Source organism: Lolium rigidum, chromosome 2 (assembly GCF_022539505.1).
Source record: "Lolium rigidum isolate FL_2022 chromosome 2, APGP_CSIRO_Lrig_0.1, whole genome shotgun sequence".
Lineage (NCBI taxonomy): Eukaryota > Viridiplantae > Streptophyta > Magnoliopsida > Poales > Poaceae > Lolium > Lolium rigidum.
In genome coordinates, this window is record NC_061509.1 from 285,268,107 (window position 1) to 285,319,169 (window position 51,063).

The following is a 51,063-nucleotide window of genomic DNA, read 5'->3' on the forward strand; positions in this document are numbered from 1 at the left end:
CGTTATATTGGCTGTTGGTATGCGGCATGCACTCTTTGTTTGCTTATTGTGCGCATTACAATGATCTTGTTATAACGACGAAATGATTTTTTTTTGACACAAATACAGTAGGGAAAGGCTCCCTACTGTGTCATTTTCTATTAATAAATGGAATATTTACAATGGGTTTATCATGAAGATAACCTTATTACAGACTCATAGAGTATCTAGCCATGATTGCATTCCTTCTCTAAGACTAGGCTTAGCTCTATGCATTGTAAGAGTAAAAGTGGCTTTAAACCTAGCCATACATGTTTGAACATTAGGATATTTTGCATTAAAGATAGCATCATTCCTTTGATCCCAAATGCTCCAACAGCCTGCAATCATTATTTCCATGAGAAAGCCCAGGGACAACCTTTGTTGCGCTTCATCAATCATCTGATATATGCTCATATCCACATTCCACTCCAATCCAAGTGCCCACCAAAAGCTCTGACTGAATGTGCATTCAAAGAAAAGGTGCATAATTGTTTCTTCTGGACAAGCTTCACAGAGTATACAATCAGAAAATTCCACATAAAAATTCTTGTGTTTCATCATATCCTTAGTATTAAGTCTGCCATTTAGAAGTAACCAGAAGAAAAATTTATGTCTTGGAATACTGCAGGATTTCCATATTGCTGTAATACTGCTTGGTACTTCATGATTTCCAATTAGCTCTCTGTACACTTTACTTGTGGAAAAAGAATTTCCCCAATTGAATGACCAAATATCATGATCCCCAGTGATTTCCATGTTCAAGAGTTCCTGTTCCAAACTGTGTAGTTCTTCATGTGCAATAGTACTCAGGGGCAGTTGAAACATATCATATATATTTTCATTGGTCATTTCCATAGCCTTATCAAAGATGATATTCTGATTTTTGGCAAAAGAGTGCAAGTGAGGGTATTCATCCTGTCTGATGGAATTATCCCAATTATCTTTCCAAAGTGCCACTGATTTTCCATTTTGAATGTCCACTGAAGTCAACTCTTTATATTTGTCCTGTAATGACAAGCAATCTCTCCACCAAAAAGATGTCTTTGGTTTAATAGTCACGTGGGGTGCCTCTCGTTACTATAGTAGGCTTGCCGAGTTAGATTAACCCAAGGTATATCTGCATGATTATAGAATTTGTGCAAATTCTTCATAAGTAAAGCTTGATTTTGTACTCTGAGATTCAGAATTCCTAAGCCCCCCTGATCTTTTGGCCTACACATCATATCCCAGCTTGCTAGGCATTTTCCTTGAATCTTATTTTCCCTGTCAGACCACAAGAATTGTCTTCCACTTTTTTCAAAGTGTATAAATATGGTAATTGGTACTTTAAAAGAACACATAGCAAACATTGGTAATGATTGTATCACTGAGTTTAATAGAGTAAGCTTGCCAGTGTATGACATCAGAGATGATATCCCAGATAACTTTTTATCAATCCTGGAAACTGTTGGCATGAGGTCAGCTACAGATGGTCTTGTGGTACCCAATGGCAATCCCAAACAATATTGTAGTGTCTTTGCCTTTCCATTGTTGCTGTCTTAACTTGTAATGTCTTTGTTTCAGATATAGGTGCTGCATGGACAACTTAAAAGATTGCCAGATCCCTTCATTGTATTGCTAGGTTTAATTACCATTCAATTTCTCACGGGTTACGTAATATTTTTTCAATGCCTTGCGGCTGATGTAATATTTAGTTAGTTTTTATAGTTCTTTCGCGCATTTTTTCTTTGGTGCTTGTGGTAAGTGAGGCTATCCGACGAAATCAATGCTTGCGTAAATATTCTCGGTATCTAAATCACGAATTCCCATCCCTTAAACGGCCCAATTAAGCGAAATCACATATGTGTCGGCCCGCAAAATCCTAAAGCGCCTATTACGCCGGCATATAAACGAGCAACTAAACGGGCCGGCCCACTTGATTTACTCGTGGACATTGGGCCGGCCCACTTGCTTTAAGGTGGACCCCGCCCACTCTCGGGCCGGCCCACTAACTAGTTGGGCCGGCCCAATTGCTTTTGTGGTGGACCCCACATACTAAATGGGCCGGCCCTTTAAGACGAAAGTGGGACCCATTTGTGTTTTTGGCCCGACCCACTACGCGTGTTGGGCCGGCCCACTTGCTATATGGTGGACCCCACATACTAAATGGGCCGGCTCTTTAACGGGAAAGTGGGACCCACTGTGTTTTGGCCCGGCCCCCTAGCATGTTGGGCCGGCCCACTTGCTGTATGGTGGACCCCACATACTAAATGGGCCGGCCCTTTAACAGGAATGGTGGACCCCACTATCTTGTTGGGCCGGCCCACTTGCTACATGGTGGACCCCACATACTAAATGGGCCGGTCCTTTAAGAGGAAAGTGGGACCCACTGTGTTTTTGGCCGGCCCACTATCTTGTTGGGCGGCCCACTTGCTATATGGTGGACCCCACATACTAAATGGGCCGACCCTTTAACGAGAAAGTGGGACCCACCGGTGCTTTTGGCCGGCCCAGCGGCTTGTTGGGCCGGCCCATTTGATCTAATGTGGACCCCACGTACTAAATGGGCGGCGCGATAGCGAGAAAGTGGGACCCACATGCTAATTGGGTCGGCCCACTAACTTCTTGGGCCGGCCCAGTTGCTTTAAAGTGGACCCCACTTTGTAAATGGGCCGGCCCGATACCAGGAAAGTGGGTCCCACATGTCTTGTGGGCCGGCCCTTTTGCATGTTGACCGGTCAAACGAGTGCATTCGGCCCGGCCCACATGCTTAGAGGGCCGGCCCATTAAAGTTTTGACCAGTCAACCTTAGAGGTTAGGCCCGGCCCACGTAACTAATGGACCAGCCCGGCTATATAGTTGACCGGTCAAACTAAGTCGGCTGGCTCGGCCCGCAAACTTAATGGGCCGGCCCGCTTAAGACGTGGCGGGCCTCGTGTGGGCCTACCATCTACCACGGGGTTTCGGCCGGTTAACGCCGTTAATCGCCGGTTGACGGCGTACGCCACGTGTCGGTTGCATGACGTCAGCAGTCAACGGGCTCCCGGAAACACTTGGGCAACGGTCCGATTTTCCGTGGCGGAAGGGCGCCCAAGCGCGACGGACCGAAAAAATCGTCGTAGGACTTTGCCTGACGCGGTTTCCACAACAGAACCCATATCGTCGGGTTAGGCCCATAGGCGACGAAAAATACCCCTTAGCGGACGATTTTGAGACGTTGTCTATCAGATCTTTTCTTGTAGTGTGTGCGAGTCGCCCAGCCACATACTTGTGACACGTCGATGCGAACATCTTCTACGTTGGAGTCACAAGGTAACAATGAAGGTACTGATGTTGTCCCTCCACATGAGATTGGGGAATGCAAGGTTATCTTAAATATACCATGTGATGAGGTAGAAAATAATTTGGTCACACCACCTATATTAGAGGATTGTGCTTGCTAATTTGATGTTATGTGATCCAACAACTCAGATAGATGATGGTTTAAGTGCACCTATTGTTGATTCTAATTCATGCATTGATATGAGTGTACCAACGGAGACTTTTGTTTCCAAGGATGACCATGTGTTAGGAAATTGTGGAACTGATATACCAACTATGTTGAGTACACCTACTGTACAAGTTAATTCTTCCATATCTATGAGTGTACAAACTGAAATTCTTGCTCCTGATAATGCACCTTGTGATTTGAAAGATGACTATAGTATGGATCATGTACAAACTGAAATTCTTGCTCCTGGTAATGCACCTTGTGATTTGAAAGATGACTATAGTATGGATCATATAAAACTGGTTAGAAACAATGAAGTGTTGGCTAAGATTTCTCATGCTAATTCTTTGTTTTCTGTTGTGATGGATCCTCCTATGTCTTTATCACATGCTAGAAATAAGATTGTTGAACTCAAATATTTGAAGAGTGTTTATGCCCATGGTTATACTTTTAATTTAATTGGAGAGTATGACGTAGACAATGAATTTTTAGTGAATCAAATTTGCATTACATGTGATGATGTTCCATATACTATTGGTTTGATGGGAAGTAAAATTCCACCTATGTTCAATCATTTTGATATGACCTCCAATAACGGTGTAGACTTTATGCCAAATAGCTTGTTGCATGATCGCTTATTTAAGCTAGTTGTAGCATGTAAATTGGAACTACTTGAATTTTGGTTTACCACTATTGGGATGGTTTAATGATGAGCATTATAATTTAAAAGGAGTTAATATGTGCTTCATTTATATCGCATAAGCCGAGTTGTGATAAATGTTTAATGGGGACCAATGAGCTTCTACGCTACTACAATACTTGGTATATGTACAACATTAAATGGGAAACATGAAAGAGCTGTTAAAACGGATGACATATACATATACCATGCATATACCTTGTCTCTTTTGTTAGCATGTTTACAGAATAAACATCGCCGAGGATGACTTTTCTTTCAAGAAAGGGAGGATGATGAGGACATGATTACCTCTAATTTGAAGGCATATCTTGGTGAAAAAGATGAGACTACGTCGAGGACTACTTCAATTCAAGTAGGGGAGGATGATGAGGACATCTCTATGATAGATACAACCAATACTCCTACAACCACATCTCAGGTACATTCGTTACTAGGAATCCTTCATGATATATATGAGAATATGATGCTGCCTAAATCAAATGTATTTATATTATTTAGGAATGGATCTAGCATGGACGCCAAGCATTGGATTAGGAACGTGCATGGAGATGGCAGCAGACCTACAAGGATTCAGGGGGGCGTTGCAAGCGAGGATTTCAGAACATTGAAGCCACCATAGCGAAGCGACGATGCTTAGATGAATTATACAAGTTACTCCATCATAAAATTCGTCCAAAGAGTTATTTATGGTGCTGCGTCACATTATTTAATGGGCCAGGCCCATGTATTTTCGGATTAGGTATTTTAGGGTATTTTAAGAGGCCATATAAGTGGGGGAAGACCCATTTAGGGGTGTTTTTGGCCAACCCTAGCTGGTTGGACGAAAATCCCTTGACTTCCCCCATATATATCCCTCCGTAGCCGTCATTAGAACTTGGATTTTGATTAGACTAAAAGTTAGCCATTGCTGCAACTCTCGTGTACTTCTTTTGAGGCCAACGCCCGGAACAAGACCGACTATTCGGAATCCCACCTTATTCAATAAAGCTTTCATCTTTCATCCGCAATATTCTGATTGCATCATTAGTTCTTACTTGTTCTCGATTTCAGGTAGGAATTAAGACCCTCGCTGGTCAGGCTGATCGCGCATCCGCAAGATCAGTACTCCCGGAGATTGTCCTAGCGATTGCATTGGCGCACGAGCTTTGCACATGTAGTCGGATCGTCAAGCACGAACTCCACCAACAAATCGATCTATCCACGTATCATCGAAAGATCGGCCACCTTTGCCGTATCATGAACCTCATATCGAAATCCACAGCTGCTAGCATGTTCTGGCTGGTGTAGTGCTTCCTCCCGCGGAATACTACAGACATTGATCTCGGTACCTTTGCAGTGACATGAGTACCATCAATAGCCCCAATGCAATCCTGTAAAAAAATTTAGCATAGTCATGTTTCTGACAGTACCACACATCTGATAGGCGCAAGGAACATGATTTTGTACTCACCCTGAAATAGGGGAATCACCTGTAGCTGTTCTTGATCTTGGTTGGTGTGCTCGTTGATGCTGGCTTAATCATTTCACCTCTAAGCTCCCCAATTGAATAAAACACCTACTTGAAGTACCGAGAGATAGTCTCCGTGGATCGTCTGAAAGTGCTATGGATGACTCTGAATCTCTGGTTATGACCCACGACATGAAAAAACATTGCGACTTGTTCTTCGACAGACGTGTGGATGCTATCATCTAGTAGTCCTATCTCCTTGAACGTTTTAACAAGTGCATAGAAAGGGGCTCTTCTCATCCGAAGCATCTGGATAGCCTCTACATCGTTGCAGTTGTAGATGTAGTTTAGGGCAATCCTCTCCTGATCTCGTTGTAACATAGGACCGTAAGTCACACAAGAAAAAGCAGCATGCCTAACTGATCTCTTGTGCACCATGAGGATCCAGGATTGTATACAAATGATGAGTGCTGCGGCATGATGCACAAGCTAGAGCTGGTCGGTCTACTCAAACAAGATCTACGCATTATGAACGGTCTTATCGAACTCAACTAGTTCTACCAACATGAATCAAATACTACAGTAGAGCAGAGGAGTTTCCCCTTACCTCCGTCATGGCGGACGACGGACACGGCCGAAAGTCGCCGCAGATGTGCGCAGGCTTCGCCGCGGCTGGAAAAGAGCCTTGAAGACAATGCCTAAGTAGCCTATCATGGTGTAGTCGAAGACAGTGACCTTGAAGACGTCGCCCCTCATCACCTTGAAGGTCAGAAAGTAGCCTATCTTGATCTGGTGGGCAATACAAAATCCAAGCCACCCCTGATTGAGGCAGACAATGCCTTTCACGTCCCTCAGCTTTATCATCCAGGAGTAGTCGGTGCTCTTCTTGAGGATGATAGTCCCGGGGATGGTCCCAAGGTACGGGCAGACGCCTGTTGGGATTGGCATCATTTTCAACCCCCAGAGATAACACCACTTTGGCAAAGTGGGTTGGTTCGACGTCGTCATGGAAATGCCTAACCTTGATAGGCCTCCCCTTGGCCTCTTAGAAGATCTGGATTCTCCAGCTGCTTTGTTGGAGGTGCCCTCGCCAAAAGAGATGTCAGCTCCACCCATCATCAGCTTGGAGCACTCCAAGATGAAGAAGCAATTTGAATGACCACAACAAGATGGAGGCGCACCTTCATATGATACTATATATGGCCTCATACCTATGAACACCACAATCAAAGGAACTGTCCGTAAACTAAGCCTAGTGTACAAGCAATGTTCCTGGACAAATGACTAGGTTTACAGCCAACCCCTTGCCTATGATTGTGCACATCTTAATCATTGGCCAAAGGAGCAACAACATGCCAAGAATGATGCAAGCAAAACAATAAGACCTCATACCTATGAACACCACAGGCAAAGGGACTGTGCTCAAACTAAGTATAATGTAGAAGCAATGTTCTTGCACATTGGACTAGGTTTAGAGCCAGCCCCTTGCATGTGATTGTGCCACAAATTAATCATTGGGCAAAGGAGCAACATGATTAGAACAATGATGCATACTAAACAATAAGGCCTCAAATCTACAATCACCACAAATGATGCCATTAAACCTAGTACAAGACACAAGGAGAAGTGTTTGTACTTTTCTACAAGGTTGGATAGCATCAATTGCGGTGTCATTTTATTCACAGGTTCATATCATGGGCCATAGCATTGAACATATGATATAATAGTTGGGATCATTGAACAGATGACCACATGAAGTTACATCAAGTTTGGTTGTGCAAATATTGTCTAATTATGGTTCATTACAAGCCAGATTATCTTATATCACTCATCATAAATAGTCCTAATCCTCTTAAGTTTGTCCTTGTTAACAGAACCAACTTTTAGCAGGTCGTAGATGGCATACTCTAGATTTTTCCTATCTTGTTATAGTGCCTCAATTTCTGCTCTCAATGCCTCTCTTTCTCCTTCCCACTCCTCCTTCCTAGATCTCATGATTTGTACTTGCGTTCTGTGCACGTTCTTCAGCACATATTGCAGTCAGGCCTCATAAATCGTAGCACTAGCTAGGGTACAATCATGGCACTAGATTATGAAGAAACATCTCTCCAGTGACTTAGCGCTACCATCTAATCATCGGCACGAACGGTAAAACCCCAATCTGCCACAATATGAACCTAAAACCTAGATTTGGCCAGAACGACGTGTTCTTTGCTGCCAGACCAAGGTGCAAGGACATCGCTCTACCGATTTGAAGCTAGTAATGCGGCTAGACAAGAAAGACGAACGGACTACAACTCCAATCGGACCAGATCTAAGATGCATGCGGCAAATAACCGTAGATCGAACACCGCAGAACCGCAAAATCTATGGACAATCAAGTCTAAAATCTTGGATTAGGGTCTTATTGCCATGGAAGTCGTTGCCGAGCAGAGCTTGAACCAGGAGAAGAAGTAGGCTATCTACGCGACGTCGATGGCGGCGTCCCCAAATGTCCTCCCCCCAGGCCTGCTCGCAGCGGTCTTCGATCTACCGATGGCAGTAGAACCACGGTGATGAGAGGAGAGAGAAGAGAGCTGAGAGGGCGACTGAGAACGGGCGAGAGTGAGAGGGAAGAGTGGGCGGTGAGGGGAATTATGACGCGCCTTCTCGAGGCATAGCGACGTCTCTCGCCCTTCTCGACGCGTGCAACATTCCCACCCCCGCGCTCACTAGTGCCTGGCCACGGAAAAACGGCCAAATCGAGCATTCTCGTCGGGCCAAGTTTTTCCGGCATCTAGGATACGTTAAGAACCATGCTGTGTAGGGAATTTTATTTCCATCTAATCTATCAAACAACCGATTTTTGGTCCAACTCATACAGAGGCAGGGTGTTATTGGCAACCGTCGAGCCCGAGGTATTTGAAAGGGAAAATGATCCTATGCCCCCGGGGGATCACGTCTCTCCATCCCCCGGGTCGCTCTGGCGACACGTGCCCCCTCACATGGCCACAGAAATTGCTGGTCCCACCACGCGCTGCTCTCCTTATCTCCTTTCTCCACTTGTTTTCCATCCTCCTCCGCATCGTGTTCCTCGCCGGTGGCCCCCTGGCCGGCCGCTGCCGCCGCCGCTTATCCTGGCCTCGCGCCGGTAGCAACCTCGTCGCCGGTCGCCTTCCTCGCTGCTCCCGCATCTCGTCGGCGCCCAAGCCGAGATCTGTTTCCCCTGCTCGCGCCTGCCGCCTCCCCCAACCTCCTCCTCCTGTAGCCGCCGCGCCCTCGCCGGCCGTCCCCCATGGAGCGCTGCCGGCCGCCTCCTACGGTGGTGGTGCTGCAAGCCCCTGACGGTTCCACCCAATCATCGACGCCATGGAGCGCTTGGAATACGGGCGCTCCGCCCGCGACGAGACGACTCGAGATTTGGCCGGTCCAGCCGGCGGTCGTCCTCCTCAACCTTCTCAACCGCCGATGAGCTGAAGCCGCCGCCCCGCCCCAGCCACCCTGTGGGCGCCACCGCACGTAGCCATGAGGTGCGGAGAGCTCCACCTCTCCCCGTCGTTGAGATGGTGGGCAGTGGCGGACGCAGGAAAGAATTGGAGGGGGGGAACACCTCAATTTTTTTTTTGCGTCCCCCTAAAATGTGAAAAACTTTTGCATAATGAAGTAATGAACAATATACAAGACAAATTCATTGTAAACATTGAAATTTAAAACATATATCAAACTAGGTGATACCCCGCGCGTTGCAGCGGGATATTTTAGCGATGTATATGATAAGAATTCATATATTTAGCATGTAGGAATGTGAAATATAAACAAAAAAGTATCATTGACCCAGCAGTACCTGTTTTGGCCTCCTTGTTGCTCCATCTAGGAATGATGTGAGAACCGTGTGTGTTCAAAGTTGTACTAGACCATGAAAGCGCGCGTTGCTGCGCCCATCCATATCGATAAATGGATAATAGAAGATAGCTGAGAATAACTGATTTGTTTAAATACTGAGAAATATGTACATTATATGAGTGGTGTGGATCCTGCAGAAAAATTCTATATTTTAGTATAACATGCAAATATTTTACAAACGGCAGTTTAAAGGATTACAACGATCGATGTAGTATTTAGAGCTACTTTTTAAAACTTAGGATACCATTAAGCCAAAGAGCCCTAAGGACTGACTTGAGGTCGTTCCTGCTAGCTGTTCCATGACCTTCTAAATTTGCGTGGTTGTCTTGTCAAGTCTTGCTTCCAAGTCATTGTACACATGATCACTATAGTAAAACTGTTTCAGAAAAGAAGAATAAAATTAGGAGTGGCTGTTCCATAACATGGCTCTATTGATTTGAGTCCATAAGCACATCGAAAGAGATGTATATGATGAATAGTAGGTAATTTGCACACGGAAATGTGAAGTCTAGAAAACACAGTAAGTACACATAAATTTTCCTTGTATATTTCTTAAGAGGCAAACCACACCCTTTGTCTGTATGGCGATACTTCTACATGAATATGATACACATTACCAATACCACCGTTTCGAACAATACGTGCGCGCAGGCGCGCACACACACACACACGCACACGCACACGCACACGCACACGCACGCACGCACGCGCGCGCGCGCACACACACACACACACTTTGAATGGAATTATTGTCAGTACTGAAGTCAATTTTGTTGGCAGCTAGATTACAAATACAAATAAAAAAATTAAAACAAACAACAAAAGTCTGTAAAAAGAAAAAAAATGGACAATTTTAACTGTATATGCTTACAGGAGGCTCCATATTGATTTGATGGCCTCCAGTATTTTGTTCTCACGGACATAGCAATTTCTAGGAAAATAAGCCAACTTTTCTTTAGTATATACGAAATGCGTTCTGGCAGCAGTCCATAATGAGACAACGTGAAGGTTGAAGCCAAACAACAACATCAATAAAAGATTGAACCCCTGTTAAATATATGGACTGAGCCATATCCTCAAATTATTTCCCAGCATGGCAGCATTACAAATCTTATGAAATTGCATAACTTAATTTTTGCCATCTCAAAGAAATATGTCAAAACATGAATGACATTACATCAGTGTCATGTCCGTGTCAGCAATTATGTGTTATTCCAAATGTTTATGCAGCTTCCAAAGCTAATCTTGGTGCGAACCCCAATTTTCTATGTATGGCAAAATAAAATTCTAGCTATATGCCATATGAACTCGTGTAGAACTGTAGACTCAAGAAGGAAAGTTGCAACACTACTTTTATCAACATGCTCTACAGGGTAATCTTGTTAGAAAAGGAAACCCCAAAACTCAAAATTCACAACTAAGAATAGAGGCGTGATCGTTGCTTTACCTTAATCATGGCGAGCTGACAAACTGGATCAGGCGTTTGACCTACATCAACTTCCCATGGAGGTATTGATGCTGGAGCGCCATGAAGTTGGATGTGTCCACAACCCCACACACATCCGCTGGTCCTGCCGGTACAGCGATACAGCCTACCTATCATGAGAATGAAGAGAGAGAAAATGATCAAAACCTATCAGATTGGGAAGACATATCAAGGTGAGAAACAAAAAGGGGAATCCAGTAGCCACTGCACCTTGAAGCCACAATGGCTGCCGAAGGGGAAGGGGCGGATGATGGAAGAAAAGAAAGAACCAAAGGAAGGCACCATGTATAGCAGGGGTAGGAAGTAACGTACGTCAACTTTTTTTTTTCTGAGAAACACAGTACAAACGTAGACGCCCACATACACCAACCTCAGGTTGGTTCTCACGTACGTCAACTTTGATTAAATGTAATGGAACGGGAAGTAAGAGCTTCATCATCATTACTCCTCTATTGTCAGCCGCGCTTTTTTTTTTTTTGGTATCGCTACCGGTTTCTTTGCAACCAAGGAAGACCTGCAGAGGAGAGAGATGATGATAGGGTCATCGCCGTGAAGGAGAAATAAAGTGGCTCAAAGAACAAAACTGGGCCTTAAAACTATCCAAGAGTGCAGCAACGAAAATCTAGGAAAACCAGTTTTCAGTGCAACAGCCCATGATAAAATTAGCAGCCGCGCGGTCAAATCGGCCCAGTTAATAAGAAGGTGTCCAGCTCGATCTCCACAGTAGCAGCCCGCTAAAATGGGCCGGACGGGGACATGCGGGGCGGGACAGTAAAAATGTTCCAGCGATGCGAAGTCCGGGCTAACTAACGATCCAAACCGTTAAATAGCAGGATCGGACGGCTGACGACTTCAATTCACTGTGAGGGCTCCTAACTCGTTCCATTATACTGTTACTCAATTTGTGTTTCAATATGGAAGAATGACTTACTATTGTTTTTGTTCTTGTTATATAGAGGTATGTACTGGTGCATTTAATTGGGTATAATGGGTTATTACAGCAGCTTTGAAATGGGTATAAGGAGTAACTGAGACAGTTTTGAAGCATGGTTTCAGTATTGATTATATATTTTATTTTATGTCTTAATTGGCACCCTTTTTCTATAGAATAATTTAAAAGATACTTGTGTTATGCACACACCAAATGCTCATGATGCAAAGGAACATTGCCAACCAAAGTTGTATAAACGGCAGTGGAGTACTTGCCTTTTGAGACGAACGATAATGGCCGCTGAAGCAGGACGCCTGTGTTTGTTAGCAACTCCCACTTAGAGCCCTGGAGTAACTTTCGTTGCTGCATTAGGGACAGTAGACAACTTGCCATGAAAGGGCGGGTAGTGTTTCTTGTAAGGTAGAACACCAGAAATTTGGTAATACACAAAATGAAAGCATCCTATTTTTTGCAATCCTGTTAATGGTGTCATTCGAAGAAAGTCCAAAACCGCACTAATCTGTCAGGATATTCCCCCATGTCTGTCAGGTACCAATGCAAATTAGGAGTTCCACCACAAATACCATGTGGTATACTTGGTGAGCAACTAAGCAATTGTTAAACAAACAAAAAAGGAGTTCCACCACAAAAATAGCAATTTGACATCAAAATAGTGTATTCAGAAGTTTGTAAATCCCAACATATTTTGCGATGGATCGGGCGCTTAGTGCGGCATCTGCGGCGGGCGGCGGCGACCGGGCGGCGCCGCGGCGGGCCGGGTCGGTGAGCCCGTGAGGCGTGAGGCGTGAGGGCAAGGCTGCAGAGGGCGGGCGAGCGCCGGGCGCAGAGTCGACGAGTCGTGGGCGGGCGGGGCCGGGCGCAGCGGTGGGCAGCGGCGGGGCCAGAGCAGGGGCGGCGGCGGTCGGGGCGTGGGGAATCGCGGGCGGCGATTCGAGCCTGACCTCGACGCTATCTCCAGAGTCCAGAGGACCAGACTCCAGTCTCCACAACCTCCAGGCTCCAGGATGGGCTCTAGAATTGCAAGAATGAGCCTTTTTCAAGGGGTATACTTTGGGCTGGCAGAATTTCTGGGTGGGCCACGGCCCCCTCGCCCCCCCCCGCTGCGTCCACCCATGATGGTGGGGACATATGGTGCTCGCCATGCGTGCTGCAGGCCGGAGATGGAGGCCAGCCCAAACCCGCGCGTCCAGATCAGTGCTAGATGGAGGCGCAATCAGTGCTAGAATACAAAGAATATTTTTGGCGAATTTGTGGGAGTTTGCTGCCTTAGGCCTTCGATGTTGCTACCAACGAAGGCAGGCTTTGCTACCTACCTTAGGCCTCCGACATTTCTATTGGCGGAAGCCGGGTTTGCTACCAACGGAGGTAGTTTTTGCTACATTAGGTGCCAGGTGTTGCTGTTTTGGGTGGAAAGTTTTGCTGAATTAGTATTTTTTTGCTACAATTTTCATGTGGTTTTGTTATAATTGTACAATATGTTTGATACGGGTCTCCGGCGAGGTCTCCGGCGACTTTCTAGTCGATGTCTTCGACGATATTTGTTTTTGCTACAATAGCATAATTTTTTTGCTACAAGCTCTCCGGCGAGGTCTCCGACGAGCTCAACCTTTTTATTTGATTACGTGGCTGAACCGTTTACAACGTAGCAAAAGCGGGTTATTTTTTGCTGCCGGAAGGTGTTTTTTTTGCTGCATCCAGTAAAAGCAGATCTGACCATCCAAGATGGCTGATCCGACGGCTGGGAACCCGGTGGCTGGAAAATCAGACACCGGGGACGCCCAGCACTATCCATTTGAAAGACGAGGATTTGTTAACTGCATGATGTCCACACCGACAGCCTACGGTGCCAGATTTTCCAGGATTATTTTCCCTTCTCCTCAGTGCCGGTTTGCCTGGCTTGACCAGACCAGATCGATTCGGTCGATCGATCCACCCCTTCCCCGAGCCCAACAAGGAGACAGCCGAGCAGAGAGATACTCCAGCCAGCCTCCGTCCCCCATCCCATCTGCTAGCCTAGCTAGGTCTCGTCGATAACAACCAAAAAAAAAATCACACTCCCGAGCCCGCGCCCGCTCCCGCGCCGCCGACCCCTCCTCCCGTCGCCACCGCCGGAGAGGCCTCTCCGGCGACGGAACTCTCCCCTCGCCGTCCCCGCAGGCCCTGGCGCGCGTCCAGCCAGCCCGACCTCATCCTCCCCCGGTACGGTACCCCCTAACCTAACCTAGCTTGCTCGGATCGTCAGAGCCGCGCGAGCAGTGGTCGAATCTCGAGCCCTCGTTCTCTCTAAGAGACGCCGCGGGGTTCGATTCGAGTTCGAGTGCTCTAGCAGCGTGCGTACTCTGGCTTGTCCTACCCGAGATTCCGGGGGAGCGTCGTGTCGTCATCTGATGAGTAGTGGTGTGCTGCTTGTGTGTGTGCTTGTAGGCCCTCGCTTGCTGCTGTCGGAGGATCCCGCCAGGATGTCGTGGTGCACGATCGAGTCTGATCCTGGTAAGCGCATTGTCCCCATCTCTACCTCGATGTTCTTATAGTTGTCTGTGCTTCGATAATGGATTACAATATTACATGGTATATGCTGGCTTGCTAGCCCTTGATTATCCCATCAACATTGTGTTTACTTATCTGGATGGCTTGTTCTGGGATGTGATAAGTCAAGTCCTGCAGACTGTGCGACTTTTAGTATCTGTTGTGCTTGTGAGAGAATCAGTATAGTGGGATAATAAGTTTGTGGTTCGATGGTTCGCTGATATTTGCTGCCTTCGAATTGATGTGAACGGTTGCTCTTATTTTTTTTTCATCATAAGTTCATAACTTGTCTATATATATATGATTCCACTAGGGATCCTTGGTCCCTTACCTGTCAATGTACACTTCTAGTCATGAAGAAAACCCCAAGTTGGTTGCGCTGCTCACCAAATTGTATTCCTCGCGGGAAAGAATCAATTACTGAGGTTTATATACCGGTGCAGCTACAGTACCAGTGGTTTATATACCGGTGCTTAATATGTTATCATCCTTGATCGATCAATCATAGGGAGCTTTTTCTTTATTTTTTGTTACCACTGTCTTTGTTCTTTGCTCAAACTGACAACTGGATGCATTCTATATGTACTCTGTAGTTCTTAATGCAATATTGTCGCCACTATCTCAAAACATCATATATGTTTGACCTGAGGCTATACCTTAGCCATCAATTATCCCATCAGTGTTTTTACATCTTCAATGGCTTGCTTTGAGATTTGATAAATCGAGCCGTGCAGGCAATGCAGTTTTAGTATCGGAATAGTGGACTAGTGGGTTTCACTGCCTGATACTATTCGTTCGCTTTGCATTGATATGAAGGCGCTTCTCTATTATTTTCATCACAAGTTCATAACTTGCCCCTGTATATGATTCTACTTGGGATCCTTGATTCCTTAACTATCTTTGTATATAACTAGTCATGAAGAAACCACGAGTCAGTTTAGCTCCCCAGAAAATTGTATTTCTTGTGGGGAATAATCAAGTACTGAAGTGTAAACATAACATCCATCCAGCTGCTAGAGTAAACCAGTGGTTATACCAGTGCTTAAGTTGTCATTGTTTATCGACCAATCATAGGGAGCTCTGTACTTTATTATACTACTTACTGCCTTTGTTCATTGTGTAAACTATCAGCTGGATAAATTCTATATGCACTTCGTAGTTCTCTTATCGCAACTATCTGAAAACATTGCATATGTTTGACCTGAGCCTATTACCTTACAGGTGTTTTCACCGAGTTGATTCAGGAAATGCAAGTAAAAGGTGTACAGGTTAGCTTCCGGGGCTCATTGCTTTCCTTGCTTGAACGCAATTTAGATACGACATCTCTGTCATTTATCTTTGATATATTGTCAGGCAATTATGTAGAATGCTTTAGTTGGAATTATTTGGTGAGCTGTGCACTTTACGAGCCTTCTGAGTAGTTTGTATCCCTGCTGCAAAGAAGTTTATGCTAACCTGATTGAACCTGCAACGAGGAACTACCTCTACAGCTCTGCCATATGATGTCTGTATGATAAGCAGAGTATATATACATTACTCAATGCTTCCGGTAAACTCATACTGATGGTGTTTGTGATGACATGGACTTGAATTTAAAGTACACGTCCTTCATGAACAGATGCATAAAATAATAGGTTTCTACTATAAGAGAACTTTCTGAATGAAATATGGTGGCTATTAGAAAAATCTTTGATAGAATGAGAAGGCATGATAATCCTAGCGGTCAGTGGGCTATGTATGCCACTGTTAAAGCATGGCAAAAGGAAGGTGTCTTTACTGAAGCTTTTTTCCCCCTATACCTGCTTATCTATTTGTTATTTCGATTATGGTTTCATTTTTAGTTTGATTATGGCTGTACTTTTTCCTGATATATGTAGCATTAAGGGTTCTTAGAAAATAAAATAATAGACGGCCTTGTATCTTATGCTGCCATTTATCAAGAGAAGAAAAGCTCCTATATGTTACTGCATTTGGGGACATAGCTCTTAGCTGCCTCTTAATTTGTTATGCTATCTTCGAACAGGTGGAGGAGCTTTACTCTCTCGATGTGGACTCTCTTAGTGAACTAAGGTGAGAATCTTCATTGTTAGTGTCATTAGTCTCTTCTCTCAGGATGCCTTAACAAATTATTACCCTCTACATCTCATAGGCCAGTATATGGGTTAATTTTTCTCTTCAAGTGGATGCCTGGAGGAAATGATGAACGGCCTGTTGTCAGCGACCCAAACCCAAACCTTTTCTTTGCTCGCCAGGTTAATTACATCGTGTCCCTTAAGCTACCACTGTTTAGTACTTTGTGTTAAACAGTTGATCTAATCGATCATTTTCAGGTCATCACGAATGCATGTGCCACTCAAGCTATTCTCTCGATTCTCATGAATCGCCCAGAAATCGACATAGGTCCAGAATTGTCAAACTTGAAAGAATTCACAGGAGCTTTTGCGCCTGACATGAAGGGCTTGGCTATCAACAACAGCGACTCTATCCGGGCTGCCCACAACAGTTTTGCGAGGCCAGAGCCATTTGTTTCTGATGAGCAGAAAGTTGCCACTAAGGATGATGATGTCTACCACTTCATAAGCTATATACCTTTTGAGGGCGTTCTCTATGAGCTGGATGGGTTGAAGGAAGGGCCGGTCAGCCTTGGGCAGTACTCTGGCGGGCCCGATGACCTTGGCTGGCTGCAGATGGTGCAACCAGTCATACAAGAAAGGATCGAGCGGTACTCGCAGAGTGAGATCAGGTTCAACCTTATGGCCATCATCAAGAACAGGAAAGACGTGTACACCGCTGAGCTGAAGGAGCTGGAGAAGAAGAGGGAGCAAATCCTGCAGGAGATGAACGAGGCCACCGCCGCAGACACCGAGCCCCTGAACAGCTCGCTCGCGGAGGTGGCATCGGCGATCGAGACCGTCGGCGAGAAGCTCATCATGGAGGAAGAGAAGTTCAAGAAGTGGAAGACAGAGAACGTCCGGAGGAAGCACAACTACATCCCTTTCCTCTTCAACCTCCTCAAGGCGCTGGCGGAGAAGAAGCAGCTCACGCCGCTCGTCGAGAAGGCCAGGCAGCAGAAGGCTCCCAGCACCAGCACGAGCTGAACACATCTTTAGAGCGCGGTAGTAGTTTCGTTGGAGGTTAATTGCATCTTTCTCTCTGAGAGTGCATCATGTTACCAGATACAGTACCTAGTTGGCAGCAGCTTGTAAGGTTATAAACCATTTTCTGCTTTATTTTCCTTCTCCAAATGTGCTGGAATATCAACTTTTTTGCTGGGTAGAACTGTAGAACTTCATTTAATCTCGAGGGTGGTAGAATCGTCAGCACAGTTGTTTCTCAGTGAAGAATACGGAGTATGCTTGAAGAGAATGATCTGCCTAAATTATAGCTTCTCGCTCTTAAGCAAGTTAACATCCTCTGTATACATGCCATGTGGGGTCTGGCCGCCTGGGCCACATGTCAGTACCTTAGTGTGGCATTCTCCATCCATATACCACTGGTACTTCTAAGTTTTCGCTGTGTTGCTTTGGTAAGTTAGCAGTATTGTTAGAGCATCTCCAGTCGCGTCCCCCAAAGGGATTTGGGTCCAGTCGCGTCCCCCTTGGGATTTGGGGCGCGCCGGACGAAAAATGTGTTTCAGCCGCGTCCCCCAAAGCCTATTTTTGTCCGGCGCGCCCCTATACGGTGTCCGGCGCCCCGAGCCCGTCCCCGTCCCACAGGGGACGCACCGGGGACGCCGGACACAACGAAAAGCGAGGCGAACCGACACGGGCCCGACCCGTCAGCGGCACAGGGAAAATTCGTCTCACACGCTCGCCAAATCCCGCCGCTCCCGCCTATACCGCCGCGCATTTCAGGCCTCCCAAAACATATCTCGCCGCCGATTCATTTCTCCTATCCCGCCGATTTGTTTCTCCCTCCCGCCGTCCACCCGCCGTCCACCCGCCGGCGCTACCCTCTCCACATGGCGCCGCCGACGGCCCCCAAAAAGATGGCGAAGAAAGCGGCCAAGAAGCCGCCGGGCAATGGGACGAAAGGGGCGACGGCGCCGTTCGCGAGGCCGTGGAAGGCGCCGGCTTTGAAGAAGAAGCCCGAAGGATGGACCGACGATCAATGGCAGCAAGATTGCCCGCGCCGGAAGCTATCGACGGCGGAGCCGGAAAGGACGGAGGGCGGCGGAGCCGGAGAAGAAGGCTCGGCGGCGCGCCGCCACCGGCACATAATGGCCGGGTGTATCGCCGCCACCAACGCGAGCCCATATAGTACGAACGTGCCGGTGTACGTTCCGGGAGTCTTCTCTCCGTCGTCATCTGCCTTCTACAACGACGGCCCCTCCGGCACTCCCGGGTGCGTGACGCCTAACTTGTCGCCGCACTACCGAGGATGCGGCCGCCGCACGGCGGCTTCAACCCCAACAACCTCTACTCCCCGGCGTATGAGCAGCGCGAGCCAGGACCCGGTCCGGACGGCGGCCCTTTCACCGGCCGCAGGGGTCCGCTCGAATACGACGGCGCCGGTGCTGAGGAGGACGACGGGGTTGAGGAGGAGGACGACGAGGAAGAGGACGGGGTGGAGGACGATGAGGAGGACGACGATGAGGACGAAGAGGGCGGCGAGGAAGAGGACGACGAGGGTGCCGGTGACGATGATCTCGTGGAGGTAGACGCGGACGGCGTGAGGACGAAGAAGAAGAAGAAGAAGAAGAAGAAGAAGAAGGCGTCGGGCACACGAGGCCCGAAGTGGACGGTTCTGGAAGATCTTTGTCTGTGCGAGTCGTGGGCGACGGTGAGCCATGACTCCATCATCGGCGCCAACCAAAAAAGCGGGAAGTATTGGGCGAGGATCAAGGCCGAGTTCGATGAGCGCAAGCTGATCAACAGCGACTACCAGAAAGTGCCAATGAAGAGGAGCCAGAAGGCAATGTCGACGCGATGGGTCATCATCCAGGCGTTGGTGAACTCCTTCCATATGGGTACCATCAGGACTTAGAGACCAGAGGCGACAGCGGCGCCGACGTCGCCCAACTGGTACGACTCTTTCTTCCATAATCCGTAGCGCCTACATTGTGTTCGATGAAATGACTCTGCTTCCTTTGGTTAGTTTGATAGGGCCATGAATATGTACTCGAGGCACTCGGATGGGCATAAGCCGTTCGCGCTGATGCATTGCTATAGCAAGCTCAAAGTGAATGAGAAATGGCGGTTGACGCGCCTGTCGCTGTCCAAGGGGAAGGACGCCATTGATCTGGACGCGCCGCTGGCAACTTCGACAGGGCGTCCTACTGGCAACAAGGCTGCCAAGGCCGCCTTGGCCGACGCTGCGTCGTCTGAGAAGACGCAGGCGTCGATCACGAAATGCCTCGCCGACGTCTCCTCGATCTTTATTTCCCGCGACAAGAAGGCCGACCAAAGGTGGGCCGAGCTGCTCAAGAGGCAAGAGGAGAAGCTGGAGCTCAAGAAACGCAGGGACGACATGTCCCTGCCGAGAACGTCGACGGAGGGAATGTCTCCCCGGACGCGAGCGGCGCACAACTTCTTCAAAGGCCGGATCCTCGACGACATCGAAGCCAAAATGGCGGCGGCGGACGCGGCGGCCCCGGCGGCGGCATCGGCGGCGGCGGGGCAGCAAGAGCAAGAGCGGTCGACGCGTCTTCTATCGCTACACATGCGTCGGCCTCGCGTCGGCGACGGAGCGAGACGAACCATGCATAGCAACGAGCAGATCGCGACGAGGTCATCGTGCTCGACGGGCCTGCGTCGACTCGGGATACGACGCCGTCGCCCAACCCCTTCCCCTTCTTCTAATTTGCATGCACCACCGGTCCGTAATATGATCGCACGCCCGATACTTTGATCGATCGTCGCTACTCCGATCGCGACGAATCGGCAGGAACGATCTCTTTTGAATGCATCTATTTGAATTTCTGATTGGGGGCGGCGGTTGGGGGACGCGGGCGGGAGCGACGTCCCCCAAACGCGGCACGAACAAAACACATCCCCCAAACGCTTGATCCGACGCGGTTTGGGGGACGCGAATGGAGATGCTCTTACGTTACCGGGTTGTTGCCGGAGCCTGTTGCGTTGACGTGCCTCGTTCCTTCGGTTGCGACTTGCGAGGTTCCAGATTTCGTGGTAAGCAAGCAGGCATGCCCTTTATGCAAAGGGAAATAATACTCCCTTTGATTTATATTACTCCGTAGTTGATATAAATAAGAAAATCTTAGTTAAGAAGGTTTATGTAAAGAACAGGTTCCAAATCACATCAATTTCCTTTTCAAAACCTGCTGCAGCTCGGGCTCTTCCTTGCATGCCACAAATGGCCCACAAAAAAGAAGAATCCTAGAACAAAATGAGAAGCTGACAACCAACTTCTAGACACAATTAACTGCATTGATCTCGGTAGCTACGCCACCCACAAAATTTAGAGAGCCTAAAATGGCGTGGGTCATATATTCACATCGTTCTTGCCAAGGTTGTATGTCTTTTTTCAACCTATTCAAGTCCAAACCATTAGGGCCCCTTAGAGGTTCTAACCATGGAGCTTGAAGGTCCAAAATAGATGTATATAGATACATCTGTATCAGCATGAAGTAATATGAATGGAGGGAGTACCTCCATTCCAGTTCATAGGGCTGACGCGTATCCCTAGATTCTCAATTTGGGCAACATAATATTAATTGTACAACATAAAAATTATACCATTAGAAAGTAGAACACATGAGTTTTCTAATGATATATACTCCCTCGATTCTGAAATACTCTGGATTCTAGGTCTAAAATTTGTTTTGAAATACTCTACTTTCCAACTTTTAGTCAACAAGAATACGGAAAACGAAGTGGTTCTCTTTTACCTATTGGATGTCACTATTTTCAATGTAGTTTGGATTGGTTGTTTACCAATTTAAGTAGTACCAATAAATGCTCCTACAATGTAGACTACAAGAGAACGGAGGGAGTATTTTGTAATATATATCTTGTATCATTGTTAAATATATGACCCATGGATACACGCAAGCCCTATGAATCGGGATGGAGGGAGTAATTGAAATCCAGACCGACAGGGCTCTTATGCTGGCACCAGATAAACAATTTTAGCTGATCTTTTTTTTTTTGCAAACACAGTATAACACACACACTCACAAATATGTACATACATCAATATGTATAAACACAGGCACACATCCTTCCTCTCTATGCATCTCTGAGAGACGATGTTTAAGATATTGATCTGACAAAACTGATTTGGTAGATATTAAGATTGATGAAGTCATCGCAAGCGTTTAACGGTAACATCAGCTCTCACTGAAAAATAATTTCATCTTTTGTAAGATAACAACATTAGATTGCCGCGAAAGAAAAGAAACAAGGAAATAACATTCGTTCCCCTTTGCACAGTGGCTGGCATTTCTTGTGGTATAAAATCTGGCAGTTGCGGTGGCGGCATCTGGGCGACGAGGACGGACTGATACGAATACGACAGCCCAAGAAAACGAAACAAAAGCAGCAAAGCAGGGTTATTGGATAAAAGCCCAGGCGCGGCGCAGCCAAACCCTCGGCTCAATCGTATCGTTTGATGGCGTAGGCCCACACCGATCTACTCTGTTCCCCCTCCGTCTCTCCTCCCTCCCCCCGCCTCCACCTCCACCGCCACCGCCGCCGCCGCCGGCCGATGGAAGCCCCGGGTTCCCCCTACGCCTCCTCGCCCGAGTCCGCCCCCAAGCGCGCCCCCCGCTCCTCCTCCCCGCCGCCCCCGCAGGACCGCCCCGAGACCGAGCCCGAGCCCGAGCACGAAGGTAACAACACCCCTCTCCCTCTGAGTTGGCTTCTATAGCGGAGCGTGGGCACTGCGCTGCCGGTGCGGCTGGATCCGCGAGATCCGGGCCCCGGCCCCGGCCCCGCGCTCCGGGGCCGAGATCTGCGGCCGCCCGTGCGTGTCTCCCTAGCGCGGCAGTCCGGCTGATTTGCGCTGCTGCTGCTCAGTACAGTACGTCGTCGCAGTGTGAAGGAGAGCCGCCAGCTGAGAGCTGACGAACGATCATGTTTTTTTAGTTTGTTTGGTATTATACACTTCACGTGCCGCCCCTGGTTCGCTCGGGGATGCTAGCAGGAACTTAGAATAATAATCCAGTGGTGGTTTAGTTAATGTGCCCCTGGTTTGTTAGCTGTGTTCGGAGGAATTAATGCTGGTGCTTGACGGGGCGGCATCGTGGTGATGAAAGTAGGCGGTTTTCGCACGGTTGTGCTTCGGTTACTAATGGCGGAGTGCCTGATGGGCGCATTAGCTACATCCAGGTTGGTCCGGATGTGTAGTGGTATAGCTTGTTTCACAGCACAGAATAGGTGGTGGGTGTATGAGTTCCTGCTTCGTAGCTAAATTTGTTCTGGCTGTTGGCACGATAAAATTGTTGCGGTTGCGCACAGGGAAATACGTTTATGTACTGGAACTCTACTAGCCATGCTGGTTCTTTTGGGTGTTTAAGTGCAACTGTATAATTAACCACTACAAGCTAAATTATATCATGGATTGCTCCTGCTCATTGAACTTCAATGAAATTCTGACCAACTTGCGGTGGCGTAGTTCTTGGCTTGCAAAATACCATGAATAAAACTTGTAATGCCAGTTTTGGTATGGTTGCACTTAGGTTAGTAATGGCTGCGTGCCTGATGGTGCATAGCTACATGAATTCCCACTTTGTAGCTAAATTTGATCTGTCTGTTGGCACGATAAAGTGTTGTAGTTGCACACAGGGAAATACGTTTTGTACTGGAACTCTACTGCCCATGCTGGTTCAAATTCCTTTGTTCTGAGTTCAAAATTTATCTTTCTCCTCAGATGAAAAGGAGAAGCCAACGCATTTGAGGTTCCTGGTGTCTAACACGGCAGCAGGGTGCATCATTGGCAAGGGTGGCTCAACTATCAATGACTTCCAGTCCCAGTCTGGTGCTCGCATTCAGTTATCACGCAGCCATGAGTTTTTCCCTGGTACAAATGACAGAATCATCATGGTCTCTGGACAATTTGACGATGTAATAAAGGCCATGGATTTGGTTCTCGAGAAACTCTTGGCAGAGGTAAATTTTGTTAATATTCATGTTTTTGTACGACCATGTTGCCATTGATTGATATTTGGTATTCTCCTGCAACTGTCCAGGCGGAAGAATCCAATGAAGCTGAAGCTAGGCCTAAGTTTAGACTTGTGGTTCCTAACAGCTCTTGTGGAGGGATTATTGGTAAAGGAGGAGCAACAATCAAGTATGCCTAATCAATAAACCTGCTCTAATCTCCGATGCTATCATTAAGTCTTGCCCCATTGTGATACCCAAATTTCAATCCGTGTGTTATGTAACGATTCAGTAAATTGATGAAGTATATCTGAACCAACAGATGATGGTAGTAGGAACTATATAGTCTCTTTCTTAATACTCATCTGCTTGGTCTGATATTAATTTTATCCCATGTTTTGTTGTTGTTCTTGTATTTATTGTATTTTTATTTCTGCCCCTTTGAATGTTGAAAGTTGGTGTTCTCTCTCTCTTCAGGTCATTCATTGAAGATTCACATGCTGGAATTAAGATTTCACCACAGGACAACAACTTCGTTGGCTTGCATGATAGGCTTGTTACTATCACAGGACCCTTAAACACTCAGATGCGAGCGATATATTTGATATTGAACAAGTTATCTGAGGATGTTCACTACCCACCTAATTTGAGTTCCCCATTTCCATATGCAGGTAAATCCTATAATTTTCACTACTGAATTTTCGATCTTAGCACATTGCTACATGCTTGCTTAAATGGGGTGCCTGCTCATAATACCTATCTTGCGCCAGTCTTTGAGGAATCCACTGAATTCTGGGATATATGGACATGTGCTGGTAGACATACTGCTTGTCATCCTTGATATTTATAGATGGATTCACCCTTCAGATGTGGCATCACCATGTGCTGTATTTAACATGCTTTTCTTTCTATAAAAGAAGTCACAACTGAATGCTGGGATATATTGACATGTGCTGGTAGACATACTGCTTGCTATCCCTGATATTTATGGATGGATTCACCCTTCAGATATGGCATCACCATTTTCTCTTACTCATTTCCCTCGCTTCAAAATATTCAGGCCTTGGTTTCCCAAGTTACCCTGCCGCTGTTCCTGTTGGGTATATGATTCCACAGGTTCCATATAATAATGCTGTGAACTATGGACCTAATGGTTATGGTGGTGGTGGTGGTGGAAGGTACCAAAACAACAAGGTTGGTGTTTGCTGCTGCATTATTCATTTTGCTGTCCTGCATCTTGTGCACCTTTTTTTTTCAGCGTCTACCATATGTTTTATTTTGTTGTCCACTTGTGGAGATATATGAATCAGATGCTTTCTAATGGAAATACAGTTTCCTGTTTTGCATTGTACTACATTAGTAAGTGCATGGATCATTTTTCCTGTCCAAGTCTTTGAAATTACTAGAGGGCAACATTTGGATCTCATAAATTTATGCTGATGTCCTGATAACTTTTTGTGCACTCTACTGTATTCGGTAGTGCATTTGAAATAAATCACTATCACACTTTCAGACATGTGTTGTTTTCTCGAGAAGGATAACGTATATGTCGGTCATGAATTTTTTTTTTCACGCTATTGGTCTTAGGTAGTGCATTGAAAATAAAAGGGTATAGGTATCACACTAAACATTTCATTTTGTTGAAAGAGGTGTGTATGTTAGAACTTCTGCTTGATGTTGTGTGAGTTACACTCCTTGATGTTTGATTTGATGTGTGTGTCCATTGTTCATGCCTTTTGATCTTTTCACATGATATCTTAGATGCATATTTTATTATTATTTTGTAAGACTGCTTGTATGACAGAACTGAGATTTCTTCTGTTTATCATCTGTATAATTAGTTGTATAACTCTACGTTAAATCTTTTTTAGTTTTGTTTTTCCTGTTTTAATGGAATTGTAAACCTGATATGTGTTCAAATAGTCTAACCATGGTTTTATGTTGAAATTTTGCAGCCTGGTACACCTGTTAGATCACCTGCTAATACTGAGGCCCAAGAATCACATACCATCGGTGTTGCTGATGAACACATCGGTGCAGTTGTAGGACGAGCAGGGAAGAACATAACAGAGATCATTCAGGTAATTTCTTGCACCACGGGAATTTGATATGCATCAAATGCATTAGTGTCTATTTTTTACAGCAGATGCTCAGTTACTCAAAGCTTTCTGCATATGTACATATATGCACTTGTGCTGTACAGATATACAAGGCTTCTGATTAGCCTATGTAACTGAATAGGCAATTTTGTTAGTATGTCTTGTGCATATACATATGCACACATGTTGTATAGATGTATAAGGTTTCTGCAGTTCGGTGGGGTATATATTTTTTCTAAAGTCAAACGAGGTAGACTTTGACCAAAGTTTATAGAAAAATCTATTGAGAACAGCGATACTATATGAACATAATATGAAAATGGCCCTGATATATCTAGTGACTGATTTGGCGTGATAGATATTGATAGTTTTTCCTGAAATGTTAGTAAAATTTACATTGTTTGACTTTTGAAAAAAATTATGCGCCTTATTTTACAGAACAGAGGTAGTATAACCCAATCTTGTTTCATATATCACCATCTATTATAAGTCCTTGACTGCTGTTGCCTTCAGAAAGTCATTTGATCATGTAGTTTGCCCACAAGGGTAAATATCTAAATAGTTGAGAACCAAGCATATGACGACTATCATCATGTTATACTTAAAAAAATGTACTAGTACTTTCTCGTAGTTCTATGACTTTTCACCACCTTCTTGGTTATGAGCGCACCATGTTTTAGGGAAACTAACTATAGCAATTTGTTGCAACTGCAGGCTAGTGGTGCCAGGATCAAGATATCAGATAGGGGTGACTTCATAGCTGGAACATCTGACAGGTAATTTAGCATGTTTCCACAGTTGCACTGGATCACCTCTTGGCTCGTCGATCTTAACATATCTCAATTCTTTCTTACTGGCGCAGGAAAGTGACTATAACTGGGTCATCTGAAGCTATCCAGGCGGCCGAGTCTATGATCATGCAGAGGGTGGCAGCCAGTTCTGAGAGGTGATGAAGACGGAGCGCACCCCTGCCGATGTCGTGGACTGCGAGCGAACTTGTTTTTTTTTGTTCACCTAGCTTTAGTGCTATCTGCAAAGCTTGAGAAATTTTTAAGATGACTGTTCGTGTTAGTAACCAGTTAAATTAGCTGTGTTTTTCCCTCCCGGAATAGTACTAGCATTATATATTTCTCAGACAGATTTGACTCTCCATAACACAGAAACAAATGCTGGTGTGCTAGTTCTGCTGCTGCCTGTTTGAAGTTTTGAGATTTGGGAAGGTTGTTGGTCGGATTATGTACAGCTTCGTCGTCTGCTTAGCTTTCTTTGCACCAGTGTTATCTGCAGCTTCGTCTGCATTTTTTCTTTAGCGGAACGTCTACATTTCAAAGACTTCGTTGCGATAACAAACGCGAGCTGTCACGTCTGACAGATGGGCCCAGCTCGTACCCCACACTCTTCTTCATCCCGTCTTCCATAAATACGCTCCCCGGTCGACCACCGTCGCATCCGACTTGAGTCGAACCCAGTCCAAACCCCAGCTTCCAGAACCCACCATTCCGAGACCACGCGCGGACGCGCCACCATGGCCAAGCTTCGCGCCGGCTCTACCGCCCGCTCCGCCGCCGCCGCCGCTGCTCGGGCGTCCCCGGCGCCCACGTCGTCGGACCCGAATCTCCCCACCCCGACCTCCACCCCCCGCGCCGACCTCTCCTCCTCCGGCGCCAAGTTCGCCGTCACCTCCGCCAACCGCAGCTCGGTGGGTTCGTCCTCATCCGCTTCCGCCTCAGACCTCCCCGCGCCCGCCGCCCGCGACGTCGCCTCCATCGCCAAGGTAAACCCCACCGACCTGACCCACCCGCACGCGCGCGGTGCCTCCGCCCTGGAATAATCGATGACCTTCTCCGCCCTCCTCGTGCTCGACAGGAGGTCGGCAAGCGCCTCGCCTACGACGACGACGACGACGGCTCTGCCCTGCCCACGGCCGCCTCCACGATGCAGATGCAGGATCACGCGCCCGAGGGCGCCGCCATCCTCGCGCCGCTGCTGGAGCTCCCTGGCCCCGGCGAAGTCTCCTCCACCACCGTCGTCCCCGCCTCTGCCGACTCCACCGTCACCGACGTCGTCTCCGCCTCTGCCGACTCCACCGTCACCAAGACCCAGGTGATGATCCCCGGTCGATCCCGATTTGTGCTGCTGCTCGAGTTCCGTTCAGTTCGTGCTTAATTGGAATGTTGAGTTCCGTTTAGCTGTGTTTGGGGTGGCCATTCAATTATTTTTGCTTGTGTACGAGCGCTCTCTGGGGCTTGGTGATTCCAATCAGTTAAGTTAAATCAGTCGTAGTTCAAGTTTCCATTGCCTGCTTCTCGTGTTCTGTTAATTTGCCGGGGTAATTTCGGGATGCTTCGGTGGTGGTGACTACATTAAATTTTAAATTTAATAACTGATCAGTTCGAATTCGGGTGCCCATGACTTCGTATTGCTGATCAGTTCGAAACGAATCTCTGCAGCCTCCCGTCCCGATTCGAATTCCTAATCTGAGTTCCGCTTGAATTCTTCATGTAACTTGTTGCCCCGGCCGCGTCTCCGTCAATCTGGAAGCTCCAATCCAAACGCACTAAACAAAACACGTCGGTGTCCTGTTTCTGTCCATGCAGGTCGCAGCGCCCGCCGACTCCACCGCCGCCGCCGCCGCGGACGCCGAGGGCCCCGTCCTCACGGGGATGGAGCTCGTCCTCGCCGAGCTGCGCCACGCCCGCGGCCTCACCCCGCGCTCCAAGCGCCTCCTCGCCGCGCTCGCCGAGACCGCCTCCGCCGAGCTCGGCTACGACCCCACGGCCGCCGCCCTCCGCACGCGCCGCGCGGCCTTCTGGAGCAAGGTGCGCGTCGGGATCCTCGCCGCGACCGTCTTCTCCGTGGCCGCCATGGACGTCGCCCTCGCCGTCGCGCTCTACGGCGCCAGCCGCGGGAGCCACCACCACCTGGTGCTGCCCCCCACCTGATCGATCGATGCACGCGCGATGACGAGCGATCGATCGGTACAAGTTAGTAGAACCGGTGTGTTAATTTGGTCTAGTGTTTGCCGCTTCCGATTTCTACCAGTAGCTTCGTAGTAAGTTAGCCTTGTTGCTCTACGAGTTTCTAGTACTACATCAGTACGTTGTGGTGTTCAATTATTGGTACCTAGATAGAACCGTGCTGAAAGCAGCGGTGATTAATTTCTGTGTTACGGTGAGTGTTTATTAGTACATTTTCAGTGAGAAATACTATATTGACTGTGTTGTGCTTCAGTAACAATTTTATGGAAATTCAGTTTCATGCACGATTGCCAGTAGTTCATATGAGATGGTGAAGGAATCCGAGCATGGGGTTCGTAATCTGTTGGATCCATACTGTTCAGACTTGCTCCTGTTTTTTTTTTTCTGTTGTGAACTTTCAAGTCTGAACTTGAGTGCACATGAAATAGGAAAATCAGTATTTTCGTCAGCAGGCAAACCAGGTAGGTTAGTTGAGGCAGGTTGATACGGAGGCATAAGTGTCGATCGTAGGCATTCATGGCTACATACCTTTTGCATTGCTCGGTGCTTCGGTGAATCTGGATTTCTGTAGGATATATCATGGCTTTTCATGTTTCAAGTAGCCATTTGCCATAATTCTTATGAATTGTGCTGCAAGACAAACAATCGTGTGGTCCTCAAACTATATAATATCATCTACCGAAGAGAAAAAAAAACAATTGGAAAATATATGAATATTGCTGGAGGTATAGCAGTACATCACATTATATATTTTTGTCTTCTGAAGCACAGCTGCCTATTCTGCTAATTATTGACCATGTTTATTTTAGAGTATGTACTTACCATTCCTCCCATGTATGACAATGTAGTTGCTTTTGCTTATGCAGATGTCTTGAGTACAACTGTTGTACTGAGGCATGAGTTGATCCGACGAATACACTTGTTTCCTAGGCCAAAAATATCTTCATGTTGGACGTTAGATCGCAGCCTCGCATGCAGGCCAAGTGAAAACACACTATCATGGAGTCTTTCATCGAGGGTAACTAGTTTTCTTTACCCAGAAAGTTTCTTCGGTGTCATTTCAAACATACTTCCATAATACAAATATGATAGGGTACAAAATCCAAAGTGCATATTTTGAATTTCTTTTGCTCTACCCACCCATTTCACCTTGGGCCAGATAATATAGATGCTTCCGATGGAACTGATTATGTTGATGGATTATCTTGAACAAACATGAGTGAATTTGCATCAAAAGTTTGTATGCTAATCGCACCTTCTAATACCTTGATCACGATTGACATTGAAGGCCTTTGAATGCTGTCATGTTGTAGGCACCATATTGCGAGCTTCATCATTTGAACTACTTCGTCATGGTGTGAGACCATATCATCACTATACTTGTCAATCAGATCAACCAATTGATTGTTTTGAGCTTTTTCTTGTAATAGATTTATGAGCTGAACATTCTTCTCGGGTTGAGAGTTGTCAATGTTTTTTCTTCCACTTATTATTTCCACGATGACAACTCCAAAGCTATAGACATCAACTTTTTCAGTGATCCGCGATGTCAACCATTCAGGTGCTAGATATCCAGGTGTTCCTCTCGATCATCATAGTCACTACCTTGCTTTGATCCCTATCTATCAGCTTGCATAGTCCAAAATCAGCCACTATGGCATTGAAGTTGTCATCCAGGAGAATATTTTGGTGTTTGATATCCAAATGAGCAATTTTCCGCCTGCAGTCCTCATGAAGATAGGATAGTCCCTTGGCAATATCCTGAATGATATTGCAACGTGTGCACCATTCAAGAGGGGCCTTATTATCTTGGTAATAGATCCACCTGTCTAGTGACCCTTTTGACATATATTCATATACCAAAAGCCTCTCGGACTTCTCTACACAAAAGCCAATCAGGTTGACAAGATTTATGTGTTCAATGCTACCAATAGTCTCGACCTCTGCCAAGAATTCTTTCTTTCCTTGTCTAGCACCTTCTAGACGTTTCACTGCAACTCTGTTTTCACCCAATTTTCCTTCAAAAACTGATCCAAACCCACCTTCTCTGAGCTTATTTCTGGACCCTTCTGTGCATTCGCTCAACTTCTCAAAAGAATACCTCGTCGGAATTCCAGGGAATCGATCCCACCACTCAAGGTGTTATCCAGACAAGTTCCCCAGTAGCAGAATATGGAAGAAGCAAAGATGTGGGCGGCTGAATGGGGTATGAGTGCTGACGAAGTTCTGGCTTCCCAAGACGAGTTGTTTCCCAAGGCTATTGTAGCCCCTAAGCCTATATTTGTCATGGGAGAAGCTCTTGTCAGCAATGAGAGGTTGCAAGAACTACCAACACATATGCGTTACTTGCATGCATGGTACCTGAATGCCGCAAAGAATGTGAGAATAATGATCGTGCTCGGTGTCCCAGAGGAGTGAACTTTTAAGTCTAAACTCGAGTGCATATGAAATAGGCAAATCAGTATTTTTGCAAGCAGGCAAACCATGTTGGTTAGTTGGCGCAGGTTGATTCGGAGGCATAAGTGTCGTCGGCATTCATGGCTGTATACCTTTTGCATTGCTCGGTGCCTCGGTGAATCTGGATTTTTGTAGGATATATCATGGTTTTTCGTGTTTTAAGTAGCCATTTGCCATAGTTCTTATGAATTGTGCTGCAAGACAAACAATTGTGTTGTCCTCGAACTATATCATATCATCTTCCAAAGAGAAAACGATTTTTTTTGGAAAAAAATGCATATTGCTGGAGGTTTAGCAGTACACATCACGATTTTTGCCTATTCTGCTGATTAACGAAGTTTATTTTAGTCTATGTACTTGCCATTCGTTGTATGTATGCCAATGTAGTTTTTTCTTGCTTTTGCCTATGTAGATGTCTTGAGTACAACTATTGTACTGAGTTGGTAGGCATGAGTTGATCCGACGAATACACATGTTTCGCAGGCCAAAAAATTCTTTATCGTTGGGTCTCAGCCTCCCAGGTAGGCCAGTGAAAAACACACTACCTTGGATTTCTTCATCGAGGGTAACTAGTTTTTCATCTTTAAAGGTACAAAACCCTGAGGTACAAATAATCAAACGTATTTACATTGCCCATAAAATTCTTTTGGTGTCATTTTAAACATAATTCCATTGTACAAATATGATAGAGTACAAAATCCAAAGTGCATATTTTGAATTTCTTCTGCTCTACCCACCCGTTTCACCTTGGGCCAGATAATATAGATGCTTGAGATGGAACTGAATATGTTGACGGATTATCTTGAACAAACATGAGTGAATTTGCATCAAAAGTCTGTATGCTAATCGCACCTTCTAATACCTTGATCACGATTGACATTGAAGGCCTTTGAATGCTGTCATGTTGTAGGCACCATATTGCGAGCTTCATCATTTGAACTACTTCCTCATGGTGTGAGACCATATCATCACTATGCTTGTCAATCAGATCAACCAATTGATCGTTTTGAGCTTTTTCTCGTAATAGATTTATGAGCTGAACATTCTCCTCGCGTTGGGAGTTGTCAATGTTTTTTCTTCCACTTATTATTTCCATGATGACAACTCCAAAGCTATAGACATCAACTTTTTCAGTGATCCGCGATGTCAACCATTCAGGTGCTAGATATCCAGGTGTTCCTCTCATCATAGTCACTACCTTGCTTTGATCCCTGTCTATCGGCTTGCACAGTCCAAAGTCAGCCACTTTGGCATTGAAGTTGTCGTCGAGGAGAATATTTTGGGGTTTGATATCCAAATGAGCAATTTTTCGCCTACACTCCTCATGAAGATAGCATAGGCCTTTGGCAATATCCAGAATGATACTGCAGCGTGTGCACCATTTAAGAGGGGCATTATTATCTTGGTAATAGATCCACCTGTCCAGCGACCCTCTTGACATATATTCATATACCAGAAGCCTCTCAGACTTTTCTACACAAAATCCAATCAGCCTGACAAGATTGATGTGCTCAATGCTACCAATAGTCTCGACCTCTGCCAAGAATTCTTTCTTTCCTTGTCTAGCGCTTTCTAGACGTTTCACTGCAACTCTGTTTTCACCCAATTTTCCTTCAAAAACTGATCCAAACCCACCTTCTCCAAGCTTCTTTCTGAACCCTTTTGTGCATTCGCTCAACTTCTCAAAAGAATACCTCGTTGGAATTCCATGGAATTGATCAAAATCAAATTCTTCATCTTGCAATTCATACTTTCTCCTCCTTTGTTTATAAAGAGCAACAACATTGATAAACAATACAAGAGCAGTAGCAGCACCAAGTGTAGCACCTAACATCACCTTCCTTTTGTTTTCATTAGAGGGGTTGCGCTGCACCTTCATTTTGTTTTCATTAGAGGAGCTAAGTTGCACCTTAATATAAGCAGAGGAGTTGTAATCATTATTAGGTTGTATTGATTTCAAGGAAAAGACCTTAGTCACCCACACACAATCTCCATGGGGAGCAATCCAGTTATACCTAATCAAAACGGCCATGCATGAACAATTCTTCAAGCAGGCTTGCTTACAGTCATCAGTGCTTGTTGCATTCATAGCCATGTGGCTGTCGTCGAAGTAAGAGATGTTGGGAAGGGTCAAGAGCCGATGGTGTCGCATTTCTTGACACGAGATTGGAGTTACTGGTGCGCAACCAAGATTTGGCTTCCGTTCATCCACTAGTTTGAAGTAGCTTGAACTTGAATCATTCTCAAGTGGACAGACACATTGCCCCTGTATGCATATACCATACTCCCCACAGACTGTTGGGTAATCACAAACATCCAACATGTACATTACATTAAATGCTATTATCCAGGCTTGACTAGACCATGACCATTCATACAGTCTCAGGTATCCATCTGAATCTAACCTCATGTACTGGATTGTGGATATAGCAGTTGGCAATGTAATACTACTAACATAATCTGGCCTTGGCTGCCCAAAGGTGGTGAGGCTTCCATTCATGAATGTAGCCTTTGTTGGATAATGTCCTATCTTGTTTTGTGCCATGAGATCCGAAAAGTAGCGCTGTGGTGGTGTGGATTCAACAAAAGCATATAATCCATCGGCTTGTACAGTGATATAGAAATGATTTGTTGCAAAAGTATTTGATGTGAGTCTCATACCTTCCACAAGTGACTGCCCAAGGACCAATGTGTCAGTAGGATGAGCAAAGGACTGCCACACAGTTGCCTTCTTGTGATCAAACAACACTAGATTGCCGATATCTGTGATCATCATGCCAGCTACAGATCGACCTGCACTATTGCTTGACCAGACGTGGCTACCATCAGCATCGCGGAGGACCAAGTTTCCATCTGTGGTGAATTCAAGGGTGGCATTCTCTTTGACAGGGCGATCCCGGTTTGCAGACCAGACAATCTGTTGAGTGATCAAGTCGGTGCTGCCAATGGATAACGCAAAAAGGAACTTGTCACAAGCAAATGTCGATATAGAGGAGGCACAACAGAACCCTGCATCAATCCGAAGCTCAAAGTCAGAGTCAGATATAACATTAGTGCTGATGCTGCGGTCGAGGCCTTTGAAGAAAACGCCGCTGTTGATCCAAATTGTTGAGGGTTTGGCTATAGAAGAATATTTCGCGGCCTGTGCCATACGGAGCAGCGGTGTTGCAGCTTCAAGCACGAGGAAGAAGAGAATGACAGGACCCATGGCGCATGAAGCGGAAACTGCAATTGAATAAATATATCAGTTAGCGCAAGGAGGAAGCTAGCAAGTAACTCGAGATGAGCACCGCACCTGAGGATACGCAGACGGAGAAGACGTGATCACCGGAGAGATGACTGATCAGCTCAGCGAGGTACTTTGGAGTAGCTCTGGGATTTCCGGACATGTGATGCCGTGATGGTGTGATTAGTCCCAAAGTGCCCACTGGCTGAGTGACCGTGCGCTTGTGCCGACCCCAGTAAATTCAAGTCTCAGTCATTCGTCAACAGATCTCGGTTTCAGTGGGTTGGTCGTATGGGTTTACCGCTCGTTCCTGTTAGACGAGGAAGCAAACCATGATGTGCTGCATTTTACCAAAACTATTCATTGGTTTGAGTGGACTTGGGTCGGCCTAAGTTTCACCATCACAGATGATTTTCAGTAAAAGGTTTATGCTTTGTGCTGGTATTAGCAAAAGGATCTGAACAGGAGCCGTTTGCGATCTTATTGCCGACAGTTCTCCGGAGCTGTCCGCGATCACCGGGTAGCCTATACGGCTCTTGGTGGGGACTAACCTAATAACATCGGAAATGGTTCGCAGTGGAGGCAGTGATTCCTAATCTGAAGTTACATAGTACATCATCCCAACATCGGAACTAGAGAGAAATGGTCTAGGGTGGAATATGAGGTCAATGTCACGGTGAAGTGTTCATGTGCGCGTGTAAGCAATTCGAGCACACGGAGACGGGGATGCTCTGATGCCACTTCTCTATCTTTGTTTTCTTCTCCTGCCATATAGTGCATAATACTGTTCAATTTCAGGTGATGATCCACCTGGGCGTGCTTGAGATACCAAGGTTCCATATTGTGCCACGCTGGACAGCCGAGCGGATGAGCTGTTGGATGCATTGCAACAAGCAAGGAGTTAGCATAAGAAAAGGAGTAGACACAGGGGTCCGTTTTCGAAAAGAAGGATATCTTTTGAATCTTAAAGCCACTTAATTTTCCTTAGAAAATATGAAGAAACAAGACTTCCAAAGGGACCTTGGCATACACACTACATACTTTTCTTAGCCATGTGGTGTACCATCAAATTCATATGTCACAGAATAACAGACCAAGCCAGATTGCTCAACGCCCGGAGTAGTTCTGAGGTGTACGGCATGGGGTTAGATCCGATGCGGCGTGCTTGTGAAGATGATCGGTCCTACGAGCCCGTCATGAAGGGTATCGGTGAGCTGCAACGAGAACTATCTGCAATGAACGCAGCGGCGTCGGTGGGAGCCAAGGCGTCATCGCCTCCCGGATGTTTGAAGTCTGCCTTTAGGGCTGCAGTGCTTGACAAGGCTAAATCTGCATCGCTACTTGTACAGATGATGAAGGAAACCGAGCATGGAGCTCTGAATCTGTTGGATCTAGACATTCATCTTGATCAGAATGGCTCTTGCTCCTTTTTTTTTTCTCTGTTATCGTAAGCGAAGCGAAGTGTTATCGTCATCACGTCGCTGGATAACATATACTATTGTTTCACACGAGGACAAGTTCAGAGTTCCTAATAGAAACAAAAAAAAAGGATCAAGAGCCTGTTGACCCATGTGAACCAAGTTGGATTTAACAGAATTCAAAATCCCTTGCTCAATTTCCTTCCTCCAAGCATTCCAGGCCTCAGACTGACTTCAGACATCAGGCATCTGGGATACGATTTCTTGCATCCGATCCATATGCTTCATGGCGATCTCGAAGGACCGATCATCACGAGAAGCACGCCGCATTATCTTTATCCCCTTGTCATACAGCGCAAATCGCCTGCATCGCCAGCAAGTGTCTTTCTGTGGATGAGCGCGATGCATCCAACAGCGCAGCGGCTCGACTGTCCACCGTGGCACGATATGAGACCTTGGTATCTCGTGCACGCCCAGGTGGACCATGACCTGAAAATTGGATTCTCAGGGCAATGAGAGGAACACAACAGCAACGATGGACAGAAGATGATAATGCTAGAGAATTTGTTACCTTAACAGCATGGCAGCAGAGCATTCCCGTGTGCTCAAATTGCTTACACACACACATGAACGCTTCACCTTCTTCTCTGACATTGACCTCATATTCCACCCTAGACCATTTCTCTCTCGTTTCACTGTTGGGACACCATGCTTTGTACTTCAAATTAGGGATTACTGCCTCCACTACATAAGGTTCAGATTCGTATATGGTTTGTACAAACAGTTCGTACACAGCTCTTGTGTACACCTCGCTGGCATGCTTCTCTATTGGTAGATTTGTCCTCAGAACAACCTCATTCTGCACAAAGAAAAACAACAATTCATCATTAGTCTTTGCTCGTCTTAATGCCCATAGAAAAGATATTAATTCCCTGAAGTTAAGCTTACTATACTAGTACTCTTCTCCTCGAAATCGTCTTCCAGGTCTTGATCGGATCGCAGTTTCTCGTATTGTTTGACGAAAAGTTCCATTGAGCAATCCCATGGAACATATTCTTTTAGCAAGTGTCTCGCGCTCTCACACTTTTGTGTGCTAGTCTGTTTAGCACAGAATGTGTCGCTGAAGTATGCCTTAACCCACTTGTGCCGCACCTCATAGATTTGCATCAGAAATGGGTGATTCTCCAACCCATACTTCTGTAGCAGCATCTCCCATGCTCTTTCAAACTCATCAGTTGTCAACATGTCATTCAAAATTCTGTGGAATTCCACTCGAAACATACTTTCTTTTGTGTAATGAGAACCAAGGAAGTCCTTTGCCATGCCAAGGACCTGCCACTTGCACCATCTGTGTGTGGTGGATGGCAGTACCTCTTGTATGGCATCCTCAATTGCTCCGCATCGATCTACAAGGTTTTAAATAAAACAAATTAGATGACGGCGCTGCAGAAACAATATTGGGTAGGGAACGGTGTGTAAAAAGCAATCTGACCAGTTAGTATAGTTTGGGGCTGTTTCCCACCCATTAATTGGAAAAACTGGCTGAACACCCATTTGAAGCTGTCCACTTTCTCATCTGTCATCAACACCCCGCCAAGCAATATGGTCTCGAAGTTATTGTTGACTCCAACAAAAAGGCCAAATGGTATTTCATACATGTTTGATCGGTAGGTGGTATCGAAGGTAATCACATCGCCAAAGGAGTGGTAGTGAGTGGAGTTCTGGATACTGGTCCAGAGTAGCGTCGTTACTCTACAGTCATTATCAATCTGAAAAGTATAATTAAACAGTGGATCCTTTACTCTGATCTTGGTAAAGGTTTCCATGGTGTTCCTAAAATCATCAAACTGTGGATTCTCTGCTCCAATTTCAGCAATGACTGGCACATTGTTTTCTCTTAGTTGGCGGATCAAGTCCCTCGTGTTCTTGTTGATACTAGTATGAGACCGCCAGGATAACTTCTCTTTACACGCCCTGGAAAGTGTGTGATTATGCCCAACTTGATGTTCGCACACGTACCATCCACTGTCTGTGGATCTCAGCAAACGAATCGATGCCGTGCATTCACAGCTGAGGGGTGAATTGTTGTACTTGGTTGGTTTCCCCTGTAGAAGATAATATTTTCAGAACGCTGGTATTGAGTACAACCGAAAAAAATAATCAAAAGTACAACCTTACAGGGAAGGATAAATTTCATACCTCACACGCACAAACAAATTTCTGCATGCATTTACTTCCTTGAGAATCCAGACTGCTCTCGCCGTACCTAATTCCAAAACCAGATTCCCAGGAATAAATGTTGTAGATCTCATAGGCCTCGCCAAGAGAAACAAAGCTACTCCCCAACTTTGGATTGACCACGGCCTCAGTTTTCCTTTTGGCGAACCCAGCAATCGCCTTCACCAGTGCGCTAACATGTTCTTCTCCTGGCTGCGCCCTACAATTTTTTTTTGTCAGCACCTAGTTAGATATGCAGAGATCTGTAGTAAGTTGATCGATGGAATTGGAATTCCTTAATTTGCACCATCTGGACAGGACAAAACAGAATATGTATCTACGACCTGGTTGTGACTATCAATCAATAGGAGTACTGAGCACATGCACTGGATTGGCATTGTAGTATCTATGAAGATCGACCAATGCTTTAGTTCATAATGATTTGCCAAAAACTTGCAATAGGCAAGTAGAGTTTGATTCAGAAAGAAAGAAAAAATTGGGCACACATCTAAACCCTAACCCCCAAATCGTTGGGCTACTGATGCAGCAGGCAGTAGCGCCTCGAGCGACGGCTCGTGAGATTGATGCGACGCACGTACCTAGGATGAGGAACGGCGGCGGCGGCGGCGGCTTGCGCATGAGGCTTCGAACCCTTCTCCTTCATCCTGACCCTGTGCCGACGGAATGAACCAAAACGAGCCGCCCGCGTTTAGTTAACTTCGCCGGACCAGAGTGGCGGAAATAAACAAGGGTAGGTGGGAGAGTGGCGAGGCACTGGCTAACCTCGGCTGCTCCTTCCCGGGCAAGAACTCCGCTGCCATCTCTGCGAGGAGGACGGCGAGGAAGAAGAGTTTCTTTTCCAGTAAATTATGCTTTGCTAATTTAGGATATTATGCATTGTAGAGGTGATACAGTATCACGTGCATTACGATACTTCTACTAATCTAATAAATCTTTGTGTAAAGTATAGTTGAAGCAAAAAAAAACTTTACCATTCCATCATATTTAACGTTTTTTTATATTCTCAATGCAAATGTAACCATTAAATTTTCTAGTTTTAAGTGCTATGATACCGTATCTACCTATGATATCAATCTCACCTCTCTCTCTTTATTAATTATTATGTGACACATCAGATTTTTGTCAACATAACATGTATAATACTCCCTCCGTCCCGTTTTAATCAACGCGGGAGGAGAAAAACAGTTCACTAATCACATTTTACAGTCCAGTCCTTAACAAAAACAGTAACCTCTATCAAGCACTGGATCGATCGAGCTGGATCGATGAGGATGCCACCCGCCTCCGCCCGCTCCTGCTGGGGCCCGCCACGCACGGCGGCGGCGGCGACGGGGAGCTGCGGCGACGGGGACGTGTCTGGGCGAGTGTCGGGGTCAGGCTCCGCGACAGCCTCCAGCTCCGCCTGCCCGAGATCGAGGGAGTGCCGCTCCGTGTCCCCGAGATCGGTCCAGTCGACGGCGACCGGCGGCGAGGCCATGTCTGCTGTGGCGGCGAGGAGGGCATTGACGATGATGTTGGAGACCGGATCGAGCAGGCCGACGCAGACCCCCGAGGGGAGGAAGCGCCGTAGGACGTCGGAGCCGGTGAGCCGGTCGAGGGCCTCCTAGTAGTGGCTCTGGATCTTGAGGAGGAGCTGAGACCTGTCCTGCTCCCTCTCCTTGTGCCACGGGGAGCCGTCGTCATACAGTGCCGGAGTGTAGATGCGGAGACGGCCGGTGCTGAGTCCGGCGTGGAGGCTGGCCATCGCCGGAGACCTAGCGATCGGGGTTTGGGTGGGGATTTGGGTTCGATTCAATTCGATCGATTTGGGAGGGGAGGGGACGGACGGGGCCGACCGACGGGGTTTCCGTTCCGTGTCGGGGAGCTGCGGCGACGGGGTCGTGGTGTACGCTCAAAAAACAAGAAAAGGTGGGGGGTTTTCGCAAAAAAGACAGTCAAGTTAATTAAAATGGGACGGAGGGAGTACTACCTATAATACTTTTATTGGGCTAGTCTTATAGATTTTCTAGTGCTACCATGCGGCAAAATTATCTAATACTGAAAAACTGAAGATAAAAAAACGTTTCGGGCTCGCTCTCGCCCCCCGCGCGGGCGAGAGGGAGCCAACCCTAGCACCACCGCCGGTCCCTCTTCTCCCCCTCCCCTCCGCTGCCGCTGGTGCGTGCCGCCGGGCGTTGCTCGTGCGGTGCCGGTGGCGGCGGTCGGCTGTTCCCCGCGCGTGTGGCAATGAGGCGCAGAGCTCGGCGCCCGCGGCGGTGCTCTTCGGTGGTTGTCGGTCCGGCGCGGCTGGGTGGCTACGGTGGCGACGACGCTGCTCCTTGGCGGCGGGGCGGCGTGGCGCGGGTAGGCGGTAGGCTAGTCACCGGCGTGCAGCCGGCAGGGTCATCTCGACCTACATATGGACCAGTTGGGCCCAATCTGGGATTGGACTGGCTGCCCTAGGCGCGTTGTTGTCGTTTCGTGGAGGTGGCGGAGGTGCGTCGGTGGGGATGGATTGTAGCGGCACTGCCAGTCGGCCTGCTGCAGCGTGGCGGCGGAGACTTCACGGGCCAGTTTGGGCCCGGCCGGGCCAGTATGGGCCTGGTGTGTCTCTGGTACTACGTTCGGTGGGCTACTGCGAAGGCGGTGGAGGTAGTGCCCTCCCGCGCGGCTGCGGTGCTGTTGCCCCTTACCCGTTGTCCATTTCCTTCCTCTAGGCCTCGCGACAATGTCCGCAGTGATACGACGAAGTTGTAGTCAAGACCGTGGTGGCGCATCTTTGGTGGGCGACATGTTGGATGGGCTATTTGGATTGTCCAGGGTTGTGTTGGTTGGGTTCAGGAGAAATCCTTGCCGGCTTGTTCGGCACCGATGCGGTGACACCTATGGGTGCCATCCTTCTTTCCTGAAGCGCATCGGATGTACCTCCCTCCTCACCCCCGCCGCGTACCGGGGGAAACCCTAGGACTTGTCCGGGCAACAACGGCGTCATCATCACTTTCCTTGTTGGAGGTGTTGCTTGGTATGTGGGCGATCCAGAGTGCTAGGAGCATGGTGGGACTTGTCCGGAGGGCGCAGCGGTGGCGACTCGTCTTCGTTTTTCCGTCGAGCTGCCGGTGACGGCATTTTGTTTCTCTTTTCTTTCTTTCTATGTATTTTCTTTTGGGATTGGTTGTGCTACGACCCAGCATGTTCATTGTATCTTGTGGTTGCTATATTAATAGAGCAGGGCGAAAGCCTATTTCGAGAGAAAAACTGAAGATTCTTTTACACTACATTTCGAAGAAAAAAAACTACTGGCTCGAGCCAATTTGGAAATAATAATTTATTTTACTATGGCATGCCCTTCAACTTTTTTGCTAAGATAAAATAAAATTCCGGTAACCTTTTTTTGCTATGTCATTTTCCAAATCTGTCCAAACACAAATCTAAATCCTCACTCCCCGTGGGTCTCGCTCTCGCATTACAAATTCTGCCGTCGTGCGTAGCGCCGGCCTCCGCCGCCTCCTCGGGCGGAGAAAAGGAAAATGAAGGAACTGCTCGGTCGTGTCCGAATCCGGCCGCCGTTGACCACCACCAACTGCTCGGCCACGGCCGCCTCCGGTGCTCTGTTTGCTGGGTCGCTGCGTCTACTAGTGATTCCATCCCGGCCGACTTCTCCGACTCCATATAAATGGTACCTCAGTCTGTTGTTTTCTGGCTTCTGCAACTCGCCCTCGGCATCAACTGATGGATGGTGTCTGCTGATTTTTTGCAGCTCCCCCGGGATGGATTTTGATTACTTCCGTTCGTGGATGGATTAGCAGTGAGCTGCCTAATTATGCAGGGGAAATCATTTGCTTGATTGCATCTAATGTACACAGTGTTCAGGTTTGTCAGGTGGAGTCCATATGCGTATTTGAGCGTTTTGAGCCTACACGATTTGCTTATCCTAGTGTCTGTTCGAGATTCACTCCATCTAGTTAAGCAGTATCGTAATGCAGATAGCTACAAATGTTTTCTGTACATTGTGAACGGGTCATAGCCTCATAGCTGCTTTCAGTTCAGTAATGTACATGTTCAATGAAGAGTTCAAATTCTTCTACTCCTTAGGTTTGGCGTCAAGTTTGCACCCCAACCTCTGCTGAAATATCATGTGCAACTATCTAAAAATTCATCATGTGATCTTATACAAATTGATTCGCAGTTCCCGAGTTATTCTATTTTGTATTACGACAAGTAGAACACATGATCGAGAATAAAATCCACTGAAAGAGTCGTATTGGTGCACCTAGATACAGCTAAAGATACAAGCCTCGGAGAATACCTCAGGCATCCTAGATGTAATCTTTTTTGGGTGTATCAACTTGATACTTTTGCAAAGAATCAATAAGTTAAAAAAAAATCTTATGAGTAATGAGGTTTCTTTCATGGCCTTGCGAAATGCAAGTTAGTGATTGGTGAATGAAAACCATCTCTCTGCTTTAGACAAGCTAGCTCCATTTGTAATTGTGATGGTCACTAATACAACTTTCAGCAAATGAAACCAACCATTTCTTTCATTGTTACCAATTTATTCTTCTATTATAATTAGCTATGTAACTTTCTTTCTTTATTTCATTACTTGGTTGGTTGTTGCAGGTTGATGTGGGCATATGAGTGTTGTAGATGTACATTTGCAATGTGCCTTTTGCATTACTCGGCACTAAGGTGCATATGATTAATTTGGTCTCTGAATTCCTTTCGGATAAATCATGCATTTTCATGTTTTAAGTAGTTATTTGCCATCATTCTTATGAGTTGGGCTGCAATAAAACAATGATGGTGTGCTTGACTTCAGCACGTCATCCAAGAAAGAGAAATTACAAAAAAAGGGAATATTATGCTTTTGTTGGATTTTAACATATATCTAGATAGGGAGCGAAACATAAAACGGGGGATATAAATACAACACAATTTATGTTGTTGAGGTGACAGAAACTTTCCTAGCTATCTGCTTTATCGTAGAAGTATATTCCGGTGTAAGCTTGCTGTTGTGCCTACTGCTACTTTAGTCCACTAGAATTACCAAACTCTAGTTTCTTTTCTTTTATGCACTAGATTATATACCATCTCATCGTATCATATGGGCAGCAGCTATAGGGGTTGCATGAGTAAGACCAGTCACAATGGGAAGTATCATACACTAGTATCATGCACATGATACTAGTTTATGATACTAATCCCACAATGCATAGTATCATAAGATAGTATCATGCTATCATCATATTCCATATTTAATGTTTTGTAAAATCTCAATGCAAATGTATGTACATGATGTGTTTGCCATTAAGTTTTCTAGTTGTACGTGCTATGATACGGTATCATATTATGATACCACTCTCATCTCTCACCTCATTAATTGGTGTGCCACATCAGATTTTTGCCAACATGGCATGCATGATACTACTTATGATACTCCCATTGTGGCTAGTCTAAGGTTCGATGTTCTGTTGACACCGAAGCTTGTGAAGAGTGAACCACCATGGAGTTCTTCATTAAGGACATAGTTTTTCAGCTTTAAGGACACAAGAACCTAAGGTACCACTTCACCAGATAATCAAACATATATGTATATTGCCTGGAAAGTTCTTTTGGTGCATTCCAGGCATATTTCCATAGTTCACAGGATACAAATTCCAATGTGCATACCCTGAATATCTTCTGCTCTCACCCGTTTTACAGTGAGCCAGATAATATCGATGCTTGAGATGGAACTGAATATGTTGATGAATTATCTTGAACAAACATGAGCGAACTTGCATAGAAAGTTTCTATGCTAATCACGCCTTCCAGTACTTTGATCACGATTGACATTGAAAGCCTTCGAATGCTTTCATGTTGCAAGCATCATATTGCAAGCTTCATCATTTGAACAACTTACCCCTGGTGTGAGACCATATCATCACCATGGTTGTCAATCAGATCAATAAATTGGTTGTTTTGAGCTTTTTCTCGTAACAGATTTATGAGCTGAACATTCCACTCGGGTTGCGAGTTATCAATAAAAAAATTCAACATTCGCCATCTGTTTTACCCAAGGAAAATAATGTGGTGTTCTTCTATGATATCATCGAAAAATATACTCACTCCACCGCCTGTCGCCTCTTTCACCTGGAAATAATACTATTTACCTTCTTCTCGGTACCTTTAAAAAATATACTGACTCCATCACCCGTTGTCTCTTTCATAGCAACTCCGGAATACTCCACCATCCACCGCCTCTGCCTTCTATTCGGAATCTCAGAAAACCTCATACGTTTTTCTCTTGACGTGTGTAAAGTTTGTACCCAGTTCAGTGAAATCAACAATCTTTTTTTTGCGAAACATAAAACCAACTATCTAGCCAGGTCATGCTCATATAAAAAATCGGTGCCAAGGCAATAAAGGTGAGAGTTGCAAATTATCTTTTTTGAAAGAGTAGCACAGATATCCTTTCTCGCAGAAGAACAATAAAAACAGAGCAAGATGTAAGTCATGGCTCACACATCTGGAGAAGGAGGCATAGGACAATGACGCTTAGGACTGGGTTCAGGACTAAACGGACTGGCAGGACTAAACAGGGGTGACAGAGGACTATATGGAGGAGACACGGGACTAAACGGAAGGTGAGGGGGACAATCTCGTCGGACAGCAGATGCTCTTTCTTTACCTTCAACCACTTCACGTCGCCGGGCGGCAGCAGTGTGCCGTAGGTCAGGGAGCTGCTCTTCATTGCCGGCGACTCTAGTGTCTGCCTGGTGCCATCGTCCCAGTGCTCCACGGCGATGGCACACGAGAATTGAGGAGGCACGCCGCCGTCCGCTCGGACGCAGACCAGTGACACCTCCACCTTCTCGTCGCACTCTCTTAGGGATACCAGGAACACGTCCGGGTGCCCCCGGTCAGCGTCGTCCTCCTCCCCGACGAGGACCTGCCAGCGCCGGGAGAGGGGCAGGCTGAGGGCCACGGGCTGGCCGTAGCGGACCACGAGGATGGTGCGCGAGCAGTGGCGGAGGCAGAAAAAAATTTAAGGTGTGGCGGAAACCAAACAATTAATCATTCAGAGCAATGTAGCAGACCTTGTAGTACTGAAGATTATTTCAGTCAACAACGAGATAAGTTTCAGAATTTGAAGCGAAAATTTAGTTCTCAAATACCTTGCATTAGTACTGGGTGTTCTTCTTCGACGCCATATCGGCTAGTCGTCGGAGCGGCGTTGTCGTTCCCGAATCGAGGACTCGTCTCATCGGCCGGCGGCCGCGATATTGTTTCCTGCTGGCTGCTGCGCGCTTGCGCCTGCCGCCATGCCGGCTCTCCTCGACACGACCGTGAGTGCCGATCGGTTTCTGAGTCGGCGGCAGGATGGTGTTTCGTGTGACGATCAGTTTCCGATTCTAGATTCCAATGAGCACAGCCCAAAATCCCTGCCCATATATTTTACCTAAATGGCCCAACTGCTCACCAGGCCCAATACGGCCAATCACTTACCGGTTCAATTCCCTGGTCTCAAAGACTCAAACAGCAGCTCCCGTCGATGTTAAGCAGTCAACACAAGACAAACCTGAATGATATCTCATATCTGCACATATATACCTAGTATTAGTGCAAAAATTTAGATATGGCGGCCGCCAAACCTTGCCATATAGCTAGCTCCGCCCCTGTGCGCGAGTGGTCGGCGATGTGCTCGAGGAGCTGCTGCGGGGAGCCGGAGAAGCCGCAGAGTTCCGGGCAGCCGCAGGGCGCGTGCTGGCATGCGTGGACGTGGTTGGCGACCTCGTGGTAGACGACGTAGCCCTGGTCGCAGCCGTACCTCTCGTAGTCGCACCGCGCGAAGGCGGCGGCGGCGGCGAAGGACTCGGCGAGGGTGGAGCGTTCGACGGAGCGACCACAGGTCTCGCCGTGGACGCCGCGGCAGGACGAGCACACCAGGTGATTCGACACGTCGCACTGCAGGATGCGAATCAGCGCTCAACAGATTGATTTAGCAGACCAGATGCCGAAGCAACATCGAGATTTTGAACGGAAAAAAAAAAAGATGATGCGTTGGTTGTTTGATGATCTCACCTTGAAGATTGGGGGTTTCAGGGGGAGGTGGCAAACATAGCAGTCCAACATCTCCGCCGACATGTGCACCATCCTAGCTCCCACGACTTGCCCCGGCTCCGTCGTCATGGTGTCTTCGGCCAGGACGAGCGGGGGCGATGCCCTAGCTATCCAATCGGAAGACAAAGGGACGGCCCTGTTTTGATTGTAATTTCGTTGGTACCACACAGTCTGCGCATTGGAATTTGTATCCTATGCATACGAAGGGAAAATTTGCCCGAGACATCGCTATTTCTAGGCTTTTGCCAAAACACATCACTAAAACATGTCTTTGTTAAATATCACTAGCAAAAGTGCTCGCGCGTTGCAGCGGATAATTTTTTTGCTGAATATTACATTCGTTCCAAATGTAAGTCTTTTTAGAAACTATTTTAGCTAAAATTATTGTTTTACTAAACCGCAACTACCACCGAGAATATGTTTATGTTAATTTCTAGAGTCTAGCACTGTCCATAAATCTCGATCACCCAAATTGCTCTTTAGCTAGTCTTCATATTTCATAAATTCTAAGTCACCTAAAACTGCAGTATAGGTAGCATGCATATTTAATAAAACATCAGTGCACTTTTTTATAAGTAAGTTAATTATATACACAGGGAGGTGTGATTCTGCTGGTCAGATGTTCACTATAGTGTTCCACTTAAATATTTGCTCGGACATTCTCACTGGAACATAATACCGAATCAGTACCCGATGAATCAAAGAAAAAGAGATCAATTGTTTTCAAAGAGAAGTAGAAAAAACAAACAACTCACGCGCTCCACAGAAGATCTGAATATACTGCAGCGAAGCACATGAGAAATGAGAGGGTCGTGCTCGAAGGTCAAGCTCCCGGATCGGTGCGAGGCAGTGCGACCTTGGCCTCCTGTACGGCGACGGTGTTCGAGGGTCTGCCCGGCGGCAGGAGGCGTTTTTTCTTCCAGCTCTGTTTTAATCCTTCCAGTCCCAATTGGACTATGCAATCCGTCATCTCAACACAGTCCCGTTTAATCCTTTGCCCATCACCAGCACACTTGATTCCCGAGGCAGCTTCCCTTTGCTGATACTCAAGAAAATTGTGAACTTTTATAAACTGTTGATAATCATTGAAAAGGAACGAGGTGGGACTAAAGAACCCAAATTATCCATACGTCCTGTACTCCTGTCTCTTTTCTACTATGTAGTAGTACTTGTTAACTCGGTAGTTGGTACATCCCCGCACACAGCAGCCCAGCTTAGGCCCAAGGCCCAGCCGCCCAGGCCAGCCCCACGAATAGTCTCAGACAGTTTCGACGCTTGCAGCCGCAAAAGGAAATAAACGAATCGGTAGTGGCAGATGTGAAGTATTATGTAAATTTGTGGGATAGCAAATTTGTCCAAATAAATGTTGGACGAAAAATCTGGCAGAAACCTTAGCTCCTTTATTATTAGGTAGATAGCAAAAATGCCCGTGCGTTGCACCGGGTGAAACAAATAATCAAACGCTGTAAAAGGATTATCAATGTTGACACTTCTTCTCTTTGTCACAGTTGACGCTGGTCACGTTTTCTCCTGCACTGATTTGTAATACCTTAAACTGGTTATATTGGTGTGCCCCATTTAGAAATTTTATTAAGATATGAATTTAGATGAACTTATAATTAGTACACCATAATATTTTGGTAATGGCTCCAAAATTTAGTAAAAAAGAACCTATAAAACTTAAAATTTACATGAATGTATGCCTTGTGCGTAGCACCGGGTTAGCTGATATGGGACATAATGATAAAGTGTTAATTTATCGTACATTTACTTTTTTCGTCTTACTTCGTACACTCATTTTTAAGTATATCTCTATAACAATTCGGTTAATACCCTAATTAGATTTGGCTGTGATTTTATTTTTTCATCATTATGAAGTCTTCCCATCATTGCATTGCGTGATTTTACATGCTTTTCCAATTCCTAATAAAATTTGCAAACCCTATTTTGTTATACTGGGTTTTATAAACCCGGTTTGTATAATCTCTCGTCAAGACCGAGCCATGTACATCTCCTGGTTAAATAATAGTCAGCCAAATTTCTATAAACTCGGCCAACCTCGATATGTGTCAAGAAACCATGGCTACGTCGACCCCAACTTTGTACCTCACATGGTGTTTAATCAGCGTTCATCCTGGCTGGCCAATCCGGCCGCGCACTGTGCCTAGCTGACTTTGTCACACCACCATGGTTCCCCGCTCGCTGCAGGATGTGTCGCTATAGATTGTTTTTATGAAATACTTTAAAACATTATTACAGGTTATTTTTCCTAGATAATATAAAATCTCATGTTCCAAATTAATGTACAAAAAAGTGTATTTAAAAAATTAGGATCCAAAATAGAAGTGGCTGCACCGGAAGATCCACCATGAATACAACTGCATCATCCCAAGTTATACACCATGGGCGGTGCGAGGCAATCAACATATTTTGATTATTTTATTAGAAAAAATATACAGAGCAATTTCCGATTCAGCCAGCCGGATCAATTCTTTCATTTCATTCATTCATGCACGCAGGCACATCCCAACAGATACACGGTCCCGTTCGATCAATCCTTGCCCATCATCAGCACACGTCGGCATTTTTATTCGCTCCTTCATTATTAGATTTCCAAGCATCAACATTGCTGCTGCTTTATTCAGGAGGCAGCTTGCTGATAACCCAACTTTCTGAGCGTATATAAATCGGTGAGACTTAGTGCGAGGTACCGAGGTGGTAATATTCAACTGAATCGTGCTGTTTATGGGAGTTTAGGCTGGTGCACAGCGAAGTTGTCCTCTCGTAGGAATATACCAGGTGTACTCGGTCGTCCGGCAGCGCGGAATCAATTGGGCCGGCCCACGCGTCGTGATCCATCCGGGAAAAGGTAGCAGCCCCACACATCCGGTGAGGATCGCGACATAGGTTGTTTCATGTGCGGAGAAGAAAAAGAAACATATATATTAGGGGTATAGATTTGGTGGGAGGACAAATTGGTCCAAAAAAGTGTTGGACGAAGGAAACAATCCTCCCTTTATTATTAGGGGTATAGATTACAATTTCATAACACTTGCTGTAGCACATTGTATGGCCAAAGGGAAAGTTTGATCTTTTTACTTAGGACACGTAAGGTGTTGAATAGGTTTTTTCTTTAACTCAAATTCTGTGATAGTCTCTCTGTTCTGAAATAGTCTACATTCTAGCTCTAAAATTTGTTCTAAAATGCTCCACGTTCTAGTTTTTAGTCAACAATAAGACTGAAAATGAGGTGGTTTTGCTCTTTTTATTGGACGTTGTTATTTTCAATGTAGCTTGGATTGATTGTTCACATATCTAAATACAAATAAATGCAATACTGGTTTATTTTAGTTTTTTTATAATGTAAACTAAATTAGAACGGAGGGAGTATGTAACAATTTTAAGAGACATGGTAAGAGGTTCTTTTTGGCCCCATTATGGTTAATTCACATCTAATCGAAGCGATCTGGGACAGAAACTGCGGGCAACCGTGCCATGTTGCTGTCCATGGGTGCTGGCAGCTCGCGACCCATTGGGAGGGCGCTGGCGAGATCGGCCAAGGGAGCCGGTGAGAGCGGCCATGCGCGCCTGTGGATGGCCTGAACTCCTCTCGAGCGGTGCGGCACCTTACGTCCCTCCGGCCGGTCGACGATGGAGCAAACACGAGGCAGGCGATCAAAGAAAATAAGCGGTGTTCGGGAAGAGGGTGGCAGTCTCGCCGATGGAGCAGGATTTATTTATTATGAGGCTGTTTGGATTGTGCCGATGAGAGCCCTGCCAAATTGGGGCGAGCCAACTTTTTGGCGGAGGATTTCGCCGCCGCAGGCTGGCCAACGATTTGGCCTCAAAACTGAACGGTGTGACCAAATATTTGGCACAAATCCAAATATCGGTTTCCATCCAAACGCATGCCCACGCTTTGAGTCAACGCCAAAAAATTGGCTGGGCAATGCGTGGCTGTTATCCAAACGGATCCATATATCTCAATCTCCTCATCAGCGGTGTTGATGCCTGTCCTGTTTTTCACTAGCCCGGCTCGCTATTTATCGCTGTTGCAGCGCCGTACGTCGAGTCGACCGTCGTTCAGTTGCTACGGCAGGGCTGCACTGAGCTGTGCATGTCTTGGTTAGGGCATCTCCAACGGGCGACTCCAACCGCGCCCGCGTGTTCGGATGGGTCGAGCCGGATAAAAATACGGCTCAACGCGGGGACGCACCGCAAAAGCGGATGGCCGCGGCGTCCGGAACGACGCAAACCCGGCCCAAATCTGGGCCGGGTTTGCGTGGCCGCGGATGGCACGCGCCGTCCTCGCGTGTCCGCCTGGTCCGCCTAGCTAGCCCACATGTCGGTGCCCCACTATCCACTTCGGCCGCACGCGCGAGCTCGAAGCTTCCGCGCCGCCATGGCCTCGAAGCGTGAGTTCGCGCCGTCCGCCAACGACCACGAGGCCGGCAGCAGCCGGCCAGTCGCGCCGCCGGCGTTCGCCATGGGGCCGCCGGCGACGCCCAGACGCGACCGGATCTACGTCACCGTAGCGGTGGCGCAGATGTTCTGGGACGCCGGCGTCCCAATGCCGTGGGGGGACGTGCACCTCCCCCACGGCTGGCACCTGAGCCCAGATCGGGTTCCGGTGCCGCCCATCCCGGCGTCAGGCCGCGCCCGCGTCGCGGAGATCCGGAGGCGTGATAACCCACAAGTATAGGGGATCGCAGCAGTCTTCGCGGGTAGTAAAACCCAATTTATTGATTCGACACAAGGGGAGACAAAGAATACTTGAAAGCCTTAACAGCGGAGTTGTCAATTCAGCTGCACCTGGAAACAGACTTGCTCGCAAGAGTTTATCAGTAGTAACAGTTTTATGGCAGTAGCAGTAGTGAAATAATAGCAGCAGAGTAACAGAAACAGCAGTAGTGATTATAGTAAACAGCAGGATTAAAATACTGTAGGCACGGGGACGGATAACGGGCGTTGCATGGATGAGAGAAACTCATGTAACAATCAAGCAGGGCATTTGCAGATAATA

At 46.5% G+C, this 51,063-nt stretch overlaps 5 protein-coding genes across 5 annotated transcripts; 2 read left to right on the forward strand and 3 right to left on the reverse strand.

Moving 5' to 3' along the window:
• Positions 1-14,069: 14,069 nt before the first annotated feature.
• Positions 14,070-17,723, forward strand: LOC124693591 (ubiquitin carboxyl-terminal hydrolase 2-like). The gene is made up of 6 exons (XM_047227075.1): positions 14,070-14,156; positions 14,382-14,447; positions 15,705-15,751; positions 16,507-16,553; positions 16,633-16,735; positions 16,814-17,723. The coding sequence occupies exons 2-6, from the start codon at positions 14,417-14,419 to the stop codon at positions 17,579-17,581; spliced, it is 996 nt and encodes a 331-aa protein (XP_047083031.1). The 5' UTR covers positions 14,070-14,156; positions 14,382-14,416; the 3' UTR covers positions 17,582-17,723.
• Positions 17,724-22,148: 4,425 nt separating this feature from the next.
• Positions 22,149-26,883, forward strand: LOC124693592 (protein BTR1-like). Its single transcript, XM_047227076.1, has 8 exons — positions 22,149-22,272; positions 23,313-23,551; positions 23,632-23,732; positions 24,020-24,213; positions 24,603-24,736; positions 25,498-25,623; positions 26,356-26,417; positions 26,504-26,883. Exons 1-8 carry the CDS (start codon positions 22,149-22,151, stop codon positions 26,589-26,591), a joined length of 1,068 nt encoding a protein of 355 aa, XP_047083032.1. The 3' UTR covers positions 26,592-26,883.
• A 4,935-nt stretch (positions 26,884-31,818) lies between these two features.
• Positions 31,819-34,284, reverse strand: LOC124688999 (G-type lectin S-receptor-like serine/threonine-protein kinase SD2-5). Its single transcript, XM_047222607.1, has one exon. It carries the CDS (start codon positions 34,282-34,284, stop codon positions 31,819-31,821), a length of 2,466 nt encoding a protein of 821 aa, XP_047078563.1.
• A 1,466-nt stretch (positions 34,285-35,750) lies between these two features.
• On the reverse strand, positions 35,751-38,741 carry LOC124693593 (protein FAR-RED IMPAIRED RESPONSE 1-like). The gene is made up of 6 exons (XM_047227077.1): positions 38,537-38,741; positions 37,920-38,157; positions 37,213-37,825; positions 36,669-37,126; positions 36,292-36,579; positions 35,751-36,209 (listed from the first exon to the last, which is right to left on the reverse strand). The coding sequence occupies exons 1-6, from the start codon at positions 38,599-38,601 to the stop codon at positions 35,955-35,957; spliced, it is 1,917 nt and encodes a 638-aa protein (XP_047083033.1). The 5' UTR covers positions 38,602-38,741; the 3' UTR covers positions 35,751-35,954.
• A 406-nt stretch (positions 38,742-39,147) lies between these two features.
• LOC124691082 lies at positions 39,148-46,109 on the reverse strand. The gene is made up of 4 exons (XM_047224362.1): positions 46,002-46,109; positions 45,607-45,884; positions 44,608-44,941; positions 39,148-39,561 (listed from the first exon to the last, which is right to left on the reverse strand). Exons 1-4 carry the CDS (start codon positions 46,107-46,109, stop codon positions 39,148-39,150), a joined length of 1,134 nt encoding a protein of 377 aa, XP_047080318.1.
• Between the last annotated feature and the right edge of the window lie 4,954 nt (positions 46,110-51,063).

What these genes read in the sequence shown, in the direction of transcription:
- LOC124693591 (XM_047227075.1), top strand. Translation starts at nt 14,417, where the DNA reads ATGTCGTGGTGCACGATCGAGTCTGATCCTG. An exon ending in CACGATCGAGTCTGATCCTG is followed by an intron (nt 14,448 to 15,704) that starts GTAAGCGCATTG and finishes ATTACCTTACAG; the next exon opens with GTGTTTTCACCGAGTTGATT. An exon ending in TGCAAGTAAAAGGTGTACAG is followed by an intron (nt 15,752 to 16,506) that starts GTTAGCTTCCGG and finishes ATCTTCGAACAG; the next exon opens with GTGGAGGAGCTTTACTCTCT.
- LOC124693592 (XM_047227076.1), top strand. Translation starts at nt 22,149, where the DNA reads ATGGAAGCCCCGGGTTCCCCCTACGCCTCCTCGCCCGAGTCCGCCCCC. An exon ending in AAAGGAGGAGCAACAATCAA is followed by an intron (nt 23,733 to 24,019) that starts GTATGCCTAATC and finishes CTCTCTCTTCAG; the next exon opens with GTCATTCATTGAAGATTCAC. An exon ending in TTCCCCATTTCCATATGCAG is followed by an intron (nt 24,214 to 24,602) that starts GTAAATCCTATA and finishes CAAAATATTCAG; the next exon opens with GCCTTGGTTTCCCAAGTTAC.
- LOC124688999 (XM_047222607.1), bottom strand. Translation starts at nt 34,284, where the DNA reads ATGGGTCCTGTCATTCTCTTCTTCCTCGTGCTTGAAGCTGCAACACCG.
- LOC124693593 (XM_047227077.1), bottom strand. Translation starts at nt 38,601, where the DNA reads ATGAAGGAGAAGGGTTCGAAGCCTCATGCGCAAGCCGCCGCCGCCGCC. An exon ending in AGGAGAAGAGTACTAGTATA is followed by an intron (nt 36,580 to 36,668) that starts GTAAGCTTAACT and finishes TTCTTTGTGCAG; the next exon opens with AATGAGGTTGTTCTGAGGAC. An exon ending in TCTGCTGCCATGCTGTTAAG is followed by an intron (nt 36,210 to 36,291) that starts GTAACAAATTCT and finishes TCCAATTTTCAG; the next exon opens with GTCATGGTCCACCTGGGCGT.
- LOC124691082 (XM_047224362.1), bottom strand. Translation starts at nt 46,109, where the DNA reads ATGACGACGGAGCCGGGGCAAGTCGTGGGAGCTAGGATGGTGCACATG. An exon ending in CTCGAGCACATCGCCGACCA is followed by an intron (nt 44,942 to 45,606) that starts CTCGCGCACAGG and finishes CCTCCGCCACTG; the next exon opens with CTCGCGCACCATCCTCGTGG. An exon ending in GCGACGTGAAGTGGTTGAAG is followed by an intron (nt 39,562 to 44,607) that starts GTAAAGAAAGAG and finishes AGCCACTACTAG; the next exon opens with GAGGCCCTCGACCGGCTCAC.